At 47.1% G+C, this 72,089-nt stretch overlaps 1 long non-coding RNA gene across 1 annotated transcript; it reads right to left on the bottom strand.

The window, feature by feature from the left end:
- Nucleotides 1-39,264: 39,264 nt before the first annotated feature.
- LOC121101048 lies at nucleotides 39,265-59,794 on the bottom strand. The gene is made up of 5 exons (XR_005832998.1): nucleotides 59,588-59,794; nucleotides 54,115-54,230; nucleotides 52,142-52,672; nucleotides 40,412-40,696; nucleotides 39,265-39,480 (listed from the first exon to the last, which is right to left on the bottom strand). It is a non-coding gene; the product is annotated as an uncharacterized LOC121101048 (long non-coding RNA).
- Nucleotides 59,795-72,089: the final 12,295 nt, after the last annotated feature.

The following is a 72,089-nucleotide window of genomic DNA, read 5'->3' as shown; positions in this document are numbered from 1 at the left end:
TCAGCTCAGGTCATGATTCCAGGGTCCTGGGATCGAGTCCCATGTTGGGCTCCTCGTTCTCCCTTCTGCCTGCCACTCCCCCTGCTTATGCTCTCTCTCTCTCTCTGACAAATAAATAAATAAAATCTTAAATAAATAAATAAATAAAAGACTTCTACTTCCACGGGCCAACTTGTCCTACAAAATCCCAGCAGACCAGACACCCAGGCGTACACGTTCTTCCCTGAGGCTGGGCAGCTTTCAGGGAGTGATACTAAGTAGGGGAGGGACAAAGGTTGACTCTCCAATGGTTCAATCAATTTCTGATGCTTAACCCGCGGCCGGCCCTTCCAGGCTTAGGCTTTTGAAGGAAGGTCTTCCACGGACATTCTTGCCCTCTTGACTTTTCTCTTCCAAACCCAGTGTCTTGTCTTTTATTCTTTTTGTTTCCTGCATGAAGTAGAATGCAGGTCTGGCTCCTGTAATAAAACCCAAAATAACAGCAGCTGAAACAAGATAGGAGTTGATTTTTCTCTAACGATCTGAGCACCAATCACCCCTGGCTGTTGTGACCGTTTTATAGTGTGTGAAACTGACTCCTGTCATGTTGCTCTGCTGTCCTCAACACACAGCCTCCCTTTGTGCTGGTGATCTAGAAGCCGCCCCAGCCCCTAGCCATCATCTCTACAGCTTGGCCCGTGGGAAGGGGAATCAAGGGAAAAGAGGAGGCTATGCTCCTTCCTTCCAGGGACAGGATCCAGAAGTTGCATGCATCCTATTGTCCAAACCCTAGTCACATAGCTACACTATAAGGCTGGGAACTGTGTCTTATTCTGGGCACCCATGCGCCCCGTTTAAGTTCAGAGATCCCTTAGTAAAGCAAGAAGAAGAAATGGATATTGGGGCCTGCCGAGCAGTCTCTGCCTCAATCTTCTCGAAGTTTCTGAGTCAGCTGCCTCTCTTCTCCCTCCAACAAGGGCAGGCAATTCTCGTTCCTTTACAAAACTTGGCCAGATGCTCACAGAGGTTTTCCCCGGCTCTGCCACATACAGTCCGAACAGGCGGATGGTGCTCTGCTCTTATTAGGATCAATGTGGATTCTCCACTTCCCATTCGACCTCCCTGTTCGGGAGACATGGCTGGTTTTCTTACTAGAAAAAGTCAACACACCTAACCAAGGCAGCACTCGAAACGTTCAAAGGCACTACAATGTACTCTCACGTGGTGGGAAGATATTTCCCGTGTCAGCGTGCTTGACCTCATTCTCACCATGCTAAGGAACACCGGGCTCTCTCCCTGTCCCACCCGAGCCTGCTTGAACTTCTCCCCCTCTGCTGCCCAGGAGGGATGGCACCAACGCCTCCTTCCACACAGATATATTTAGCTCCCAGAAGAGAGGGAAGACTTACTGAGGCTGACCAGGTGCTCCTTTAACCGCTCTACCAGGTTGACTTCACTAGTCTTCATGGTGGTCCTTTGAGGTTGGCGGGATCACTGCTGCTTTCAAATTATAGATGAGAAAACGGAAATTAAAGTTCAGCCACTTGCCCAAGATATGACAGAACCAGGCTGCCAAGTGGTTTAGAGTCAAAAGAACATGCATAGTTCCGTTTTATTCTTAAATTAGAGATTATTGGAAATTTTTCTAATGACCAATTTCTGATTATCATTTTTTCCTACTCATCGGTTGCTACTGTTGAGAAACACAGACATCAGCCATCATGCCATCTTTACCAAGACTGCCGCCGCAAACATGTTGTTGTATTTTCTTACAGGCTTTTGCCTCTGTTGGTCTGTTTCTCTCCATCTTTATCCTGGTTTTGCTTTCCCGGGGACTGACCTGACTCTCCACAGAAATGTCACTCGCAGCTTGTGGGCACACTAAACTCCCTCACTGTTCATGCAACGTCATCTACACCGCCAGACTTCAAGTGACCTTCAGAAATGGCCGAGATTAGAAATCACTCTGCAGGATGGGGCCCTTGTCAAGTAATAGCCACGTAGGGAAATGCCCAAAGAAGTTTTTCAGGCAATGACGGTAATGCTCGGATATTTTTTAAATGTCATCTGCACTCTTTAAGTTGTAACTCAAAGCCTCCCTGGTGGCTGCAGCTTGCACCCTCGGGCTGCAGGGGAGATGGGACGTGTGGCTGGATTCCAGTCTGAAGGCCTCGGCTATCAACAAGAAATTCCCTCCGAGGCGGTCTCAGGCTTTTTAAGGTAGGAGCCAAGAAATGGAATCATATGATGACGTCCGATAAGTTTTTTTTTTTTTTAAAGAAGCACATCCAGAACTATAACTTTCTAGAGACTCTCCCTCCCCAGGCGCTACCTTGCTCCACTCCGCATGGTGTCAGGTCCTATAGACTTGGGGCAAAAGAGACAAAATCGTCAGGCAGAAGACACCAGCTTTCCCCGAAGCCAATTTAATCCAGAAATGTGTACTCGAATTGCTTCGGCAGGGTTCGATTAAGGATCCTGTGACTGTTTGAACTTGGGCACGTTTGGCCAGTCTTTCTTGGGGCCAGAATTATTCCTAGGATGCCAAAGGAACAGGATGAAGCATTCTCACCGCCCCCCACCCCGCCCTGAAAGACTCTGCGGTCCATTATTTGATGCTCATTCTTCTCTCTTCCGAGCTCTTTTCAACGTTTACTGGTTCTTAGTATAAGATGCCCCATTGTGTTAGTCATCTTTTGAGGGCTGGTCCTCAGCACCTGCTTGAGTGTTCATGGTGGCCTTTCTCCCTCACCTCGCCCCGATGGCCAGGTGAGGGGCCCAGCACACAGCAGCTGCTCATGGAGTATTTTGTTTGTTCCTGGGCTAAGCTGCAGAAGAGACATTTCTGAACCCAGGTATTCCAAAGAGCCCCCTAGACAGCCTTCGGGGTGCCCTCGGCCTCCCCCCCATTTACTTCATCCAATCCTTACAATTCTCTAGGAGGCACCGTCACCCCAGTAACAAAGGAGGAAGCTGAAACTCAGAGGTAGAGAGATTTGCCGAAGGTCCCTGAGTGAGCAAGTGGTAAAAGCAGGGCTGGGAATGAGCTTTTGTGACCCCAAGTCCAGTGCGCTTGCTTGATATGACAGCTGTTTTCACTTGGCCACAATTACGGGGCTGTGGGAAAACCTGTGGCAATGCGTGTGTGGGAAGGGGGTCGACGGTGCGCTTCGCCGGCCTCCGTCCGCATGGCTTGGTCCCTGCGCCTGCCGTGCCGGGCCCAGATGGGGCTCCGCGGTGCGCTCCTGGCAGCCTCAGGCTCCTCGTTCTTCTCTTGGAGTTCTCTTCCTCTCTTCTCCCTGCCCCCTCACCTCCCTACCAAATACACAAATGACCCCAGGAATAAAATGCAACAGAAAGCAAAGGTTAGAAATTGAACGCCACCCCTCCCGAAGCCAGGAAATTCCAGAGACGGGGTTCTCATGGCAAGGGGACTTCAAGTTACATATTTTGCCGTCTGGCTAACCAGTCATACTGTTTAGCGTGAGGCTTAAGACGGGGTCTGCCTGTGCCACGAGGCTGCCTCCGGGGCTCTCACACTCATATTAGATTGCACGCAGGCTGTACCGCGGATTAGCTGTGAGATTTGCAAATGTATAGTTTACAATGTGGTAAGAGCCTCACAGCCCAGGAGCCAGCTCTCAGAGTGGTTCCTGCGGCCGGGCTGGTGTTTGCGGGGATTTGCCCTTCAAACCTCAAGGCTGCATTAGCGTAGTTGGGGCCTACAGAGCTCTCCTGCTACAAGCAGCAGTCTAAAGTTAATTTAAAGTGATTTTCATGAGTCCTCTCTCCTCCCCCTAGAACCCGATGTGTTTCCCTGGGTTAAAACTTGAATGCCCCAGAAGTCCAAATAAGTTTGTCAAATCAGAAGACTGGTCTCTACCAGAAGTGGTTTCGTAATCAGTTGTGAGCTAAGTGAGGGTCCTGTGGCCCACCTCACTCTGGTCTGTAGGTTCCCAGTAGGTGGGCAGTGCACCTGCCCCAAATGTCTTAGGCTGAGCCCTGATTGTCCACAGCCCTCTGGCCCCAAAGCAGGGCCTGGGCTGTTCTGGCATGGGACAGACTCTCACCATGGCCTGGGGAATGGCAGTGAGGGACCCCAAGTTTTTCTCCAAAATCCAGAGACCCATGACTCCCCTCTCCCCTTCCTAAGCTGTCTCTGACCCTGGAGACAGGCCCAGGCCTCACGGATCGCTTCTCAAGGATCTCCCACGGCCTGTGTTTCAGCAAGGGAGGCTGAGCCCGACTCTTGAACAAATCATCAAACCGGCTGCTTGATTTGGGCATCTTTCCTGCTTTCCGTCCGCATCCCCTTCTCCCCTCAAAACCCCTGCCTTATTTCCTTTCTCGTCCCTTGCAGGTGCCTGATACCCCTCCCAGGCCAGTCTGCCTCAGTCCATACTCTGGGGAGCTCTCCCCCGCCCCTCCCCAGCCCTCCTCGGAGGCCTGCCAGCTAGCCGTCACTCCCAAAACATCTGATAAAATGGAGTAATAATGACAGACGTCATTGTGTTCTGTATCCAGAAAACATATTCCGCAAATAGTCTCTTTTAACTCTCACATCAGCCTGTGACATGATTCTGTCTCACCAGGGATGAAGGCAATAACTGTCGCTCGAGCAGGTGAAGTGATCATGCACTCAGAAGTGGTAGGATTTGAATCCAAGTCTCCTTGTCCCAAATACCTGGCACACTTTCCGTTACCAGTGGCCGCTTTCTCAGCCCTGCCCTACTGGGGGTTAATGGCTGCTCAAGGCTTAATCTGTTACTTATGGCAGTGCGGTTTGTATTTTAGGGCCCGGCACTTACACCAGAAGAGTAAGCCAGCATTGGAGAGAGGCTGGTGGGAGAGCCTGGGAGGGCCCTTCTGAGTCCCTTCCAAGCAGACCTCAGAGCAGACACCTCCCACTTGACCTGCTCGAGAGAGAAATGAGTCGTGCTCATGCAAAGAGCTTCTGAGGGCTCTTTGCTGCCTGATTCTAGGAGGCGAAGCCAGGGAAGGGAGGTGTGGTGGGGATACCATTCTGTGTAATAAGCCGACACTGTAGCGTGTGCAGACTCTTGTCCCCCTTCTCCTCGTCTCCTCTCTGGGGATTTATTCTTTGCCCTGAGGCAGAGTTCTCTTTCAAAGAGTCTAGTCCTGCTGGCTAGGAAGCTGTGAAGCTGGTAACACCCCTACCAGTCCCCTGGAAAGCACTGTTTCCCCTTTCCTCCCTGCCTTCCTTCTTTCCCTTCCTTATTAAATATTTGTTACATAAATGAATGATGAATGAATGAATGACTGAATGAATGAATACATGCTATTCATGGAACCAAGTCATCTAGACAACTCATTCTCATAGATGCACCCGGGGGGAGGGGGATTCAGAGGTTACCTTTTGCCGAAGCAGTGCACAATTTTTTAAAAAGATTTATTTATTTGAGTTTGAGAGAGAGAGAGTAAGCATGAGCAGGGGGAGGGGCAGGGGGAGAGAATCTTTAGGCAGACTCCACACTGAGCACGGAGCCCGACTTGGGGCTGGATTTCAGAACCCTGAGATCATGACCTGAGCTGAAACCAAGAGTCAGATGCTTAACTGAGTTACCCAGGTGCCCCAGCAATGTGCAATTTTTAAAAAATGGATTACCAGTGTAAGCTTTAAGGCCCTATAGCTCTCTGTTAGAGAGGGTAACTCACCAGAAGTCATTTTAGTTTACAAGCAAATGCGTTCAAATGAGAATTGACGCAGGCTGCCTATTACATAACTGGACTCGATGGTTGCCCATTCGGTGTAACTGGAGAGCGGCTGGAATAGTTCTTCTATCCTAAGTATCACTCACACTGGTCTGTCTCTGTGCCTGGAGTTCCACCATTAGAGATACATTACTTTGTAGTTGTAAGAGCCTTTTAGACAAGCATTGTCAACAACTCAATATGTGGCTGGTATGACACTAAATTTTCAGATACATTCATTTCTATGATTGGAGTTGCATAAAGATAGTATCATTACCTTAATCAAATTAAAGAAAATCTATACAAGACGAGATTCACATGCTTATTTTCTGAAACTGAGGACACTTTGCGAACTCTGGTTCTGCCTCCCTCCTTCTCTGCATGCCCCCCTGCTGTCTTCTGTATGAGGACATGGGCTCAGCCTCACCTCCTGCTCTTTGGGGTCTTCGGCAGGGCAGAGCCACGTGGATTCCAGGCCCAGAGCTTAGAAGAGGAAGGGAGGGTGTATGACGAAGAACTGGTTTGGGAAAGCAGGAGTGGGACACAAGCAAAGAATAGGACAGGAGAGAGGTCAAGAAGGAGGAGCGTGTGGTGGGGCCAGGAAGAGAACCAGGTGCCCGCTTCCTACAGGAAGCGATGATTTGCCCTCCCGAGCTCAGGCCTAATCCTCTCCCCCGTGACTCACCTTACCACAGCTCGTCCCGGGCCCGGAATCCCGGTGTAGGGCAATGAGCTGCTTCACCTCTCGCCAGCCCCGCAGCAGACCTCACTGGTGAGCCTGGGGCTGACTTCAGGTCATGTGATCCTCCGGTCTGATTCAAGGTCGGAGCGTGAGGCTGGGCTTGTAGACTGGGCCTGTTGGGTAGATGTTTGGTTCACGGCTTCCTTGGCATCTTCACAACCGTCACCAAGTTTTAGGAAGAACTCAAAGTGTGACGTGGGTGTGGTCAAGTTGTCCCGTAGGACTGTCTACCCCCAATGCAGGATGCTGGAAATGAAGACAGGGAGTCCAGCAGTGACGGAGCAGTGGATTTCCTTCTTCACAGCCGCTGGCTCACAAGCCTCTGTGCTCTCAGGCCTCAGTCGGAGATCTGGACCAGGTCGGGGGAGGCAGGAGACAGTGTCAGCCCCTTCTGCAGACCCAGGCCGATGAGCGAGTTGCTTTGCCTGTTTTTTTTTTCCCCCTGAACCGAGTTTGTGTATAGATACTGGGTATGTAGAGATCAGCCCTGACCCAACGGCCTTGGATATCAGAGCCATGCACTCTGGCCACCTGGGCAGTGCCTTCTAAAGCATCGGCTCTCTGGTACAAAGGAGAATTCTGGTCTTTGTAGCAAATGACTGCTGCCATAGTTTGCAGTGCAGAAATCATGCCTGAGTCTTTGAGCTTCTGCTAGGCCTTCTGGATGGCAGAGGAGTAGAGAGAGAAAATCCTGCATGGCTCTCACTTTCAGGGCGTTCTTCATGGTTCCCAGGGGCTCTCTCAGCCCCGAGATCATCTCATTTCACCACCATTGGGTCTTTGACAATGCTTACCACAACTCAAGCAAAGGACCGGTAGCTTTAGCTTCTCCTACTGAGCCAGAGGCTTCCAACCCCCCTCCCACTGCAGCCCACACCAACAGTGCCCGGGACTCCCTTCTGCACTCTTCGAAATCATTGAGGACTCCACTCAGCTTCCCTTTATATGAATCATATCTATCAAGAATTTCCATATTAGCAATTAAGACTGCACATTCTAAAATACTCATTTATTACTTCATTTAAAAATAGTAATAAACCCATTACACCGTCACATAAATAATACTTTCATGAAAAGTAACCACATATTCAGAAACAACAACAAGAAAAAGCCTAGTGAGAAGCCTGGCCTTGTTTACCATTTTTGGAAAGCTTTTTAATGTCCGATTTATTAGAAGTCATTTTGCTTCTTTCTACGCGTCTGCAGCCAGCCTGTCGTACCGGAACATGGCATATTGCTCGTGGAAAACACCGGTGTGCACACGGGATAGCATGACCATGAGAAAGGCAGTCGAGGCCTTAGTGTTGTTGGACTCATGGACCACCTTGAGAACCACTGCTTTACGACACTGGACGTGCTAGGTTTCCCAGTGTCGACTGCCTTCTCCTGCGCAGGTGCATGCGGGCACACGCGCACGCACACACACACACACACACGTGCGTGTGTGGTCACACGTGCTTGGTCAGGATCTGGGTTTTGGCCAGGCCGTGATGTTTGGGGGGTAACTGAAAACTGTGCATTGAGCATTGGCATTCTACATGCCTGGCTGGTAACAGAATGGAGGTGATGGCCCCACCCGTGGGCTACATCGTCTCCTGCTTGGATCCCGGCTCCGTCATGGATAGACTCTGGCCCGGGGAAAATACATCATCTCCCTAAAGCCTCGGTTTCCTCTCGTGTAAAAGGGGACAAGAATAACCTCTCTTCACAGAATGGCCGGGAGGGTCAGGGGCACAGTGTGTGTAAAACCAGCAGGTGCAAAGAGAATAGGTTCTCCGTACATGGTGGATGGGACTGTCACCGTCGGTACCGTTATTCAGGAATGAGGAAAGCACCAGAATATGGCGCCTCTGTTCACTGTTCTCACTCCAGACCACTCATTAGTGTTCAAGGAATATGAATGCATGGAATTTTATATAAATTCGACTTCCTTCAGAAGTTACTAGCCTGACTCAAGGTACGGGGTTAGGCTGATGAGACAAGAACAGGTGGTCCCTGCCCCTGGGAGCTTTTGGTCTAATTAGGGGGAAAAAAGACTTACACTTGAGAAACACAGCAGTAACCAAAGGTGTGCGATGAAGAGTCACAATGAGCAGAGCCGCCAGCATTCACGGCAGTTGTTCACAGATGGAAAATTCTAACACCTGGCACTGGGGACTGGCCTTGGCCCCGAGGTCTGTTTGCCCAGCGTGGCTGTTTTTAGTCCTCCGGCAGCTGCGCGCACCCCATGCGGCGGGGGGAGATGGAGCAGACCGTCCTCAGAGACGGTCACCCAGCCCTCTTCCCATCCAGAGGTCTAGCTCGGCCGGGCTGGCCTTGGACCTGTGCAGAACAACAGGATGTTGTGAGGAGGACACGGTGGAAGTCCCCAGTGGAGGTTTTCTTAAAAGCACCTTCTGCTTCTCCTTCTTGGAAGCCAGCAGCCCTGTGAGCAGTCGGGCCATCCTGAGACCACCACGCCGGGAGAAGGCCCGACGGGAGGGACGGCCACAGGGAGAGGCCCCAAGACCCCGGAGATATGCACGGAGCCTTCCGCGACCCGCCAGCACAGCCCATCTAGCAGCCAAAGGCAGCCCTGTGAGTGACCCCAGCCAGTATTACATGGAGCAGAATTGTCTGGCGGACCCCAGCTCAGCCAGAGGCACGAGACATAATAACTTGTTGTCTTAGGCCATTGAGTTTTGCAGGGGTCGGTTTCACAAAGATAGAAAAGTAGAAGAGGAGGGCTGGGGCTGGGAGAGAGAGGGAGAGGGGGCGGAGCCACTGAACTGACAAAGTCAGGGTCTTGTAGGCGGCACCCTTCCCTCCCAGCCCCCACGCAGAGAGCAGATCCATCACATGCACTTTTGCTAAGGTGTCTGGATTTGAACTTATATCCTCAAAGGACATCCCATAAACGATTGTCAAGTAGCAAAAACATTCAGGTAACAGATACCAGAGCTGCCGGAAGTTCACCACTAATACATAAGCATATCCCTCCTGGTGGCCGTGCCACTATGGTGGTTTCTCTTCAAGATTTTTAGTTTGCATCCCACTTCTATTGGGACCACCTCATTCCTGCCGCCAGGCCTTCGCTCATGTCTTTCCCCCTCTCTAGCTGCCCTTTCTCTTTTCTCATCCAGTCTAATCCTGCCATCCTTCAAGTTCCCACTTAGCCCATCAACTCCACTGCCCAGGTCACACCCTCCCATGAAGGTCCACAGCACCGGCTGTATGTCACATGCATTTGGCCACTTAGAATCCAAGCATCGCAGGTGCTTAGGGCTGACTGGACTTCAGCAGACGTGGAGTCCAGGATAGGAACCCGGAGCTCAGGGAAAGTGACTCGCCCCAGCTCTCATAGTTACTGGAACATGGAACATCCATACTCCGGCGCTATAGTTTTGGAAACACAAATTTAGTAAACATCCGAGTTAAAATGGAACCAGACCAGGACTCACTGAGAGCCAGCAACTGCAAAAGCGGCTTATACCTGCGGTAAAATGAAGAGAAATGCTCATACTAGGCAGCTGCAAAGGTGACTTCTGTAAGACTGTACTACATATAAGGGAAGATACTCAGAACCAGCATCACTGGGGGGCAAAGATTAAGATCAAAATAATAAAAATGCATCTGTTCGGTCAGAACCTATAATCTGTACAGTTCTGATGTCATGAATCAAGTCTCTGAATAGCAAAGTGCCTGGCTGGCCAGACGCTGACCTTGGAAAGCACACCCAAGTCACTGCTCCCTGTCTTGACTTGACACCAGCCACCTGTATTTGCAGCCTTAACCTGGCTTAGAAAGTGACTCTGACTCATTAGGGGGGTTGAGTGAAAATGGGAATGAAAACAAGAAGCAGAATCACAGGTAAGTGTAGGGTGTTAGCTTTTGTGTAACAGATTTTAGTGTAAGCGAGCTGATGACTTTATTATCATGAAATTATTGCCAATTTATTTTTTCAGGTGCCTAAGCAATTAGGGGAATCTGATATATTAGAACTGTAAAGACTTTAATTGCTTAAGTGTGCAAAAATGTTTACTCGTTAGGGGGAATCTAATTAGTTAAGTTGATATTCTTGACTTATTAGCTACTTGGTAGCGTGTGAGTATTTTCAAAACGTTAATTGCTTTAAAATTAGTAAATTGGATACTAAGCTAAGTATGAATAATTTAAGTGATTGAAAGAAGTGAACACTTCTTCTCATCCCCCAAAGCCCCTCGGACACAGACAAGCCCTGACTTCTCCCAGGGGTCCAGGGCAGTCACCCAGCCCCTCTCCCCATCACACAGATCCTGCCTTGCTCTCCATTCCTCTCACGTGAGTTCACTTTCCATCACGGGGGTAGGGAGGTGGCATCCTCTCTTCTTTCTCTTGCATCACTCAGAGCAAACCCCAATCATCCTTACATTTTAAATTAATTGGATTGAACAGAATTGAATGGGACTTTTAATTCAATGACAGCAACCTGCCCAGTTCTATAAAGAACTGAATTAGGCCCAGCTCTTGTTAAGAAGCATCCCTGAGGACATGACACAAAAGTGAAGGGGTTTCCAGACACTGGGTGGGAGGAAGAGACAGAGTCAATACATTCGTTGGGAACGTACTGTGTTTCTGGATGGTGCTGGTGGGGCAGGCAGGTAGGGTTAAGCAGAATTCCCAGAAGTGGTTCTGAAGGAGAACGTGATGGCTGGCTCCAGCACCATCTTAATGGATCAACAGAAGAGGAAAGACATGACCAAGCAAAGTTGGCTAAGAGTCAAGGCTCCAGCCTCTTCCTCTTTACCCCCCCCTGCAGCCCCACCCCTTCACTCAAGGACAGACAAGTATCAGCACAAGGACAGCCACAGGAGGGAGACAGAGCAAAGGTCAAGGGTATAGTGAGCTTGCTTTGGGAGCAAAACAAAGGGAGAAACTTGGGAAAGGCTCATTTTGAAAGAAGAGCTCTCAGGAGGGCTAATGCTTACAACAGTCAAGGTGACAGCCAAGGGTTTATTCCAAAGACAGCAGGGAGCTGAGACGAATGCGGCAGAAAGGCCTGGATGGCCAAGAGGGAAGAAAAGAGGAGTAGCTAAGACTGCATGGAGAGGAGAGCTGCTGAGGGCCAAGTGGCCAGAGGCGGTGCTGGAAACACACAGCGTCTTCAAGAGGCAGAGGCAGACCCGAAGACACGCAGATGGAAGAGCCCCAGGAGGGAGCCCTGCCGACGAGGGGGAGATCTCCGGGTAAGAAGGCCATGGGGCCCTCCGGCCGTCAGGGGTTCAGCAGCAGAGATGAGTGAGAAAACTGCCCGACATGTGGGTCTCGCCCGAGGTGAGGAAAAGCATTTGAGTCACATGCATCAAGCCAGTGAAATCTCTGTGGAAAGGTCAGGTTTTCCAGAATATTAACATTTGGGACCACACGCTGGCGCGGGTGCCAAGGGTTTCTACACCCATTGCGAGACCTTTAAAATAATCCTTTTGTGGTGGAAAAAGCTGTTCCTTTATTTGTACAGTATGTAACTTTGCACTTAGGGGGAAAGACAGTGATGTGAATCACCCTAAATTTCCATCCCTGTTGAACCGGGTTGTGCTGGGAGAGCCCGTGGACTTGGAAGCAGTGTGCATGAAAAAGCAGCTTTCTGAAGTATTTCAAAAACAATTTCCTTCGTATCTGAACGAAATCATTAGATACTAAATCCCACATGACCGGCTGATGTGGGGAGGGCTGGGGAAGGGCAGGAGCACGAATCCCAACCGTAGTGGCCCGCGCTGAGCAGGGCGCATGCGCTCAGCGTTGCTTTAGGCCGGGTCGGTGCAGACACTGCACCGTGATACACGTGTGATACACCGGCCGGAGGCAGGAGGTAGTGCTAGTATTTACAGGTGGGACACCCAAGGCCCAGAGTAGTTCGGGAACTTGCTCTGCTTCCAGAAGCACTGGTATTGTAACTCAGGTCTGTCTGACCCCCAGCACCCCTGATCACGGGGTGATGGGGGGGCAGCGGCACTGAGGCCTTAGATGGGACCACGAGCGGAGGCTTCAGGCTTGAACCAGGAACCAGTTCTGATGTCCTTAACAGGAGGAAAAGGTGGCGATTCACTTGCTGCCTACCTGACATTTCTTGCTGATATTTACACTTTCATGTGTTTTGGTCTCCTCCCCTCAACTGCTCGGACATCTCCGGCAGAGCGGGACTGTTCGAGAGCCTCTTGCCGCCTGCTTGATACCGTTAGGCTCCGAAGCCCTTCAGTGAAAACGTAACTCACAGACAAGTTTTTTTCAGCCGAATTGCCCCACCCTCTATAGAGGAAGGACAATCAGACTTGTAGATTTTAAAAATGTGGCAAACAAATTTTGTAAATGCTTGATGGGGGCATTTTCTAAAGGCTCTACAGGTAGAATGAATTTAATGGTGCCCCGAATTTTCTAAAACTTCTCTCATGCTATCTTCAGGTTGATGTTTCACGTAAAAGTTTACATGATTTTTCATCAACTTTTCTGTTAGGTTGTCATGAATAAAACATACATTCTGTGTTTTTTTCATCAATTTTCTTCTGTTTTTTTCTGTTAGGTTGTCATGAAGAAAACGTATATTCTGCCTATCAAAATACCACCTGGGACTATCACACTGTCATAAAAGTTATTTTTTGCTTTAAAGAAAAGGGGGCTTGAGAGCTGTCCTTTACATTTTCTACTGGAATAACAGATTGACAATACAACGCCGAAAATATGGCTGGGGGGTGGGGGGAAGAAAGGGGCAAAAAAGAAAAGAGAAAAGGAAACACAGACACACAAACACACAGACACAGACACACACACACACAGCAGCTAGTGCTAATCCTCCACTGATGTCACTGATGTGTACCTGGGAACACAGAACTGGCCCTACCAGGGTCTACAACGGTTCAAGCAACAGCAACAGGCCCATGACTTTCTGACCGGATTCCACTTGCTACTCCTTCCCGGTACTGACATGCATAAAGGACCACCAATCGCCCTAACGTTAGCAATAACTAGAACAACAGCTTCCCAGTTGAAGGAGGGACATTCTCCCACAGGGTGCTGCCAGCTCGGAAGGCGTGGGACCACAAATGTCCCTTGGCTCATTAGGGCAGGATCGAGTCTGGGCACTGCCTAGTTCAGAGGGGGAAAAAGGTTTCCTGAGGGAGATTCAGGCAGTGGTGGTGAATCGGCTATTGTCAGAGGGGACTTCGGGGAAGTCCGGCGTTAGGAAGGCCCCCGTTTTGTGCAAACTGATCAAATGCAGATGTTGCCAACGAGCTGACCTTATTCAGCGTGACTTCACTGGAGACTGAATGGCAGACAGCGGGTTAGCAGCGCGGTGAAGGCCTGTGTTGGCGAGAGGGCGTAACTGTAGCTACAGCGGCAGGATGTGGATGACACCGGACAAACGTCTCTTCTATTGATAAATCCATCTTTTGCTTCCAAACGGTTTATACCAGGGAGACGTAGTGAAAAAGAAATACAGTTCCAGGCTTTTCTAGGTGTCTCCCGTGTACATCAAACTCTGAAAGAGATGAAGGGAAAAAATATTAAAAATGGGCCCAACCTTCCGTCTTCCTGAAATATCAGTTTTCATATAAAACTCATCAGCTGAGCTAAGTATTAGGCTTGATCAATGGCAGGAAACTAGGGGATCAAATGCTAATAAATCAGAAACAGATACCCCCTCTTGAGCCGAAAATATATCACAACACTGAAAACGAGGAAATCAACTGATGATTTTTTAATGCGTGCGCAAAGAGAAGATGAGCTTTTTTTTTTTTTTTTTAAATGCGGGAGGGCTGCGCTTTAAGTACCAACACAGAATAAGATTCTGAAACACTTTAATCAGACCGGGACTTTCACGTAAGCAAAAGAAACAAGAAAGATCCAAATATTTAGTGAAGTCTGGATACAGAGGCGTAATCTTAAAACGTTTGTGCGTGAGCCGATTGAAAGATGGCAAAGTGAACACATTAAGAACTCAGCCCTCGCACCTCTTTTAAGACTGTATCATTCTATAATCCAACTCCCTTCTTAGTATTTTTCTTTTATTCATTTTAATTTTGTAAAGTAAACGTTTTATTGAAACAAGGCATAGATACAGAGCAGTGCACAAATTGTCAGTTCACAAATTCATAAGCCGACTGGATTTTCATACAGTGGACCCACCTGTGTCACCAGCCCCCAGCTTAAGAAACAGAACATGGGCAACACCCCCAGGAGCCCCTCTTGTTTTGTGCTCCCCCGAAGGTGATGACTATTCTGACCTGTGACATGTACATTTGCGTTGTCTGTTTTTGAGCTTTCTATAAATGGAATCGTACAGTAGGTATTCTTGCATTGGCTTCTCATGCTCCCCACTGTGTTTGTGTCATTTATGCGTGGTGGTTAGTGGTGTATTTGTTAATATTTTAAACTATTGCTTTTAAATAATACATATACAGTCATTTCATTAATGCAGTCTTGCAGGTATAGAAACGATCTCTGTTTATTTCAGCAAATTGCCCAGTGTCAGCACTCAGAAGAAAGTTCGAAAAAGGAACCAGCCCCCAGCAGAAATCACAAAGAATCCACTGAGCTGTGATAAAGTTCTGAACTGACATGTCTGTAATAAAAGGCACATTATCACCAACAGCTTTGAAAGCTTCATATTTGTTTTCCATTTATTTATCTTAAAAATACACATGCAATTATTTTTTTTTTCTTTGACCCACCTTAAACAAGAACCCAGAGAGCGTGGTCCTGCTCTCTGAATGGAAATGGTTTGCCTCTGTGAAAACAGGGAGCTAAATTAAATTAGAAGATCCTGGTAGTCAGTAGGGCCGAATTTCCCTTCCTTCCTACTCTCCCATTCCACAATCTATCACCTAGAGTAATTAAGACCAGGGAGGTATCATCTTCACTGGATTAACCTTAACTAAATTGTACTCATTCAACATGTGCCCTTTTGATTAGTCCGAGCAGGGCCTGCTGTCTCGGATACACCCACCTTGTAATTCTACGCACTTAATTAATTTCAGATGAATAGCAGAGGGGATAAGCTAAATTCTCTGATTAATAAACTATAAGTCCTTATGTGTGTCAGAGTAGCTCAAGGTTTTCATCTTTCCTTTATTTCTGTGCCCTGCAAAGGTGAATGGAGATTGAAACACACACACACACACACACACACACACAGCTGCAATTGTGTGAGGCTGGTAAGCAGATCCTTGAACAGTTTTTGTCATTTTGTAAAGGGCAGACCTGGAGAGAGAAATTTTGCAAGAATTGTTGGTAAAATAGATCGTTTTTCTGTGAAGCAGAATTTTGAATGTCCTTTTACATCTGGACCTAGGTCTTTAGTTTTTATTTGCACGTATTTCCTGTTTTAGGTACATTCTCTGTTACAAAAATTCAATATAAATGTCACGCATTTTGTATTTTTAATGCATTACTCAGAAGTAAAATACTCTGAGTAGTCTGAGAACTTTTCTGAGAAATGGCTTGAAATTATGTGTTTAATCATCAAATTTAACAGCTTTCAAATATATAATAAAAATACGCCCTCATGGGCATCTCTGACAGCAAAGAAAATTATTTTCTTATAATAAAACAGATCCCGAGGATGTTTATATGCTATAATTTATCTCATATTAAAGGATGGCTAGAAAATTATATGATAGATTTACAGTCTCTCCTTCAACCCAGAAAATTTATATGTCTAGTTATTAGTGACTTAAAAACTACTATGATTTGCATAATTATATATAAAGAGTTCTTATGAAATAGCTTTCATGTCCTATGATTCAGCTTACTGAGGTCAGCTATATTCAGGGAATTTAAGTTACTGATACTTAGGGAAGGTAGCCAACATAGCTGTTAGTTTCTTAGGTTGGTATGTAAGGTATTCTAGTTACATAAGACGAAAATACATATCTTAATATTCCTTATGTTATGTGTTTAATTAAGCAAGAGATTTTTTAAAGGTCACTAAGCTCTTTTATATAAAAAAATCACTTAAGAAACTGTATCCTCAACTCACTTTATATTCAGATGTTAGGGATGTTCCGATTTGTTTCCTAAGTTGAGTCTTTGTTCCAAAATGATTTAAAAAAATAAAAAGAAACCTAAGTGATTCTGGTAGTATTTTCTCCCAGTTCAGAAAACTTAACGGTGCGATTCTTGTACTTCATTTTTAACCGCACCGCAAATTCCCAAACTATGAAATATTCCTACAAGTTAAAGTACTGCTCAATAATTTACCATTAACTGAGTGAGCGTGGAAGATTTTACTGATCATTCTGCTAATTGCTTACTTGTGAAAATTCTCAAAATGGTGGAGCCATTTGGCTAATTGAATGCAAATATTGAATAAGTTTTGATTGATGACACGGATGCTGATGGGCTCGTCATTTTTCAGGCTGCAGCCGCTAAACGTCTTATCAGGTTTGTGTTATCTCCTCCATCTGAGACCCGGCACAGGGGCATTTTAACTCATGTCAGGAAATCTTATTCTCTGCCTTCCCTAAAACCAGATCCTGATTTGACCTTTAAAAAAACCACAAAAGCCAGTAATTTAAGTCAGCCCACACCTGCACCATCTTCCAAAATATCCTCATATGAATGCCTAGCACATCTCACTCCTGAGCACCTCCGGCGGCTGAAAAGGACAATTTATTCTCTCTAAAGAACAAAGTACTGACATTGCAGTTTGTCTTCTTTGGGATCGGAGGGAAGTTGAGATATTATTCATGGAAGGGCAGCTGAGCTTGGCCCCGTGATTTAGATTCGCTATGCAAACCAACAACTGTTTTTGAATGATGGCATCAGGTATTTACATAAAGGGACTTAATAGTTCCTTAGCCTGGTTCCGTTCTGCTGTTTATGTGACACAATCAGAAACCTTGCGAAGACTGTTTTAGATGATACATCGCCAAGAAATTTTACATTAGGGAAGTAACCATATTATCTGGGATTGCTAGCTGTAGGGGAAATTGCGTAGCTACATTTCACACTTAAAAAAGAGATTAATTCATTAGGATGTCCCCGCAAAGTATGGTATAGTGGTCGCATCGCCAAGCAGTGTCATCCCTGTGCGCCTCGTACTCCTGTTGGCCTCTTTGAACAGGACTTACGTCAATAAATTCAAGTTTTTGTTTTTGCTTACGATCGGCATTTCAGTGAAGACAGGTCCACAGAAAATAATTGAGGATCTGGATAGTTTTTCGATATAATTAGAAGCGGTTTATCACCCTGTTTTTGAAGAGCTCCGCTTTCCGCAGACCCATGGCTGTCGCCTCTCGGACTGGTTACACGCGTCTCTGAGCCAAGCCCGGGCGCTCCGGGCCAGTTCGCGTTTCTGCGCTTCGGCGCTCGGATCGTCGTAGCCCCCTCGTCTTTTTCAGGCGTGTCTCCGAAAACACATTGAAGGTCGTAGCATTTCTACTTGCGGACGGAGAAGCTGGACAGCAGGGTGCAGGTGCCGGCGAGCGGCTGCGGCGGCTGCGGCGGGCGGGCGGCGGCGCGGGGTGCGGCGGACGCCGGGGGCGGCTGGGACCCGGGGGCGGCTGGGACCCGGGTGGGACCCGGCTGGGGCGGCGAGGCTCCGCGCACGTGGCTCTCTGCGCTGCCGGAGCTCGGCCGGTTCGTGCGCGCCGGTGCCTGGGGCTCTCGCCTGGAGCCCTCATCGCCGCGCCGGGCCCGGAGGCAGGGAGGGAAGGAAGGAGGGAGGGACGCGCGGGGTGCGGCCCGCGGCGGAGGGCGCGAGTGACGCTCGCGGCCCCAGGGCTCCGGCGGGCGTCCTTTGCGCGGGGTCCTGCCGAGCGTGCCCCGCGGCAGAGGGGGTGTCCAGAGGCGCCGAGGGTCGGGGCGGACCGTCGGCGGGACTCGCGTGTGTGGGTGGCGAATGGGAAGGCCCGGGGTGGCGGGGCTGGCGGCAGGGCCGCTGCGTGGAGAAGGCCCTGCACGGGGCGCAGCGGCCCGCCCCTCCCGGCCTGCAGGTTTCCGGGGGGACCCGCTCCCGCAGCGAAGGGGCGCGGGGCTGGCGCAGTTGGAGCCGGGGGAGGTGTGGGGACCTGGCCCTGGCGCTTCGTCGGGCGGCAGCCAAGCGGTCTGCAGCTGCGCTCCCGCCACCCTCCCGGGCCCCGGGAGCGGCACCCGCGGAGACGGGCGAGAGAGGCCGAAAGGGTTCGCTAGGACCCGAAGGGCCCGGGTGGGAGGACGAGACCGCAGGCAGGTGGCCGCGCGGCCCGGGACCGGACAGGGTTCATGGAACCACCACGAGATTGGAGAGTTTGGGGGCTGGTTGTAAATAAATTCGGAATCGGGCTAGGGGCTGACCAAACACCGAAGAATGCGCTTGGTTCCCCCTTGCCTTTCCCGGTTCTCCCCAAGCCCTTAAACTCGGAGCGTGCAGTCGGGGCTACAAGGGAGCCTGCGGGTCGCGGGTTACACAGGCGGTTTGCAGAGGTGGAACTGCCCCGGCCGCTTCTTGCCCCTGGCCAGAGCCGCTCAACCTCCACCCGGACTTGGGAGTGACCCGGGCTTGACCTCTACCGCTCCCGCCGTCTCGGCCCGCACTGATCTCAAAACCGCATTCTCCGCGGCCCGGAGGCCCCGACGTCTCTGACTTGGCTCTTTCGTCCGGGCACAGAGCCTCCAGGCTGGGGTTGGGACGGGAAAGGTGCCTTTCCGCATGGGGTGGGGAAGCAGGGGAGAAGATCCAGATTCTCCGTGTCGCCTGCGGGTCGGGGCCTGCGGTGGAAGAGCGGAACCTCTCCAGCCGTCCTGGCCAGCCAAGTTCAGTATTTCCCGAGCCAGGCCCGGCAGTCGGGCCCGCCCTTGGAGGCCGGGGCTGGCGGCGAGGGTAGGTTGCTCCCCAGCCCCTTGAGAAAAGAAGCAGTGGGGCCACGGAAGTTATGGACCACGGGGCTCACACCATTCCCGCACTGCCTTCAAACTCGGGGGCCTCCCTAGCCTCCGCGGTTCCTAGGTGCACACCCCGTTCCTCTCGAACCTACTTCCCGCGGCCGCCGCAGGCACCCTGCGCGCTCAGCGGAGGCCCGCGGCGGTGTGCACTGGCCTGCGCGGGGAGGGCGGTGCGGGGCGGAGAGGCGGCCTCTCCGGGTCTCCCGCCTGTCACATCTGCACTTATTTAAAGCTCGGCTGGTGGTCCGAGATCTCTGGAATGCCAATTGCGGACCTGGCCTCCTACGACATTTGCATTGATTAGTGGGGGAGGCCAAAGGCGGGGGAGGTGGAAAGCTTTGGGGAGACCGGAGGTTCACAGTATTCTTCCTGACCCGGGTCCGCGAGCTACCCTGCCGCCCAGCGACTCCCACCGCACCAGACTGCTGAGTGTTCACGGAACAGAGACCTGAACTTCAGGAAGATTTGCTTTGTATAGTAGCGGGCCCTAGCCTTTTAGGTCGTACATCGTGGTCGGCGGGCATGCACACACAACCCTCCATCTCTGAAGGCTCCAGCGCTGAGTCAGGCAGAGAAGGTGGACACGTGCTGTGACCCCAGGTTCACTCCAGGCCCTACAAGTGCCTATGTGATGTCTGGGATAGGCAGCTTACTCAATGCATAACTTTTAAGAAATGTGCTGGTCCAAGTCCACAAAGCCGAGATTGACCTGCCTTGCTTAAAATACCCGACACAAAGCATAAAAAAGGCCCTGGCAACCTAGCGCCTGAATCCTACCCCACCCTGCCCCGCGGGGTAAAAGGCCTTGTGCAAATTCATGGGTGAACAACAAGATTCCTTCCAACTTTACGGGATTCCTATGGTGCTGGGGGTGGGAGAGCGGCAAGTGGAGGAACGTTTTTAATTCTATAAACCTAGAAAAGTTGAGTCTGATTTTGCATTTGCCTTCGGACTTGGTATAATTAAGGGTGAAAATAAGGCCCCTCTGTATTTCTATTCCCCTTTGCTTTCTGTGAAGTCTTTACCCCACAGGAAAGTTGTTTTAGTAATCTGGAAAAGAGAAACGATGTGCTGAGTCAGCAAGAGTGCTGTACCAGGCCAGTTCAGCTGGATACTACTGCTACGTGTAATCTACACACTCTATGTGCCTTCCTGGAAGTAATGAAAAATATATTGGAATTTTCATGGCATAGACGTGGCCACAAAACCTGTTGGCAGTTCAGCGCCAGATTAAATGCTGTGTCTTCTAATACAAGAAATATGCGCGGAACACGTCTTCTAATAAGCATTAGACCCAAACCCATTTAAGTCGGGAAAACAAGAGAAATACAATTCTCCAAATAATGCAAAACATTCCCCCCCCCCAAATGGTTGTGTTGCAGAATGTTTCAACATTCCTTTCTGCTCTTGCTCTTGTGACAGAATGTTCAAGGTGGCTCCTGCGGATGGAATCTTAGTTTCCATTTTGAATCATTCAAAGCATTTCTCAAAAATGCATCTTGAAAAGGTCTGAAAAGCCTCCTTGCAAATTGTTAGAATCTCTACAACCTATGGATCGTGCATTCTCATTTTCGTGCAAGGAATACATGTATTTACAGAGTCATTTCGGATGATGCTCTCACTTCTTAAGCTGTTAAGCAACCATTTTTGACAATAATTTCTTTTAACTGCCCACATCTTACCTGAATTTGCAGGACCCGAGTGTTTTTACTATTGAATGACAATCCCAATCCTTGTATATTTAGCAACAGGCCGTATTCCTGTAGATATTTCTTCATAATTTTTAAAAATTCTTGTAGTTGAGTTGCAAAATATGTGGCTTTAAAAATAAAAAACTAGCATATTCCATCAAGAACCAGCCAAAGGTTTGCCTCTTTCCCTCATCTTTTCTATCTCAAAACTGAAATGAAATTAGTATAACTGTTAAGCGTTTACTATTTAAATTCTTAAAAATATAACTGATGTCTTTTAATTGTTTCGGCATAATGCAAAAACATCTGGATGTGAAGTGAAACATTCAGTCTGTCACCCAGGTCCCAGATGTTTGGTACCACGTAGACAAAACATCAGGATGAATGACTGAAAGTGTTCTCCCCAATCCAGATGGTTGAGTGCCTGGTGCTTCTATAAGGAAGCATATTTTCCTTTCTCTAAACATCACATCCTACCGTATCCCAAGTAAGGCATGGTTTACACTCTTTCATCGACAGAATGCTGGGCCATTTGGAGTGCAGCAGAGCAATCAGTAAATGAAACTCCAAGTATATGTTTTGGAAAATGTAGTCCAAGTACAAGTGTTAGTGTGTACTTAGGAGGGGGTGGTGGCAGTGGAGCCAGAAATCAGAAGATAGGAGAGAGAGAGAGAGCCCTGTTCAATGGGATAATGACTTGACTTAAAGGACGCAGCCCTCCAAGAATCCGTCCATGGCATTCCATAATCGTCAAGAGGCAAAGCGCGGCGTCCAGCAACAGCATAGACCTGGCTGCCTTTCGCCTGAGATGCAGTCGGACCGTGAAATGTCATTGTGCCCCTGGTGGCCCTGTCCTCCCATTATTCCTTCTCTGAGCATGATAAAATCAAACATATATCATATGGCATAGAAACATGATTAGGACTTATGAGCATTATACAGGTGAGGACATTCTATGTTTGAAAAGAAAGCGGTATAATGACTATTTTAATAACAAAAAATCTAGCGAGAAGACATTTTTCTTCATGTGAAATATCACCACACTCTACAGTTGTTAGGCATTGCAGATGGAGGCTCAGAGCCACATTTTTTCTTTCCCCCATGTCACAGAGATTTAAAATCTTGAGCCAGGTCTGAGGTTTTCCACGTCTCTTTGCCTTAACCATGTGGAGAAAGGAGGAGCAGATAGAAGAGAGGCCTTCCGCTAGAATCAGCCGATGCAATCAAACCCAGAATGAGTTCCATTCTACTTATTAGCCTCTCACACTCACCGGATTATAGAGGAGTGTTTAGATAATGAATGGCAATGAATGTTAAAACATCATACAATCCGACCACTTCGCAATTGCTGCAAGAAAAACATACCATTTTATTTTTTTTATTTTTTTATTTTTTTAAAGATTTTATTTATTTATTCGACAGAGATAGAGACAGCCAGCGAGAGAGGGAACACAAGCAGGGGGAGCGGGAGAGGAAGAAGCAGGCTCATAGCGGAGGAGCCTGATGTGGGGCTCGATCCTATAATGCCGGGATCACGCCCTGAGCTGAAGGTAGACGCTTAACCGCTGTGCCACCCAGGCGCCCCCCAACATACCATTTTAAATAGACCTTCTTACAACTCAGAATCCGAGACTTGGATAATAAGACCCAGGATTTCACACTGGCCCACGACCAATTTTAAAAAACAGTTTACAGGGATGTTGGAGAGTTTCGGGGGGTACACATATTGGGTCTTTAAGAGGCTCAAGAGGCAAAAGGGAATCTTTAACACCATATAAAACAGAATCGCAGGTATTTTTCTTAATTGCTGTAATTGGGATGTTTTCATGACGTTTTGGCAATTCATTTATTGGAATAATAAAATGACAGAGTGAATTGGAAGGGCCTCAGAGCTCATCCAGGCCTCCTGTCTCCCTTTATGAAGGAGAAGACTGGGGACAAAAAACATGAAAGGACCTATCCAAGGCCACATGTTAGTCGGGGGGGGGGGAAGGGTCAGAACTAGAATCACTGGGTTGCAGTCATGACTCACAGAGCCCACTGCTTGTTACAGGACAGTGTGCCTTCGAATCCTGACAACGCTGCCCTGACTCACAGATTTCCCAGCAGTGTCCAAGAAACCGACACCCATCACCACAGGCTGGAAACAGCTCAAGACCATTCATTGGTATTACACAGCTAAGAACTATAAAACAAAGCCAGTGTGAGGCAGAATTCTCCCACTTGTCTCCATAGTAAGGCAAACTATTGCAAAAACATAGCTAATAAAACTCCATCAACTTCAACAATTTGGCTAGTGGTCCTCATAACAACAAATGACAGCTTAGCTTTTTATAGAGAACTTACAGCCCTTTGGAAGAATGTCACACACAGAATCTGCTGCGGTCTCTTTTCTTTGAAAATAGCACATGCAAAAGGTCAAAATAAGGGACCTTAATGGAGAGAAGAGGGGAGCGGGCGGTGGTGGCGGTGGTTGTTGCCATGCAGACACCATTCCTGACAGAAGAAGACAAAGGTGTCAGTGGAAGTGTCTCACTTGACTTAACAACCGCATCAACTCACCATCCCAGGGGTTTGTGTGATGAAATGGAAGACTGGGATGCATGGGGTAGGTGGGGGGTGAAGGGCAGGGGGGTGGGAGGGCCCAGAGGAAATATGCTATTTAAGGATATTAAATAGCAACATGAAGCGTATGTCCCCAATTTCTAGACCTGGTAATCTCACTGGTCCTTCATGGTGTGAGCCAAGGAACTTAACTCATACATGATATAATCAAACCTCTTCCATTTTCTGTGTTACTCAATATCAAATGAGAACATACAAGCATGGCTTTTAGGAAGGGAAGACAACTCTTCTTTGTGAACATTCTGGTCCAAGAAATGCAAGAAGGATACTGCTTAGGAGAAATGAGGGTGGGAGGAGGGAGTGACGTGAAGACTCAGTATTGGGTGTTGTGAGGAAAGAAATAGTCATGTTGCGATTGGCCTGGAGAGAGAAGAGATCCCAGTAAGCCTTCCCTACAGGCTAATCCAAGGTCAGTGCCCCCTGAGAAGCAGGATCCGCCCAAAATTTGAATTGGGCAGTGGGGGAGGTAAAGATGCTGGGAAAAGAGGTCTGACAACCAATATTCTTCCTTTGAAATGCTTAGGGGAGCAACTAAACCAGCAAAAGTTAAACCAAATAAAACCAGCATGCCCGCTTACCTCTTTAATTTACTCTCCCAAACAGATCATCATTTGGGCTATTCCCCTGAAGTCAAGCATGAAATCTGTTTAGCTGGAGAGCTACCCATTTCCTCTGACCTGCAGAAGAGATGCCCTGTTCTTTCAGAATCCCCGGAATGCCAGAATCTAGAGAAAACTGGAGCCACATGCCTGGGCCCCTTGAGATCCTCCCTCCTCCAACCCCCCACCAAAGGACCAGAGTAACAAAGATGGAGCAGACTTTTAGCACCACCCAACCTAGAAGCATAGGGGCCAATTCATCAATGTAGGTCAGTGTGTGACTTGAAGTTGCTAGGGGTTTAAGAGGGTCTCTTGCCAACAGGAGTTTCTCAGTCTTTTTTTTTTTTTGTCCCTGGGACCTTTCTGGCAGTTTTTGTAAAGCCTATAGACTGCTGGTCAGAGTGTTTTAAAATGCATAAACTGGGGGTGCCTGGGTGGCTCAGTCAGTGAGACGTCTGCCTTTAGCTCAGGTCATGATACCAGGGTGCTGGGATCAAGCCCCACGTCAGGCTCCTTGCTCAGTGGGGAGTCTGCTTCTCACTCTCCCAATGACCCTCTCCCCTGCTCCTGCCCTCACTCGCTCTCTCGCTCTTTCTCAAAGGAATAAATAAAAAAATCTAAAAAAATTGCTTAAACTATATTGAACTAAGTTTATCAGAGTATTTTTAAGAAACTAATTTGTGAGACAGTATTATATTTAACCCATTAAATGCAAGATCTATTGGTGGGTCTAATAATATCTGTAATACTGAAATAGTGATAAGTATGAATGATAAGCAACTATGTGATATGAAGATAGCTGTGATTTCTGTTGTTGACAAAGGCACAGGGACCGCTAATGTTGCAATTTGTTGTCTATATTTATAATGTAAGGAAATGCTAATTTTCAAATAGAGGTTTGTAGAAATGAAGATGCCGTTTTTTCACATCCAAGTTTATGGGATTCTGCTTTTACTTGATTGCGTTTCCAGATCACTTCACGTTCAGGTGAAGACCCCTTAGACAGAGGAAGAGGGGCAGGCTAGTAGTACTTTAGAGGTAGGCAATATAATCGTCATTTGGATCCGTTTTGATTGGATTATCTTGGGCCCACGTTTGGAGTTTAAATGTTGAGCCTATGATATTAGGTCTTGGTCTTGAGGTGAAAACTAAGTTTATAACATAATCCAGGAGAGTGGAGATCTGGAGAATTGTTCCCTTGCCCAGAGGGCACCAAAGGAAGTGTCAAAGATCACCTACCAAAGCATTTGGGGGAAGGGTGTAACTGGAGCCAAGAAAGACTTGATAAGGAAGAGTGGATCACCTTTGCTCTGTGAAGGAGCCCAGGGTGGGGCTCAGACTGAAATGTGAAATGCAGAATGCACCAGGGAAGGAGTACTGGCGGCTGCTGGCAGGCAGGGAGACCCCAGCAGTCTAATAGTTCCAACCTGCAAGACCCGTGGCTGCAGAGGAAGGCATGAGTCAGGAAAAGAGGACAATTCTGCTTATCCAAAGAGGAGTAAGACTTCAGCCCCCACCGCAGGGAATCTATAGCAAGCCAGCAGAGCAGAAGGGGTCTACAGGAAGGGTAGGCGAGAGACCTGCAGGTCAGGACACAACAGCCTAAAGCCTGGGAACTGAAAGCAGAGAGAGGACCCAAAGCAGACTGTCTGAGTGCAGTCAAAGAAACAATTGATAACGTGAACTTCATTCAATGTAAGAACTTCCGTTCATCAAAAAACATCATTAAGAGAATGAAAAGGTAAACCACAGACAAGGAGAAAAATATTCACCACGTATATCCAATGAAGGATTCATATCTGGAATACATAAAGAATTTTTACAAATCAATAAGAAAAATACCAAACAAACCAAAGTTTACAAAAAACTCAACAGACGCTTCACAAAGGAGGCTATCCAAGGGGCCAGTAAGCGTATGAGAAGATGCTCAAAGCCGTTAGTCACCAAGAAAATGCAAATTAAAGCTTCACTAAGATACACACATGGCAGAAGGGCCAAAATTAAAAAAAACTAACAAAAAAGCCCATTGCCAATATCAACTGTTGGAGAGGATGTAGAACAACTAAAATTCTCATAGACTGTGGGTAGGAATGTATACTGGTGCAACCAGTTGGAAAAATTTGCAGTCTCTACTAAAACAAAGCAGTAATTCCTACCTAAAGACCCAGCACCTCAATGCCTAGGTATGGGCCCTAGTTTGCGTGTGTCCATCAAAAGACCTCTAAGAATATAGCTTTAAGAGATGGTTCAGTAAGTAGAGCATGTGATTCTTGATCTTGGGGTCGTGAGTTCAAGGCCCTTGATGGATGTAGAGATTACTTTAAAAAAATGTTCTGGGGCACTTAGCTGGCTCAGTTGGTGGAGAGTGTGATTCTTGATCTCAGGGTTGTGAGTTCAAGCCCTGTGTTGGGTGTAGAGAATCCTTAAAAATAAAAAAATCTTAAAAAATATATTGCCTTATATATTTTACAAGTTTATAAATATAAATATTATATAAATTTATGTATGTGTGTATATATATGTACATATATCAACTTTATTCATCATAGCATGAACTTGGAAACAATTCAGATTGTCGTATATGATGGAATATCATATAGCAATGAGAAATAACCAAGTATTGCTATACACAAAGTGGGTGAACTTCCCAGACATAATCAGAGAAAAAGAAGCCAGATACAAAAGAGTACACACTGCTTGGTTCCATTGATGTGAAGGACAAGAACAGGCAAATCTATGGTGATAGAGGTCAGGATAGAATTTACTTTTCTGAGGGGCTATTGATTGAGAGGGGGCACAAGGGCATCTTCTGTGGTGCTCAATTATAAATATTATTGGTTTTCCGGAAAGCGATTTGGAAATGCAATCAAGTAAAAGCAGCTGGCCATGCCATAGAGTCCGTCCTCCTAGCTCTGTGGTTTTATATTACAAAAACATTTCATTGGGCCATATGAGCATGAAGAGAGTGCAAGTTACAGACTAGCAGAAGATTTCTGCAATAGATATATTGACAAAGGGCTTATCTCCAGTTAAAAATGTGCAAAAGACTTGAAATGCCCTTTACAAAAGAGGATCATCAAATGGCCAAGAAGCATAAGGAGAGGTGCTCAACATCATTATTCTTCAGGGAAATACACATGAAAACCACAACTTGATCCTAATATATACCCACCAAAAGGACTGAAATGAACAAGGCTGGTGATAACAACTGTGGCCCGGCATCTTGAGCAATGGAATCTTCTACAGCACCGATTGGAGTGCAAAATGGAATAAGCCATTTTGGAAACCAACTAGATCCACAGAAGCTTCACACATACATCTCAGGTTGGGGCTCTGCATGGCTGGCCCAGCAACTGCGTTAAAGAAGAACAGGAGAAGAACCAGGGATCTTGGTTAAAGAAGTCCACTGGGCTTAAGAAAACCTATTCCAAGTGTTTGAGTTTTTTCTTAGATTTCTAGCTGAGTTCCTTATGCAAAATCCCAGCATTATCATGGCTTAAATAAAAGGGAAGGGGAACTGGCAAAGATTCATTCAGATCAGTAAGGGAAAGGAGAGATCAGGTCTGCTGGTGGAAATGGCTGAGCCAGCCAGAAAACCAAGGAAGGTTCCAGGAAGCTTTGAAGAGAGTGTGCAAGTCCGGGTGGCTGCAGGGTTTTCTCCTGGGGCACTAAGTGAAAAGACCAAGAAAGCCACTCATCTCTTCCCGCTGCTGTCCAGAAGATGGCCCTGTCCCTTCTTAGAACTCCTGCCACCTTGGGTGGTGTGGACAGCACATTCATCCTGAGCGGAGGTGTTTCTGTCACCCGCACTTGTGTCCCTGACGAGCCAGTGGTGTGGGAACTGAAACGAGAGTCCACATTTATTGTGAAAACCCAGCTTGGGAGGGGAGAACAAAGGGGATGGAAGGAGGATGTGGGGAAGGGGAGCAAAGTAACCCAAAAAGAAAAGAAGGCTGGAACCAACGGAAGCCTGAGGCCCAGCCTTGCAGCTTTCCTCACGTGAGCCCGTCCATCAGCACGCACTTCTGGCCACACATGGATGCCGCCCATGAGAATGGGTGCTGGGACGGACAGGCTCCAGAGTGACTCATAAGAAAGAGCAAATAGCAGAGGAGGGCCAGGGATGTGACATCTGTTCTCTGGCCCATACTTAAAACTTCTTTCCCCTAAACAATGAGGACAGTAGTTTTCAGTACCAGCCTTTGTGTGTCACTGTCAGAGTATTTCTTCCTAGTTGGAGAATTTTCTCAGGAGATGCAACCAGTGGAACGGTCGCCCCCAACTTCCCACGTCACATGTCGACAAGTTCCTAGTTGTCATGACCCTCCGGCAGCGAAATCCTTGAACCAAATAGGAAGTACAAGATAGCAGCCCTCTTGCAAAAGAAGGGTTTTGCTTGTTTGTTTTTAGAGATACTGTTAAACTGAGACCCTCTTCACATGTCTTGTTCTGTTCATTTCGCCTTGAGATTTGGGACACCGACTTTTCAAACTTCATCTTCACTGCTGTCACCATCCACTGACATGTTTTAGGCACCTACTGTGTGTAGAATGCTGTGTTTCACATAGGAGGGATGTGTATAAACTCGTAAAAACTATCAATAGGATGACCCGGAAGACACTTGGTCATTAAATCGTAAGACGCCGTTACTCACTGATTCATTCATTCAAAGAATGTTTATGGAGCCCCTGTCATGTGCCAGGTGCCATGTGGGTGTCAATGACATGACAGAGAACAGAAAGAGTCTCGACCTCTCACACGCTTATAGTCCAGTGAGGGAGGAAGGTTTTCATTTTTAAAAAAATAATTCCTCTCTGTACATTTCACCCTTTCCCCAACCCTAAACTACCTGAAAAAGAGAGTTGTTGAACTTAGGATAATCAGGGGTACATAGTGGGGCGGGGGGCATGGGGGAACTCATTGCACTTGAGAGGGCTGCTCACTGGGGAAGAAATGAGCAAACAGATCAAGGGGGCTGTGGCTGGCGTTCCCATGCTATGGTGTATGGGGCTTGGGGAGTTTGATGGAGGGCAGCTGTGGCGTCCTCCAAACTATAAGACACACTCCTGCCAAAGAACCACAGGGATGTCTCTGTGCTTCTTATTTAGTTATGAAAGGCCTCTGTCCCCCCACATGGTTGAGAATCCCCTAAGCTGACTCCAGAATGTAGGTGGAATCTGGGTTGAGAGGTGGGAGTTGGGGCCTCAGGATAGGCTGAGACCTTGACTGAGGTCCAGGAGAATACCATTCTAGATCTTTCTCACCTTGACTCTCTGGCTGGGTCTCCACAGACAAACCAGAATGAAGGATGATAATTCAGCTAATATTGCTCCCTACTCTTGAGAAAACAAAAGGTGATTTGTTGGCATACTGCTGTCCAGGTTGGAAAGCATTTCCACATGTATGATCACATTTGTTTCTCTTAATAGCCTTTTGAAGTGGGCAACGCAGCCCATTTCACAGATGAGAGAACTGAGGCTTCTTTCTGCAGATTAAATAATTTGCCCAATACATACAACTAATGAAGTGACAGAGTGGGGATTTGAACTCATTTCGGCTGTTAGTCCTGTGTCCTTTCCACACGCATAATATTATTATTCAAATTGATAAAGTTGAGAGCATGGATGGGTCCTCCCCCTAAGGAACCCGAACCTCCCAAGGTGAAGGTTTGCTCCTGAACTCGGCGGACAACATGGAAGATTCTGCGAGGAAGGAATCTTGCATGTGTCGGACACTCCCAGGAGGCCTTGTCTCCGTGTGTACTGAAGACAAAACAGATGTCAGGGACAGGTTCTCAGCTGCCAATGTTAACTCCAGTGTATGATTCTCTTCCACGGGCTGATTGAGAAGAGAGGTTCCTGCTTGCCTAACCGGGCCAGCCCAAGGCACTTGGAAAAGAAATCGCTGTCTCCACTCTATGATTCAACAGCGGGGGTCAGCAAACTTTCTCTAAAGGGCCAGAGACTAAATGTTGGAGGTGTTAGGGGCCACAATCGCTGTCACAACTACTGAAGTGTGCTGTTGTAGCAGAAAACAGCCGAGACCACGTGCGAGTGAATGGGCATGGCTGTGTCCCGGTCCGACTTCTGGACACCAAAATGTGAATGTCATATAATGTTCACACGCCACAAAATATGCCTCTTCTGTTCGTTTTTTCCAATCATTTCAAAATGTAAACATTATGCTTAGCTTGTGGGCCATACAGAACAGGCGGTGGGCCATGCATGGGCCATGGCTTAGCCAACCCTGTTCCAGAGGTCCCAAGAGGTGCCTGGCTCCCAGCTCTCACCCCCACACATATCAGGAATTCCACATCGGTACTTTGTTCCTTTTGGGGTTAAAACTTCTATTTTAAGAAGTAGGCATTCTGACCCAGCACATTAGCTTCCTAACAACCTCCTTTTCAAAGTCTATGAGCTCAGTTAGAACGTAAGCGCCATGCGGGCTGGGCTTTCTGGCTGTTTTGTTCACTGCTCAGTTCACGGTTAAGAACTTACGACGGCGAGAAGCGTTGTATAGATACTCCGTACAAATCTTGGTTGAACGGAAGAACGAACTTTCCCCTTTGGCCCGAGAGATTGGAGCCACCAGAGGGGCAGCAGCGGGAAGAGGACAGTGAAGGCAAGGGGCGTCCATCCCTTGGGGTGAGGTGGGCAGAGGTGATGAAGTTGAAGCTTCAGACTTAAGGATGTTCCTGCGAGCCCGGGGGGTGCCGAGTCAGCGATGCTCCACGAAGCCAGCAGGCCTGGGAGAGGTGGGACGTGGGGCGTGCCAGAGCCGGGGAGGCCTGGGAAGGGCGTCGGGAAAAAGCCCCCGCGGCCACACTCGGCGCCCGGAGGAGCGGCACCAAGCCCCGACGGCTCACCCCACCCATTTCAGTGGAGTAATGGGGTTCCAGCCAAGGAAAACATTAAGACTTGACAGATTTGGCAAGTCCCCGGGCCATGGATTTGTGCAACGTAAAGTTAGAAGGGCCCCTTGGGAGATGGGGCAGATCTGAACAGACGGAGGAAAAGCGTGCCTGGGAAGTCAGAACCCACTCCCTCGGCAGGCAAGTGCCAGGGAAAAGGAAAGCTGAGAGAGGGAAGAAAATAAAGACCACCCCTGACACCCCCAGGAGTCACACATTTTCCTGGGTCAGACACATCATAAAGTGCTGTGGGACGAAATGAATGCAATGGCTGTGGGGTGTGTTAGTAAAAATAACCAGAGTTCCTCACTGTGACCGCAATGAAAAATATCATGCGGGAAGTTACTGGATGGAAAAGTTCTCGGAGATGAGCTGTCCCAGCGGAGGGGCTCCGGCCTTGATTTCTCACCCTCAGTTCTCCGCGTGCAGAGTGGATTCCCAAACAGACGCTCCCTGGCTGCCTCCAAATTGCTCCTTATCTCTTACTTAGGAGACACTTCGATCTGACCCGGTAATTCCCAAACTTGTAAAGGGATGGACCGAATCAGTCGTTTTACCTCTGGTTAGAAAAGTCAAGCTGTGGTCCTGTGAGACCTTCCAGATCATGGTGCAGGAGGTGAGGTCCCCGTACCCCTGGCCCAGGAGCCCCGGGATGGGGAGGAATGGGTAGCACACACTGAGCTCCCCACTGGAGCTGGGGGGTCTGTCCCTGCAACGGAGGTCAACATCTGGGGCCAACCAAGAATCAGACGACGTTAGGGAGGGCCTGTGATGAGTTGTGGAGACACACGCGGCATGTCTCTTCCTGAATACACCCACAGTGGCATGGCGCACTACCTAAGAGTCTGGATCTTAGCAGCTTTTTTTTTTGTTTCCCTTTTTAAGATTTTATTTATTTGAGAGAGAGAGCAGGAGTAGGGGGGAGGAGCAGAGGGAGAAGGAGAACCACACTCCCTGCTGAGCAGGGAGCCCGTCACGAGGCTCGATCCCAGGACACTGAGATCGTGATCTGAGCCAAAGGCAGATGCTTCACCAACCAAGCCACCCAGGCGCCCCTGGACTTTACCAGCTTTTTGACTTAGGGTGAGTTACTTTATCTCATACTGGCTTGGTTTCATCAGCTATGAAGTGCGAGTGATACTCACCTCGGTGATTGTTGTGAGGATTCATTGAAATGATCTGTGTAATGCAACCAGTCCAGGGCCCGACGTGCGGGAAGCACATGGTACCTCTCATGCACTACTATTTTTTTATCGAAGTCTAGTTGACACAGACTGTTACATTAGTTTCAGGTGTACAACACAGTGATCTGACAACTCTCCACGTTACGCTCTGCTCACCACAATGGTAGCTCCCATCTGTCACCATACAGAGCTATTATGATCCCATTGACTATATTCCCTATGCCTCTCTGTGACTTCTTCATTCCATAACTGGACACCTGTATTTCCTACTCCCCTTCACCATTGTGCCCATCTCCTTTATCCCCTCCTCTCTGACAACCGTCAGTTTGTTCTTTATATTTATGGGTCAGTTTCTGCTTTTTTGTTTGTTCATTTGTTATGTTCAGATTCCACGAGTACGTGAAATCATGTAGGATTTCAGTATCATATGCAGTATTATTTCACTTAGCACAATACCCTCTACATCCACCCATGTTGACTCAAACGGCAAGATCTGATTTTTCATGGCTGAGTAATATTCCATTGTGTGTGTCTATGATATCTTCTTTATCCATTCATCTATCAACGGACACTTGGGTTGCTTCCTTACCTTGGGTATTGTAAATAATGCTGTAATGAACGTAGGGGTGCATGTATCATTTTGAATTAGTGTTTTTGTTTTCTTTGGGTAAACACCCAGTAGTGGATTACTGGGTCATAGGGTAATTCTATTTTTAATTTTTTTGAGGAGCCTCCATACTGTTATCCACAGTGGCTGCACCAGTTCGCATTCCCACCAACAATGCGCAAGGGTTCCTTTCTCTCCACATCCCTGCCAACATTTGTTATTTCTTGTCTTTTTTATTCTAGCCTGCTATTGTCTGTGTGTGTGTGTGTGTGTTTTAATTGCAGATTGGTGAAACCATGGCCATTTACTTGAAATCAGCAAAGTTTCCCCTCTCATTTTTCTGGCCTCTGTGAAGTGAAGGGAGCCTTCCAATGTCTCCTGACATCTTACTGCCTATTTCTCCTGCTCTTTTACCCAAGTCCCCAGTGGAGAGGAGAGCAAGCAGGTATCCAGTTGGGTATGGCCCAGAGTGATCCTCCACCTTCATGAAATTTTCTTTAGGTCTCAGCTTTAATTTCCACATTCTTGCCAATTTTGTATCTTACTCCATAACATGTTTTAATAGATTTCATCTTATTAAGTTATTCCCTCAGAATCTTTGAGTAACACTGAGGTTCCACGAAGACAAACATTCATCCCGAACACATATCCCCGTTGCAAAATCTCAGACCAACACCATTTCTGCCTAGGGCAGGTCAGCAGGTCAGGGGAGCGAGACTCCGGGTTGGGCCATCAGGGACGATCTCATGAAGGGGCCTGCATGAAGCCCTGAGCCCTGGCCCACTAGGATGCAGAATGTGGAAAGCAAAACGGTCATGAGCTGAGATCTGGAGGTGAACACAAATGAAACCCTCGAGGAACCACAAAGACATTTTGTTCCAAAACCCAGGAACTGAGCTTCTTTCTCACCTGAAAGTCACTAATCTTTGTGTCTCGTTCCAGGAAACCCTGATCCCACAGGGGCCCGATTTGCCGTCCCAAGGCCATCAGTCACCTTCAGCAGCCATGCCATTTCTTCTACTCTCCTCTCTAACTCTCTACACATTTTCCATCTGGTCAGGAGGCCCCGGGCAAGCATGTTTGGCACCAGGCATCGCTCACGTGCCCCCCTCAGGACTTATGGTCATTAAGAAATTTCTCATAATGAGCACTTTGGCTCCAAAGTGCCCAGCTTTCCTTGCCCCTCTCTGCAGCCAGCCTCTCTCCACCGTCCCCCGTCCCAGGTCAGGGACCTTCTCACGGTGGGACTTGTTCTTGCTTCCCTCCCTCTTCACTTCCTTCCTCCATGTAACTTCCTTCCTGGAAGTGTCAATGAGGGCTGAAAGCCAAGGGGAGGATGAACCATGATATTCAATAGGTTCTGCTACGTGAAGTGTGAGCTGCCTCAGTGTGCTGAGCTAACTAGCTTATCGCCGGAACACTCCCATGTTTTTCTTCCAACGTTGGCGGTCTTCCTCTGGGTTCAAGCGGAGACATCAAGAGGCAAAGCAAGGTACAGTTGGTTGGGGGATCTAACAATGCCTGCCTCCCACTGATGCATTTGCCATCACTGAAAAAGGCTACTTTGGGACTCAGTGGTATGGGATAATGCTGCACTAGGGGCCCCTTGAAGATCACCAGGTCCTTGTTTCATGATGTTGGTTCTGCATTGAAATGACAACCCAGACCTCTGGGGCCTGGCTACAAGGAGGGCCCGGCAAGTGGACATGTTTTTTTGCTTGTTTTTCTGTATTCCGAAGCGGTAGCTGTGTCCTTGCAAATGGGCTCTCTCGGCTTGTCTCGATGAACACTTGATGAAAGATTTATTGGGGGGCGCCTGGGTGGCTCAGTCATTAGCGTCTGCCTCCGGCCCAGGGCGTGATCCCAGGGTCCTGAGATCGAGCCCCGCATCGGGCTCCTTGCTCCGCTGGGGGCCTGCTTCTTCCTCTCCCACTCCCCCTGCTTGTGTTCCCTCTCTCGCTGGCTGTCTCTCTGTCAAATAAATAAATAAAATCTTAAAAACAACAACAACAACAAAAGAAAGATTTATTGGCTTCCAGCCAACGTGTTTCGATGCCGAGCTATCTTCCACACAGAAACTGACATGGGGCATCAAAATAAGAGAACTTTTTAATTTGACAGAGGTTGCTATAAGGCAGCATTTAATGGTGTTACAGACTCGGCAGTGAGATGAATATGGAGAACAGGCTAAGGCTTTAATCCAGATATGAGGCAACCCCAGCTCCCCACCCATAAAATCGGGATAATGCTTCTTAAATAATAGGTATGCTGTGAAACAACTTGGCACAAGTGAACACTTGGCAAAGGGTTTAGTACAGCGTAGATCCCAGTCATAAGCATTTACTTCTTCTCTTTGGTGGGTCATCAAATTGAAGGTGGTAAAATGGCTCCTTTGGGAGAGAAAGATGTGTACATTTTAGGCGGTAGGAAGTCAGCTTACGAACTTCACTCTTCCTAGACGTGGCTGTGGTAGGAAATCCAGGGAGCTCACAGGAGAACTGGGACGTGTCATGTATTCCCTGCATGCTCAGTCCACACTCTGCCTTTGGAGGGGGTGGAGGAGGCCCCCATTCCAAACTCTGCCTGGGGGTCTCCGCTGTCAGATTCTAGGTGGGACAGAACCCGGGGTACTGACACTTTCTGGGGCTCTCACTTTCTTTATCCTGTTCTGGACTGCTAACGGCAGTTTACAGTTAAAAGGAGAGAAAAAGTGGTTTCAGAAGGACTTGGAGATGTTTAAAGAGGATGCGGGAAGAAGAGACCCCGCAGAATCACTTCCCCTTGTCAGGAAGGGGGAGTGTACCCAAAGGATGTTGTACCCCTTCCTCTGGGCTTGTCCCCAGCTTGAGGCTTTCTGACCCTGTGTGGAGTGCTTTCTCCACGCTGGTCAAGGCTAGGAGGCTGCCTTTCACAGAAGAGTCAGTACTTGAGGTGACTGTAACCAATGCCAGGATCCGGCATTCACACGGAGGGGGCTCCGACGAGGTTTACCTTCCCAATCTAACCAGGTAGAATTTGTTCATATCTATTTAGCTTTGACAAGCCCACTGAATGTCAAGAACAAGTCAAAAGACCGATGAGGTTTCCATGAAACTGGTTTTGCTTGTTTGTTTTTGTTTTGTTTTACCGCGGCGGCAAGAGGGCAAGACTACAGAATTTTGTAGACTCAAAGCTCTTTGGAAGCAAGGTTAACCTTCATGTAAATAGCACCTTTTTCCCAGGAAGCTAGTAAATCAACAGAATGTGTCCCTGAGGTAGGCACATGGGAGGAACGATGTAAAAAGCCATCGGCCTGGATCATGCAGCCCGGGAAGGCCGAGAGGAGAAGGAGAAGCTTCTATGGGAGTTAGTTTTCTAATCTCTAGTTCGTAATTCTCTTGGGCAGTGGTGTGTATTTTTTATTTGGAACTTTTCCAAATTGGGTCTCTGAATTTCAGCCCAAGACAAGGCTGTACCGGCTTTGGAGGTCAAGCTCGTACACGTCAACTCAGGGGCTTCCTGCTGTCCAGTTCTCCTCGCCTCCGGCTCCCCGGCTGCAGCTGTGGGGCCACGGCGAGGAGGAGATGGCCCGCCACGGTCTCCGCTTTTGCCCCTGCTTCCAGACTGCCTAGAATGGCTGGAGCGAGCCGCAGCAGTGCAGACCGGGCCGAGCCGGGCCAGGTTTCCATTTTCAGCTTGCTCCTCGGGGCTGCTCAATGCCTTATTATTCATTCCTGCTTGCTTTGCTCTCCCGTTTCCTGCCTGCCTCGCCTCTCCAAGCCACGCCACGCTCGTCATGCCCTCTGCCCCCAACCCTGCAGTCAGTACAGTTCCTGCCCCGAGAGGCTGCCAGAGCTGTCGCCGCCTCGCATTACCCCAACGTTCTTCGGCCCATCTCCCCTTCTTGCTGCTGCTTTCCAAGGTTGATTCTTCCACCCCTCTCCTCCTCCCATGATCGTGCTGCCCCTGAGGTCCCTCTCAGGTCCGATCTCTGCCCCCCTTACCGATTCCCCACTAGGTCCCGCGGCCCATCACCCAAGGAAACGTTTCACGCATCGCTGTGACGCTGCCTTAAACCCACTCTTGCTGCCTCTGCTTCTCACTTCCCACTCAGCCTCTCCGGACTTAGACTCTTCTCCCCAAGACAACCATTGCCTATTTATTGCAAACCCAATTACCCCACCACTCCCAGTTCTGGGGCCTCCTTGAAGCGTTGGAAACGTGTTCCAGCTCTTGCTCTCAAAATTGTCCTCCCTTTTCTTTTTGGCTCATCTCCTGCTTCCCTTGCTGTTCCCTCATGTCTGTGTCATCAACGCCTCTCAGTGTGAGGGGTCCTCAGACCTGCCTTTCTCCTGTTTTGGTCCATCTCTTCCTCTACTGTCCCCTGGATGTTGTCTCATGAAAGTCACCACCAGAAACTCCAATTCCACATATCCAGTCAGAACTGGTGCCTTCCTCTCTCCCTCCCCGCAGAACACTTCTCCTTCAGGGTTCCCTGTCTCTCTCCTAGTCATAAGCATCTTCCCAGGCACCTTGAAAATAGCAAACGACTTACTGGTGCTTCCCTTCTACCCACACATAGGATTGGTTGTCCCTGACCTCGGCAGGGTCCCCAGCATCCATCCCTTCTCTCTGGGAACACAGCCTGTGCTCGCCAGCCCTCTTCCTCTCGGACCTGGCTTATTGAGATAGCCTTTGGTCTGCCTACCTGTCTTCCCTCCTCAGCCTGCTCCTTGATGGCTCTTTATGGCTCGTAGGGCCTATTACAAATACAGAGATGGGGTCACATCACCTCTCCCTTCATTACCCCATCCTCAAGGCTGCAACTCCTTTAAGGGATGACTGTGGTTTGCAAAATACAGCATGGCTTCTGTAGTCTCCTGATCATGGATGGCTCTCAGGATGGCCCACCTTAACTTCAGTTCTATTTCCCACCACACTTCCCACCCCCACAAACACATGCGAGCATGTGTGTGCACACACAGACGCTTGCACATGCACACACACACACAAGCCCTTATCGTACCCACCTGCCGTTTGGGACCACTCATTCTCGTCTGTGGTTCCTTTCACACTCATGCTGGTTCCTTACCTTGGAACATCAACCTCCCCTCTTGAAATCCTACTCAACTTTTAAGACTTGTCTCTTCCATGAAGCGTTCCTCCTTGCACAGCTCACGGTCCCCCTCTGAAGTCATGTAGAACTCTGTTTGTCTCCATTAGAACCCTTACTTCATCCTTGAGAGGGCAGATCGTGTCTTCCTTATGCCTGTACCCTGAAAGACACAGCGACATGACCGCTCACACTGAGAACTTCTTACTCGCTGAGTGTGTGCATGAGTGAACATGGAACGCATTCCACTGCCGTCCGGGAGTAGTATGTATAAGCACTTTGGGGGTAGGCTGAGTGGTAGATGACAGGACTCTCACAATATTTATATCTTAGCTTCATCAGGGTCCCAGCTCAGACTCAGCTGAGGCTCCTGTGAGTAGCCCTCCAGCTTCCTTCCCCCACCGTCCTTCCATTCTTCCATCTGGGAAATGGGCCTCTCCTCCGCCCCTTTACCCTGGATAAGATTAAGCCTCTGCCTCTTCCGTAAGTCTACCAGAACTTTTTACCTCCTCACAGGGACACTGCGAAGGTGTCATCTGGCTATGACAATGGTCCCCCTACATCTTTGCTCTCTCCTCCTACCAAGAGTTGCCCTTCTGCCAGCCAGATACTACTTAACTCTAAGGCTCCTTCTTCCCCTCCTCAGGAGAGGCTTTGCTCTGCCCATCATCTGCACCATGGTGGGGAGCTAAATCTCTACATCTCCTTGCCAAGGACTCCTGCAGGCAAGCCTCTGACGAAATGAAGAGTTCGTCCCTCCCCTACCACAGGCAATTAGACCTATGAAAGGGGGAGCTCTGAGAAGCTGAGATCTTTCCTCCTGCTCCTGAGAGCCCACAAGCGGCTGCCTCCTCCATCTTCTACTGCAGTAAATTCAGGGAGGCCGGACCACACAGAAGCCCTTCCCCTAAACCCTGTCCTAGCACACAGCAAGAGAAGGCTGTCCTAGGGCAGGACAACTTGTAATTCTGGCCTGCCCTGACGGGTGAGTCAGCATTCATGTGGGGAGCCCCTGGCTCCTTTCCCCAGCCTGGAGGGAAAATGCTGAGTCGCACACCTTGTGGGGAGCCACTGAGCCAGAGACCCCATTGCTCTCTATCTCCCTGTAACCCAGACGGCTTGTGGGCTCTGTCCACCCTTCTTGGCCTCTGATGAAGGGGCCCAGCAGGCTCCAGAATAGGCACACCTTGGAAAGCCATCCCACTAGTGGTCAGATGGCCTTCCAGGGAAGGGACAAGGCCAAAGGTTGTGCAACCCTCACTGCCCATACCTGTGTGGGCCGGAGCACCGGCTGCAGGCTTCCTCCCTGGGCAGCGGGCAGCAGGCGGAAGTGGAGCCAGCAAAGGCCACAACCCATCATCCAGGTCTGCGTTCAGGAATCTTCTTCCAAGTGCTGCCTTTGCCATGGCTGGAAGTGGTTCGCACAGACCGAGGCCAGATATGTAATAGCCGTCCTCTATTCTCTATGAGAAGATTTATTCAAAAATAAATTTAGCTAAGGGGGAAAAGTTAAACAAAAAAAATAGGAAAACAGAGGGACAGATTTTCTTGTTGACTGGCTGCCAGGGATTGAAAGGTTGAGGCAGCCAGTCCCTTCGGAGGGGACAGCTGCAGCATTTCACGGTGTAAAGTCAGCGAATTTCCACCGGCTTGCCTGCCAGAGACCACAAAATGGTTTCAAACAACGGCTCGCTTCATGATATTTGTGTGTGTGTGTGAGTGTGTGTGGGTGCGTACGTGTGTGTGTGTGTGTGTGTGTTTGAGAAAAAGGCAAGAGGAGGGGGTAGGTGAAGGGGGAGCTAAAAAGTGTCCTCTCGGCCGGCCGAGTGGGCAAGGGGCGTGGCGAGCAGATTAATGAAAACGTTTCACTGGCATGAGGGGCTTGATTGCTCCGCTGCAAAATTGCTTGCAGATTCAAAAACAGCATGTTTCATTTCAAACTCATTCTCTTGCCACACATTAGCACTTGTCAATGTAACCATTAAGCACAGGCAGCGCAGAAATTTAATTACAAAACCATTTATTTTATTGAAAGAAAAATAAACCCAAGCTACCTCAAATGCATTAGGTAGGTTCAAAACATGTTCAGCTGATAACACCCAAGGGTAGGGAGGCTGCTGCAGGAATAAATGCGTCTTTCATGTGCGGTGGGGACTCGATATTAGAAACAGCTGCCCATAGGTCGCTCTTTATTTAAGTTCAATTATGAATTAAAAAACAACGGATTTAATGAAGGGACTTTTTATATCTGAAGTTACTCGTCTGTGGTGTTCATTCTTCTCTCCCCATTTTTGCCTCCTCTTTTCAGCGTTTCCATTAAAAATGCTAAGTAGGCCCCCCGAACTTTTTACCGAGTGGGTCTCCCGCTCCCCACCCCCTTCCTCCCACTCCTACCTCAGGCTTGTCTTTTGTTCGCCTCATGGTGGGAGAACCAAGGTCTGTGGTATTAAAGGAAGTCACAAAAATGTGCTAAACACATCAAAAAGTCTCCAGTCTGTGTCTTATTTATGCCTTCTTCCCTGTCCCCCGTGTGCATCTTCCGTACTCTGGAAAGCAGGCGGCGCAAGGCTCTCTGGTGAAATAGTAGGTTTGGGTCAAGCAGTGGGCTGATGTCATGCTGGAGCCGGCCTCCCCTTAGCACTGCGGAGCTGCCAATAACGCGTCTGGTTTACTATTCTGCTGGAGAGGGAAAAGAAAGAGTTATAACCTTAGTGGTTTGGACTGATTTGTCAATTTAAAGTGCTTTTTTCCCCCCTGTCTGAGATATCAACCCACAATTTCTTACAGACATCTCCTCATGTAGTCCACACAGAGGAGGAATCTGGAAAGCACAGATTTTTTTTTTTTTTAATTTCCCTAGCGAGCATACGAATCTCTAAAGTTTCAGGGAGGCTTATTTGTCTGGTTGGAAGTGGGGAGCAGGAGGCAGATAGGCTCGGAGGGGGGTTGTTCTACTGAAAATTCCATTTTAGCTCTTGTAACGAAGTTTATGCACAGTAGCGCAACCTTGTGACGTTGTCACAGTGATGATTTTGCCTGTGTGAGACCAAACGAGGATGTCCCAGCATGTTTCACAAAGGCCTCTAGACTTCTGTTGTCTCTGGAGGGACCTCGGCCGATGCTCTGGGGGGAAGGGGGCATGCATGTCGTTGTCCAACGGCTCTGAGACCTGCCAGGAGGGGAGCCTGAGCAGCCGTGCTGTCCAGGTGGCTTGGAAATTGTATCCGCTCCCTGGCCCGGAGGACCACCTCTGCCTCTGACCCAGACGCCCCTCTCTGTTCTTGACTCATGTCCTCTGTGCCAAAGACCCAGGGAGCCTGAGGCAGGACAAACACATTCAGTAATGGAGAAACTTACCACACCAGGTGCAAACCTTTCCTACAGAGTTTAGATATTAGTTGTTTGGGGAGGAGGAAGGAGGGCAGAAGGAAACAGAATGAGCATGTTGGAGGTGAGGGGGTTGGTGTTTGCATCCTACTTTAATACTCTAAGAGAACTGGTGTCTACACCGAGCCCCGTAGGCCAAGGAAGCCTCAGGGTAGAGTGGGCCTCCATCCTGTTATCACAAGTGCACGCAACAGAGAAAACAGCAAAAGACCACAGACATTCTCTGAGGAGGTCAAGAAGGTGATGCTCTGCTCTGACCCAGCCAAGGAGAGCCACTCTTATTCCATGACTCTGCACAAGAAAGAACAAGGGGGCATGGGGATGGTGGGAGGAGGGTTCCAGACAGGCTAATGGCACCGTTACTGAAATAAATTCCACTTGTGGTGTGTGCTGCAGACTTTTAAAACATCACCTCTCACTCAATAAAAGCACACGTCAACATCATGTCCTTCTGCAATGTCTCTCCCTGTCCAGTGCTTGGGATGGATAAAGGTGCTCCTTCCGGCTTCTAGCACTTAGGTGTTTATTTTCTAAGTATGTGATGCTTTCAGGCAGGAGAGTTTCCAAAATGTATCCTAGGTTTAGAAACCATAATGGTTTTTCAGATAAAGCAACTCATATGAATCATAGAACACTACATCAAAAACTAAGGATGTACTGTATGGTGACTAACATAACATAATAAAAAATTATTATTAAAATAAAAAGAATAAAAAAAATAAAATAAAGCAACTCAATGGAATATTCAAGATTTCTCTTATTCTTGCCATCTTCTGGAATAAGATGTCAAACCCCAGGGAACAGGATAGGTTTCCTCTCCCAGGAGTTGGGTTGGAGAAGCTGATGGAACAAGAAAACTCTTCAAAATCATCCTGTGTCTTAGAAGCACGACCTGCAGGAGGTGAAATGAGCTTGCATCTGCAGTAGTCTTCTGCAGAGTGTAGAAGTCCCAGCAGTGAGGGGTGCCTCCCAGAGTGTGCCCAGAGAACAAGAGAGCTCCACACCTTACCCAAAGCATCATTTTCACAGGCAAAGCTACTCCTTCCCCCCAAGGAGCTATAGAACCCACAGCAAGATCCCGAGGGGCCCTCCTTTCAGGTAGGCTAGTGGCAACCGGGACTGCCCCTTTCAAATAAGGTTTTCTCGCTCCTCTTCTGATCCTTCACACTCCATTCACAACCCCCCCCCATGATACAGAGTTGATAATATGACCTTCAACATTCAGTTATAGCTATTTACCCACACATATTTTTTTTTTAAGATTTTATTTATTCATTTAAGACAGAGAGAGACAGAGAGCACAAGCAGGGGGAGAGGGAGAGGGAGAAGCAGACTCCTTGCTGAGCCGGGAGCCCAACTCAGGGCTCGATCCCAGGACCCGGGGATCATGAGCCGAGCCAAAGGCAGACGCTTAACCATCGGAGCCACCCAGGCGTCCCCACACATATTTTTTGAGTATCTACTACATGCTGGGCACTATACTAGGTGCTGGGGATTTAATGAGCAACAAGACAGCCAAGATCCTTGCCTTTGTGTCTATACCTCCCTCCAGTGGGGGAGGTAGATATTAATCAGGTGAACAAATAGGTTAAAAGACCGCAAATAGTTATTTGTGCTTTGGATGAAATAAATTGGGCCTCGTGACAGGTTTTAATGGGGAGGGGGGGACTTGACAGAGGGAAGGTCTTTCTGAGACGTCACACTGGATCTAATAGCTAAGAGGAAGCCAGCCACATGGGGAGCTGGGGGGAAAGTGACAACAGTGACTGAGGTCACACAGGCAGCACAAAGCCCTGATGCCTCTAAGAGCTTGGCCTGAGTAGGGCCAGCCAGAAGGCCATAGTGACCAAATGTGATACGTGAAGGTAGGGAGGCTAGGCATGAGGCCATGGGAAGTGGTGTGGGCTCAGCGTTTTAAGTGCAGTGGAAGCCAGTGAGTGGCTTTAAGCAATGAATTAACCTGTTCTCATTTGTATTTTTAAAAGAAGATTGGCTGCAAGTGTGGAAAACGGGTTGGAAGTGAGCAAATGGAATAACAGGGAGATTTGTTGGTAGGGCACCATGGGCTAGTGAGAGAAAATGGAGGCTGGAGCAGAATGATGGCCACGGGTATCCTTCCTCTTTGGCCTAATGGAGATTGATTCGGCTTCTCTACCAGTCTGAGGACAGAGAGGTTGTTTCAGTCTTCCTAGAGGAAAGGAGGAGTCCCACTCTTCCCTCCCAGTACATTCACGTGAGGCACAAGCTGCTCCTCAGGTTGGGCTTCAAACAGCCCCACACAGACTACTTTCCTGCCCCTCCTTGGAGACACGACACCCAATTCCCTCCTTCCCCCTCCTGCCAAACTGCGACAGCCCTTTCCCAGAACCCTTCTGCCTAGGATGTTCTTTGAGCTCTGACAAAGCCTGACTGCTCCTGCTAAAATGCCTAACGAAATGCCTACCCTCTGAAGGCCTTTCCTGACTCCTTGGGGCTGTGGCAGCCATCTGCACCTCCGTGCTCCCATGGTACTTTGTGCACATCTGGATTTTAGCATCTCACAACACTGTGTTGTAAACTCTTTGCTCGGTGTCTGTCTCCTCACCAGATCCCTAGCTCCTACTCAGGTTCGGAAATTAGCACAAAATCTCCATTTTCTAGAGACAGCTGTCAACACAGGACAGGTTTTGAACTTCATTGTATATGAAATCATGGTATTACATATTTAATATTAATAAATCTCAGTATTGTGGACTTCCGTTGTACTTTAAAACCTGAGTTTTCTGTTGTACTTCAGTATGACATTAATGGGAGTTTCAGAAAGAGAGGGGAGAGACGATGGGGCAGAAAATAATTTGAGAAAATATTGGCTAAAAAATCCCCAAATTTGTTGAAAGATCCAAAGCATAGGGAATTCCAAACAGGATAATTATGAATAAAATTGCATCTAGGCGTATCGTAATTAAAGTGCCGCCAACGAAAAATAATGTGGAAATCTTGCAAGAAGGCAAGGAAAAATAATACATTGCATAAAAGGGAACAGTGCTTCGAATGGCTATGGACTCAACGTTGGTAGCGGTGGTTTGAGTGGCAAATGGACTTACACTTAAAAACCTTACTTCAATGTTTTTCCATTTTACGTAAAGACATTCAGCATTAACTCTAAGTATACTGTAAAGATCTAAGGATTTTTTTTTTGTAATCCCTAGATTGACCATCAAAGAAACAATGCCAAGTGATACAGCTAAAAATCTGCTAAGTTAAAACAAAATTCAAAAATATAGTCAAACAATCCAAGAGAAGGCAGGGAAACAAGAATTAAGAACAGAGCAGAGTGGACAACAGAAAAGAAATAATAAAATAATCACATTAAGTGTTAATGAACTAAATACTTCAATCAAAAGGCAGAGTTTACCAGAATAGATCTTTCGAAAAAGCAAGACCCAACCACATGCTGACTAGAAGAGATGAACTTTCACACCCATGTTCATTGCAACACTACTCACAATAACCAAGATATGGAAACAACTTGCATGCCCTTCAATAGATAAATGAATAAAGAAAACGTGGCATAGACAGACAATGGGATATTATTCTGTCATAGAAAGGAAGGAAATTCTGCCATTTGCTGCAACATGGACGAATCTGGAGGGCATCATGATAAGTGAAATAAGCCAGACAGAGGAAGACAAATACTGTATGGTATCACTTACATATGGACTCTAAAAAGTCAATACATTTTTAAAAAGAGAGAAACTTTAAGTATAATGTAATGGCTCAGTTAATAAGGAAGACATTAGGATTATTAATGTGTACATAACTAAGAACAGAGCCTCAAGATACACAAAGCAAAAATGACAGATGAAAAAAAGAAATAGAAAAATTCACGGTTATAGTAGGATTATTTTAACACCCTTCCTGCAACTGATAGAACCACTGGACAAAAAATTCAGTAAAGTCACAAAGGCTCTAATAAAATTAAAAAATATTATTATAAAAAAATACTTAAAAAAAAACAAAAAAACCCAAAAACCCAATCCCTAAAAGTGAAAAAAAAAAGATAAATTGGATTTCATCCAAATTAAGCAGGAAATAAAGTATCACTTTATTAATGGCTAGAAAGTTGAGGCTTGCACCAGGTTTCAACGCTAGCAAATGGGAGAACCTGGAAATGAACTCATGGCAATCTGACTCCTGAATCTACATTGTTATGCACAGGATTCTAAAACGACTCCCTTCACGAGACCCGCAGCAGGGAGCGTAGACTTCAACAGTACGGCTGTGCCTCCGGGCTAATAGGCCAGGACAGCACCCCACAACCTCCCAACCCCCCACTCTAGACCTGGGGAAGCCTGAGTGCTTGAGCTTCAGCGGCACTGAATGAGCTTTCAACAAACCCGGCAATGCCTCATCGCAAAAGAAAAATGTTATGATGGAGGTTAGAACCGGGCTGTCTTCCCTGAAGATTTGCTAGCTGGATCTTAATTACTTGTTATTGCTGAAAATAAGGGCCATTCACGTGACTGGTGTCACCCCAGAGCTGTGCCAACTTCTTCGGTTAGGCATGACCCCCCCTCTCAGAGGCTTGTACAGGGAGGGGTGGGCAGGGAGGGGTTGAAATCCCACAGTGAGTGTGAGCCCTTACTCGCCGGACTCACCCCTGCCTCTTTCTTTCCCGCAGGGCCTAACTCAGGACTAGGCACACAGCGGATTTCAACAAACGCCCATTGCTTGAGAGACGGTTTGTAGATGCCATTGTCACATTAGAGATTTATTTGTAGTTCTGAGGTCCAGACTTAGACCATTAAGTGATTTTCTCTGTGTTCTGCAGAAGAGCGCGTACAAATCTCTTTACAATTCCGACTGGAATTCAGTAGATCTGGGGTGGGGGCCAAGATTCTGCATTTCTTTTCTTTTTTTTTTTTTAAGATTTTATTTATTTATGAGAGAGAGTGTGTGCACGAGTGGAGAGAGAGGCAGAGGCAGAGGGAGAAGCAGACTCCCTGCTGAACAGGGAGCCCAAGCTGGGGCTCGATCCCAGGACCCCAGGATCATGACCTGAGAGAAAAGCAAATAGTTAATCAATTGAGCCATCCAGGCGCCCCAAGATTCTGCATTTCTAATAAACTTCCATGTGATACTGATGCTGTCCATGTCCATGCTAGTCCCCCCGGCAACTAGCAAGGCCAGAGAACATGAACTCCAGAAGCAGTTTCTCTCTTCTCTTTCAACCAGGAGGGTTCAACATGAACAATGCCTTAAGATCATTTTCTCCCTGGGAAGAAAATCTTGACTCACTCATTGCAAGTCTCTTTGTGTATTCATTTATTTTAAAAAAGATAGACTGAGAATACACAGTGTTTGTAGAACAGCTACCAGGCCAGCGGGAGAGCCGGGGCGGGCTCATAGTACAGTACCCTTCAAACTCATTTGGGCACATACGTTTAGAGGTCATGTCAGCTTTGCCTGGCGAAGGGGGAGAAGCAGCCCAATCACCCTCTGTCCTCCTGATGAGTTTAGCTCTGGTTCAAACCTGCAAACCCCTTAGAAAAAAAGTAGCAGCTATATATTGAATGCCCCTGAATGTTTCTCCCAGCCCATTTTCCTTCTTCCCATGAGACGGATCAAAGTATAGACGGCTTGCTCTCAGGCTCTCTCTCTGAGAAGAATCCAGTTAATATAAGTATCCTTCCTTCTTATTTATAATAAATAGGCATCCTCAGGAAAGGTCCTGGCCAATCCATTTTCTAATTGGTGCTTGTTTTTCATGCCACCCGTATTTTATACTCAACCCGGTGCTGAGAGAACATAGTCTCTCCCTTCAGTCGGCTTCCCATCCTCTTAAAGAAAGAAGGCTCCCAGCTAAGTACTAAGAGCATGCGGCAGCTGAGTTCTGGGTCATGGTGTCCCTGATCTGTCTGTGGGGTGGGGAGGGACCAGTCATGGTGGCCTTGGCAGAGCCTGTGGAAGGCTGCGTGGAAAAGGCTGGGCCGGGCTAGACGGACAGGAACAGAATGTGAATCCAGGGAGCAGGAGCCAAGGCCAGGGAGGAAAGCTTGCAGTCTGGACACACGCACACATGACCGCGCCTGCTGGTGGGCAGCCTCCAGATCCTCTGGGTGTTCCGAGCCTCTCTGGCTGCACACTCCTCTTACCAGCACCCAACCAAAAGTTCCACAAACATCCCCATCCTGAATTCAGCCAGGTTGGGATATTTCACTCGACCACAGAGAAGAGCCAGAGGCTTTGACCTGAATGCATGAAATGAAGGTGGAAAAACAATGTTTGAATTTTAATTCAGAGAAAAGAAGTGACCAGCAATGATCTGGAAATTCTTCATCAGGCAGCCATTTAGGACAGCAGCTGAAGCGACTCAGTGGACTGGGAAAGTGTGAGCGACCTTCTCTCACACCGTGATTCGGATCCCACTGTTCCCGGGACAAGCAGGGCTGGTGACTTGGCATGGCTATCTAGGGTCTTTAAAAATCGGGTCTGCCTCCATGATCTGATGCTACAGCCGAGCCCCGGGCCTCTTCCTCAAACACACCACGGTAACATCGATTCCAGTGCATTCTTGCCATTCTTCTGCCTCGAGGCAGGCTTCAGGTCAGAGCAGTTGCAAGATTGGATTTGTTTGTGATGTGTTTGTAGAATCAAGTATTTTAACAGTTTGGCAGAAGGGGGGAAAGATGAAACCGAGAGGGCTGGAGCACGTATGCCCAATGGGCTGCTCTTCGCAGGAGCAGAGAACTATCAGGTAGTGGGGCAGAGGGAGGCGAGGGTCCCTTACGGTCAGCTCCCCGCTCCGGGTGGCCACCCAGAACCTTGAGGCAGTAAGATCCCTTTGGAAGGGCAGCTGTGCAACGAGAAAGGCCCTGGATGTTTACAGCGACCGCAGAGGGCCAGGGCACAGCATAGACAAGCTCCCCTCGGGGGGACCAGAGATCCCAGGCAGCGGTCGCCTGGGGCTTCTGCTCAAGAGGGCTTTGAGCAGCTTGGCTGTCCCAGCATTCAGATTTGGGGGAGGAGAGACAATGACAAGACCTCGATTGCATCAACCTCCCATAAGTCCCATTGCGCATGGGCGATATTACAAAACCCTTGACTAGGTAGGTGTCAAGGTTGAACCTGGCCGCAACCTATCTGCTCCACCTCGCCGCTCCCCTGCACCCGCCAGGTACCCCAGCGAGGCCAGTGCCCTTGAGTCCTTCACTCCCCCTCTATCCAGGCCCATTCTTCCCCTTCTCGTCCCTTTCCTAGTCCTACCCATCCTTTAAGAGCCATGAAGCTTGCTGGCTTGACAGGCCCCCGAAAGCTCTTCTTTCTCTAGAACTGGATCACCCAAACAGCAGACCACACCAAATTTAGCAGCAGTAAAGCTCTAGGCAACCGAAAGCATCGTTTGGGAAGAAGTTGCGACCAGAAAGTTTCTTTGAAAAGTACCAAAATGATCACGCTGGGAAAAATAGGAACTTTCTCGCATTTCTTTACTCTGATTTTGTTGTTTATGGTATTTTTTGAGGAGGGAGCATTCTGTCAATTCTTCAGGGTTTAAGTCTCCTAGTTCTGCACCCAGGCTGTTCCTCTCTGACCACTGCACGCATTGACAGCCTGTCCTGCACACCGGGGCCCCGGATCATTCCTGTCTTCCACATGGTGATGGAGCTATCTCTTGTCCTGCTTCCGCGTTCATCAGAACCTCCTTGTGGGCAGGCACCAAGTGTCCCGCATGGAACAGGATGTGGGTGCACGGAGAGCTGCTAGCACAGCACCCGGCATGTGGTAGATATTAATACTGTTGTGATTATTATTACTTCTTTGCTTCACTGCAGATTAGAGATTTTTTTCCCTTCAAAGATTAGACATTGCCAACTAATAGTAGCTCAATAGGTGCTTGTTAAACTTCTCTATGGTGATCTAGTGCTTACTAAATTAAACCGTGTTTTCGAGAGCCAGCGGAGCATAGAGGTTAGGAGCCCAGCCTGTGGAGACACGTGGGTCCAAATCCTGGCACCACCACTTGAGTCTGATTACCTAACCTCGGGGTCTCTGTTTCCTTGTCCTTAGTGCCTACTTTGCAGGTTTGTTAGGAGAATTAATGGGTTAATATTTCAACAGTGCCATACACTGTGCCTGGAACCTAGTAAGCCCTATGCAAGGATCTCACATACCAACATTACTGCATAGAGTTGGGTAGAAATTGACCTTCGGAAAAAAAGTTTTCTAAGCGGTACCAAGAAGATTGGCACTATTTTATTAATTTGAGAGAATGAGTACCCCTCTTTGGGAATAGTATTTGCAGATAAGCAGCTGGGATGCTGATTACATTGAGCCTCAACTCCGTCAAAGCAGGTGCAACTGGGTCTTCCCTTGGCAGGACTTGACTAATGATTCAACTTAAGTACATATCTACAATGGAATATTACTCAGCCATCAGAAAGGGTGATTACCCAACATTTGCATCAACATGGATGGAACTGGAGATTATGCTAAGTGAAATAAGTCAAGCAGAGAAAGACAATTATCATATGGTTTCACTCATTTGTGGAACATAGGGAATAGCAGGGCGATTGGTAGGAGAAGGAAGGGAAAAATGAAGAGGGGGAAAACAGAGGGGAAGAAGAACCATGAGAGACTATGGACTCCGAGAAACAATCTGAGGGTTTTAGAGGGGAGGAGGGGGGGGGATGGGTTAGCCTGGTGATGGGTATTAAGGAGGGCACGTATTGCATGGAGCACTGGGTGTTATACGCAAACAATGAATCATGGAACACTACATCAAAAGCTAATGATGTGCTGTATGGTGACTAACATATCATAATAATAAAAAAATGAAATAAGCCAGTATCATTTGAAAAAAAAAGAAAAAATAAAGTATATTTCTTTATAATAGTTTTATTCAAACCATTCTCTCCCTTAGGGTAGAGGATGCTGTGATGTTCTACCCAGACCCCCCCCTTTAAGACCACTGGAAGTGCTGCTAGTGGAGGCCCTGCCCGGAAATCGGCCCTCAGCTGGAGAAGGGCCTGGGGGACAGCCACGTGCAATGACCCGTCGCTGTGCAGAAGAGAGGCCCACACCCCTTGCCCCAATTTCCAATAACTTTGAAGGTCATCCCTGGAGCTCCCCTGGGGGCCAGCTAAGGCCTCTGATGAGACTGCTTTGCCGCCCACGTTTTCTCTTTGCCCAAGCCTGCTTTTCTGCCTTCCCTTCTACTCCCATAGGTGTGGACCCTGAGAGCACTCCCTAAAAAATATTCTGCATGCTAATCTCCACCTCCAGGTCCGCTTCCAGAAAGCCTGGCCTGCAATGCCTGTGAGGGCACATTCGTTCCTTTTCATGAATTTTGATATGACCCCTGACTTACAATTACCTGGATTCCACTTGTAACTAAAATGTGAGTATATGGTGTGGTTTATCTGGGACAACCTATTTGGAAACCTATTAGTAAAATGTTTAATTATTGTTTTATAGGTTTTTAAAAAAATTTATTCATTTGAGACAGAAAGCTACAGAGAGAGAGAGAGAGAACATGAGCAGGGGGAGAGGCAGAGGGAGAGGGACAAGCAGACTCCCCGCTGAGCAGGGAGCCGGATGTGGGGCTCGATCCCAGAACCCAGAGATCATGTCCTGAGCCGAAGGCAGATGCTTAACTGACTGAGCCACCCAGGCACCCCAAAGGTTTAATTATTTATAGCAATCCCTTTGACCTTAAAAATAATTCCAGTGGAACAATAAATTATATGGCCGCCTCATCTGTAAACAGCTCTCAAGTCCCCAGGCTGCACGCCAGTGTGGAAAAATGAGGTCATATTAACATAGTCTGGATTCCCCTAGCTTGGAGCGTCTCTCAGGTGTAACTTTGGAACCTCAGCCCCTCCCTCAGCTTCCTCCTCAGAACATCTGAGTGACTCCGGAGCCCACACACTCTCAGCAGACCCAACTACTGCCCAGCTACTGCTCTCAACCCTCTTCTGAGGCTGCTGGTCACACTCTCTCCGCTCTCCCTGGGAGCAGTGGCTCCCCCTGGAACAGCTGCTTTTGGGCATCAGACACCCCCGAGCGTTCCACCATTGTCACAAGGCCCAGTTGGCCCAAGGAAGCCTCGTCTCTGACCAGGGTTTGAGTCTCTACTTTGGCTGTAGCTTGATACATCTGCCCTCCCATGAAGTGAGTAAAGAAATACATTCCCGTTGTCTAGTATACATTTTTTTTAGCTGAGCCCCAGAGAAGAATGGCACAGATGCTAAATGGGTGTGGTTCATCTCATATTGTCCACAAACTCTTTCCCACTCAGGATCACACAAAGGCCCTCAAGATGGCTGGATCAGGTTGGAGTTGAATAACAGCTTCCAAAATCTAACTGGAAACTCTCGACCTGGCTAATCCTCGTGGTTCAAGTTCTTTTCCAGAAGTTTCCTCACACTCCATGCAATTGAGTTGACACAAGCAGATGGGGAGGAATTGTAAACTAACTCTGCACAAACCAGGTATGTTTGCTTTGCACGATTGTGCAAGATCCTAAAAATGACTGTACATTGCAACCCTGCAAAGCCATCCTGATAAGCAATGGGAAAACAATTGTTCTGTGACCTTTAAATATTTTTTGTCAAAACTTTTAAAACTCTCTTACTGTTGGCTATAAATGCGTTGGGAAATGAAAAATTAGCAAAATTAATATTTACATGTTAAGCTGTAATTCAAAACATTAGAAACACTGAGGATTAAAGTGTTTTCTTTCATTCTAAAAAAACTTACCCAAAGTAGTTTGAACAGCACTCGCCTTCTTCCCCTTATCAAATAACTTGGGATGTGCAGCTGGAGCCTTCTCTGTGCCGTTGTGTGCAGTCATACTTCGCGCGAAGTTTGGATCAGCTTGCGATGCTTTATCCTTCACTCTTGCAATGCCATGAAATATCTACGAGCATTTCTTAAGGTGTAGGGTTTTTTTCTTTGTTTTGTTTTTGTTTTTTGGGTTTTTTTTGCTGGCATCACTTCCTCTGGGACATCTTCATTTCCTCAGGATCTGGGTGCAAATTTCTGGGTGCACGAGTAGCTTACCATCCACCAACTCACGCTGAACTCTGAAATGGTGAAACCAGCCTTTATCGGCTGTAAATGGTTCTTCTCCAGTCTCCTCGGGATTGACTATCTTGTTGTTGTGGCAACTGACTTCGATCCTCTGGTCTGAATGTTAGCCAGACTAATTAGGATTTTGAAATATTATGGTCTTCGACTGAAAGTAGAAGAAACTATTCCATTTCAACCATGAGTGGCTTTATGTTTCTACTGCAATTAAAATGGAAAGATAATGAAGTGACTTCACCTGGTTTGTAATACTCATTGGACTTTTCCAGTAAGGCTAGCACCGTAGCTTCTCACAGCCCTGTGTCTCCTCCGATCTTTCCTTTGCTGTTGCCATTTTCAAATCTGTCCACAGCCAATTTTGCTGCCAGGGTTGTCGCTTGTGGTTTCTTTGCTGTACTTCTATTTGTGTTAGCTAATCTTCTACGGATTCTCCATTTTTGTAAAATGTCATGGGGGTTTATCACCGGGAGGCAAGGAGGCAACACAGCCACACACTTCGCTACCTGTCGTGAACTGAGTACCAGAAGCATGGTAACAAGCCACGGACAGATTTGGAAAGGAGTGATGCGACTGGTCACTTCACCATTTGTAATCTCTGGTCTGATAAGCAGCCAGTGAAATTTGTACTTTAAGCAACTACGGTCATAACCCACGGCGACAGAAATTGGAGCCGTTTTGCTGGGGATTGGTGTTCTATAACTAAGTCACATTAATTGAAAACCTGCCCACATTTGAACCATGTGATGCAAGTTTTACGAATGTCGTTTGCCAAATATTTCAGAGCACATTCATGGTACTGCACTTCACCCACCTTGTGGTTGGATAGTGGGATGTGATTACTTCTGACCAATGAACTGGGAGCAGAAGTTACATGTATCACTTCCATGCCAAAGCATTTGCTTGCCAGTCGGTACTGGCACAGCCCCTGAGAGCATCCGAGAGAAAGGAGCTCCTCTGTTAGCTGGGGTCCCTGAGCAACTAAGCTGAGCAGAGGCCTCTGCTAAGATGTCTTAGACATGTAGCATAAGCAATAAGCAAGCCTTTGTTTTAAGCTATGGAGATCTCAGGTTGTTTGTTTCTGCAACATAACAGCCCGTTCTGATTGATACGCTGTATAATTAGGAGAGAGTCTAGGAAAAGGAGGTTAGGAAACTGGGCAGAATTCAGAACCCAGAAATCGGCAGCTAATTGTCGACCGGGTTCCAAATTAGTGAGGGCAGGGGTAGAGAAAGAATCGGGGGCAGGTAGTGAAAACAAACATACCATCTTTATATGGCTAAAAAGCGAAGAGCACAAATACAGAAAACAGGTGTATAATTTAATAAAGAATCAAAAAGTGAACATACTTATAACCTCTACCCAAATCAAGAGACAGAACTCGGTCCGGAAGCTCCTGCCTGTGCTCCGTCTGTCACAGACCCCATCCCACCCTCTGTCAGCTCTTGTCCAGCCGTGGTTTATGATGACCTCCTTCCTCTCTTCACGGCGTCATCACCCACTCATGCATCCCTCAACACTGAAGCTTAGTTTCACTTTTTAAATATTTTTAAGTCTCTGAATATACAGATTCCCCATCCACCCCTTTCCACTTGCGAATTTATTTGCTGCAGAATTTATTTGTCGTCTGTATCTGTGATACTCACAATGTGGCAGGTATCTTCACCAACGAGGAGGGATTTCATCCCGGCTGATTTATGCTGCCTCAGCCAGCGGACGCATCCAGGTTTAGCCTCGTGCCATCTGGAGGAGGCCTCAGGAGCTGTGTAGGGAAAGAATTTGCAAAAATTCTTCTTGAGATATTTACAGGAGAGCTGGCGAGGCATTGTAACTGGCAGCTTTTAAATGGACCTCCTGTAATGAAAACCAATCCCATCATGTACCCCGTGGACAACCTCCCGGCAAGGTTCACCTGCTTCCAGGGAGAGATCTGATGGCCATGAATGCCCAGACCTCGGACTTATTTCAAGTGAACCTCTGAGTTTTTACACAGCGTTGTGTTGATATTGTTATATTTAATTTCTAAATGTATATCATATTATCTCCGGGTCTCTACTTCAGTACCACAGTCTTTAAATATTAAAATAATGTGTATAGTTTCCAAATAAAGTAAAATTTGAAGGTGAAAAAAAAGGGGAGTCATTTGTAGAGTTTCCCACAGTGTGGGTTTGGGGCTTGCATCACCTTGTTCCCCTGACCCTGGGGTTCCTCTAAATCTCTGGTTGGAGCTGTAGGTTGATCAAATTTAGGTGGATCTGATTAATTCTGGCAAGACAGCTTCGTGAGCAGTGGTGTGTTTGTTCACCAAAAGGTACATAATCGTCTATAACCTGATTTTTTTGTGTTATAAACAGTCATCGTTGCTCAGTTCCAGTATTTATCTGGGATTTCAGAATTGGTGAAATTCCAGTTCAGAACTTCTCTCCTTCTATGATCTGGTTCTCTGGGGCGCACTTCACACAGGAAAGTCTGGTAAATTCCTTATCTTCCCCCAGCGCTCAAAACTCTGGCACATCCAGGTAAGTCGCTAAGGTCTGAATTTGGCAAAATGGTCATAAGGAGGCCTCCATCAGCCCAGCCTTCTCTCACTAAGCCTTCGGCCACTAAGAGCTCACCCTGGGCCCTGTGATCCCTCAGTGTTTCCCATCTCCCCACCCGTTCAGAGCCCATCGTCAAGGAGGGAAGGTTCTCATTTTCTCCCCCCTTAGAGGATAAAGTGTGGGCATCACCCATCCTAGAGGCATCTGGATTGTCAGCCATCTGTCCCAAATATTCGGTCACCATCCTTGTGAGGTTAAAAACAGGGAGCCCTAATCCCAAACCCAGTTTGTGATCATGTTTTTTTGGGCCAGCAAGAGTGTTTTTGCTTGTTGGGTTTTGTTTGTTTGAAGCTGAATGAGACTACATTTGGGCAGGGGGGCATTTTCTCTCTGGATAGCTCAGAGGACAGCACCCCCCTCTTGTAGGATACCTGCTCTGGTTTCTGAGTCTCACAGATGCTTATGTCGCCACTTCTGTCTTACAGCAACCTTGTAGACAGGGGTTAGGAGCCCATTTTACAGGTGAATGAAGGAAAACCGGCTAAGTGATAAGAAGGGCCTGAGCAAGGCCTGCCCAGTGATGAGACAGACAACACGTACTCTGGAAAGTAGACAGACAGCATTGGGAGAACTGGTGATGGGGCCCTCTCTATCCCTGCACAAACTAAAACCCACATTCTTTTTTCTTCCCTTTTACAGAGACAGCTCAAGGAAGCATGATAAAATGAGGCCTAAGATAATATTTGGGGGGAAAGTTTATTTTTTTATGGTCTGTTTGCATTAGACCGTCGGGCGAAGAGAGGCGGTTAAAGACTTGTCCCAAATGGCTGGGCTGGAGAAGCACAAATCCAATGTCAATAGTTGGAAATACAAGTGTTTGGCTTCATTAAACTTCTCTTTAAAAAACATTTCTTCTTTCCTTCTCCTGAGGCAATCCAAGGGAAGGAGATACAGAGCCGGAAAGAGATGGAGGAGGGGGGAGCCAGCCGGGGCCAGGGGAGGCTTGTCCAGAGGACCTCGCTCCCCCTCTGAGTGTCGTCAGCCAGCCCAGGAGGGTGTCAGCCCCGACCAGGAGCAGTCGCCCGGAGTCATCTGCTGGCCCCGAAGACTGTGGCTAATTGAGGACAGGGGAGCCAGAGTGTCAGCATTTGTCCAACAGCAAACTTAAAAAAGAAAAAAAAAAAGGAGCAATAAGGAACAAACAGTCGAATCAGGGCCAGCTCTGGGAAAAACAACTTGAATCCTGTGTTCTCCTGTGGCCCTTTTCAGCAACAGCTGCCTCCTTTCCTTCTGCAAGGCAGAGGCCACACCAGACAGAAGAGGCCACACCAGACAGAAGAGGCCACAGGCAGAAAAGGGCAGGTTGAGAATGCAGGATCTAGTCTCCTTGAGCTTTCAGGTTAAAACCCCAGCTCCGACCCTTATCAACTGGGTCACTTTGACAAATTCTTTGTGCCTCAATTTCCTCATCTGTAAAATGGAGAAATAATACCTCATGGGTCATATTATTTCACCCTTACGGTGAAAGGGTTAGGTGAAAAAAAGGCTTAGCACAGTGCCTAGCACATAATAAGTGTTCAGTAAGCATTTGTTGTTGTTATTTTATTATTTTTAGAGTTCCTTCTCTCTCTCCCTTTGTCCTTCCGTTACCCACCTCTCCCCAGCAGTCCCACTGGATTTGTCTGAATAGATAAATGCAGCTGGAAGCACGAAAACACAGGTCCTCTTGCAGGGTATTTTGCACACGGTCCACCGAGACCCCCCCCAGTCAGTTTCCACACAGCTCCATGGACAGCACGCCCTCACCCTCATCCACACACCCTTGGTTCTATGGCTCCATCTACCTGGATCCCCCTCTTCACCTCCATCCACCCAACTCCAGTTCAAGGCCCCCACGGTAACGAAATGCTTTCTGTTTCAAGAAAACCAATCCAAGTGCATAGAAGAAGACAGGAAATGTAGTGAGCACACAGACGAAAAGTCCAGGGGGAGGTTTGTCTTCAGGCATGGATTAATTCAGGGTCTTGCAAGAAGTTACTAGCACCTGATGTCATCTCTCGGTCTTGCGTCCTCTATGGTGGTGCCACTCTTGACAGGCTCGACACTTCTGGTGGCAAGAGGTTTGCACTGCCAAGTGAACTCCAGGTTCAAGCCCAGAGAGAAAGAGAACGTTCTTCTCTCCTAATAGCCCCAGCAGATGTTATGTGTGTTCCTTGGCTGTCTTTGGAACATAGGTCCATCCCTGGACCAATGTTATGGCTGGGTGACAGAGGGAGAAGTGTGACACTCCCACCTGTAACCCAACTGACAGTTCCTAGATTGATGAAGGGGAGAGGGGTTTTTTCCAGAAAGAGATCAGGGTAGTCTCCAAAAGAAGGGAGAAACTCAAAGCCCAGCAAATGCCCACTACACACACGTCTTCCAAAACCCAATCTCAACAATTTTAGCCAATTCTCTCCTCTGAACTCCTGGCCCGACTCTGCCACGTGCCACTCACGTTGGCCATGTCTTTTGCTGGTATCTTTGGTTAGGAGTAAGTCTTGCTACCTTAGCTGCTCTGTGCAACACTTCCGTCTGAAAACTGTTCCTGTGTCCTTCATTGGGCAATGAATCCAGCGCTGCATCCTTGCTCTGCATGATGTCTTGCTGATCGTCGTGTATGTATGTCTTACTGTCCTTCAGGACAGGAAACAAGAACGCTTCTTGCCTATACAGGAATTGCTTGATCGGTGTTGTTTGATAAGAATTGAAGGGCAGTTCTTCTCTTACATCTCCCGTTGGTTGGATGCCAGTGGGTGCTAAATGATATTGCTGGAACCATAGATTGAGAACGAACACGGAATGTACTTTGGAGTTTGATCCAAGCATCCCTAGAGCCCCAGTCTGCCCCTCTGGGGCTGGAGACTGGGGGTCCTGTGGAAAGACCAGCAGAGCCCAACCCAGGTGACAGGAGTACAGCCCTTAAACAAAATAAACAGAAAACTGTATCTAGTCTTTCATTCCTCAGGGAATAAAGATTAATGCAGGGCAGGTCCTTAGCAGGTGAATGAAATAAATCCACAAAATACGAGAAATACCAAAAGGGTGCTAAACCAGTTTGGACACTTTGTTCAGAGCCTTTGCCATTACCTGCAATGATTACCTGGCAAGGACCCCGTACATCCGGAAACAGCTCAGGCCTAGGCTCGAGACTCCTCTCTGGGACCTGGCTGGGGGCTTGATCCCAATGCAACCCAAGCTGAGCTCTGGACAAGGCCCACAGGTCAAAGAGCCTCCAGGGATACCGATCAGCCCTCAGCCAAGGGGGAGGAGAGCCAGAAAGGCGGGAGACTGAAGTGTCTCCAGTTCTCCTCAATCCTCTTTACCAGATGAAGCAGGCCCCCCAGGTGGGCAGGAACTAGTGATCAGGTCAACATGGCCCCTGCGCCTCAGGAAAGCTCCAGCAGATAACTGCCACCCGACACCCACCACCCCTGCCATCCACCATGGGGGCTTAGGCGGATGAAGTAGGGGTGCCAGGGGCAGGGACACAGTCTTTTTCTCCCAGAGCGATTACTAGGACTGTGAGAAGACTTCAGATCCGATCCCTGTTTCATCATGTTCAAGCTTCGTGACCCCAAGCAACCTCTCCAGATCTGACTGCACTACTCTTGGGAGGGGTGAGTTGGATGAGCCCCCTGCCTGCCTTCAGTTAGGGGACGGTCAGTTCTGATGGTATGCTATCACCTGCCCCAGCTCAGCATCCACAGGCACATCTCTAGGGTGTTTGGTTTCCCAGCAGACAATTAAGGCCAAATCTCCACTCCAGCTTGTGCTATGGAGCAATAGGGCAGGGCTGCCCAGCTGTGAAGGGCAGGGCTCAGGAGCCGACCTGTTGCATCGGGTCCTAGCTCTCCCCCTTTCCAGGCCTCCCCACTGTAAAATGGATATAAGTCCTCTCTTGCAGAGTTCTTATGAGGACTCGATGAGGTGAGTTAGACAAAACGTCTCAGAACAGTGCCTGGCACTTGGTAAGGGCAGGGTAAGGGCTGGCTATTGGTGCCATGAGTGTTCACGAGCCCACAAAGCTCTTAAAACTACCATCTGAGCTAATAAAAGGTCCAGGATGTCGCTGCCAAAGTCTTCGTCCCAGTGAAAGTTGAGCCTGGCACAGACGTGGGGCCGGGAAGAGATGGCCTTGGCCGTTCTCTCCCTCCCTCCTTCTGGCAGGTGAGAATCGGCCAACCTCTTGGCCTGGAGATGAAAACCCCTCCCAGCCTCCAGCTCCAGAGGGTGGCTGGCAACGTGCTGCCGACGCTGACCGGCTGCACCCCACCTTTGCACAGTGGGGCCTGGCAGGCCGGATGTGGCCTCCTTTCCCAGTAGGCTCTTGCCAGATGGCTTGATTACCGTGGGGTGCATTTCAGGCCTCCTTGCTATTATCAGCTTCTCGCTTTCAGCGGCTGGATCAGGGGCAGGATCCTTCCCTTCCTCCCTGCACCCCATCACTGGGTGTTTGTTTTCACGGCAGCCTGGCCTGCACAGGTGAGCCACGTCCTGTCCTAGCGGCGGCTCTGCAGGCATGTCCACGCAGACCCACCTGGACGTCGTCCCACCTCCCCTCCGCTGGAGTCCCCCTCCTGCCTCCCAGGATCTGTGTTGAGTGAGGCTTGGCAGGTGAGGAAGGGGCTCGGTCCCAACCATCCAGTCCATGCCTCCAGCATTTCCAGGTCACTGAAGAAAGCATCTTTCCTGTGGCGATGACCCGCACCCTGGGAAGGATAAAAGAGGAGAAAATTAGAAGGAAAAAGCCAGGATTTACACCAGAGTCCCAGGTCCTGGATTTACAACACTTGTCCCCCTCTAGTCCTTTCCTCACACAGTGCCCCCTCCTGCCGTGCCCTTCCCTGTCCCCCAGAGCTGTCCTATGACAATACTTCTCACAGGTCCTTCCCTCCCCATCACACCTTCCCAAATGGACCCCCGCCACACCCAGGTGGGTACAGCTCCCTTATGTGAGATGAATTCCTGAAGACGGGGTGAGGGATGGGACCTCACCTTTGAAAAGACAAACAAACAAAACATTCTTTCATCAGAGAGCTCCAGAAGAAGTCCCTCCAAGGGGGAGGGACAATTTGGCAGCCGGTCCCTTTCCTTCCCCCAAGATGTTTGCTCTCGCTGCCACCAAGTCACCTTGGCTGCCTCGCTCTCCTGCCCAGGTGTGGGCTGCACCCCTGTCTGCCCCCCTTTTGCAAAGCTCAGACAGGCTGGAATTCTCTAAAAATAACCTCACAGAAAATCAACGAAATGAACAAAGGGAACACAAACAGCTGAACAACAGAAGTGCTTGCCCAGTGCGAGTACGTAATCCTAAAACAACCAGGCCTCGGTTCCTCCCCGCCTACTCCCTGCCCCTGCCAGACAAGACCCTCTCAGGTAAAGTTCTCTGCCCATCCCCCCCCAACACCGCTCCCTACAAGCCAAGCAGCGGTGGGTAAGAGAAAAGGCAGGTGATCACAGTGCAGCAAGCAGCTGACCTTGTGTCCAAGGTGAGGTCAAAGGGGAGGTAGGGTCCTAGGCCCCCCAAATGGGAGCGGAAACCTGCTGGGTGAAGCAGCCCCCCATTTGGTGTGACCTCTGGAGAGGGGAAGCATCTCCAGAGGGGGTCCTGGCTCAGGGACGGAAGCTGGTGTGATCAGAATTGGAGCCAAGGCCAAGCTCTAGACATGGGGAGCAGGCACCTGGCTCCGGCTCTACCCCTGTCAAAGGAGGAAGTTGGAGGAGGTAATCGCCAATGTCTCTTTCACTTCTAGCACTTCTCCATTTTGCAACTCTCCACCTTCAGCCACCAATTCCCAGAGAAAACTCCAGTCCGTCAAGATGAGTCTCGGGTGCTGTACCTTGGGAAAGGCGTCCGTTCCCAAGACCGTGAGGACAACTAACCTTCCTGAATGTTAACCACGTACCAGAGACTATCGGAGCCACTTTGCACGTGCAGACTCACTTCCTCCTCACACGAGCCCTGAGCAGAAGGGCCTCGTATCCCCATTTCACAGATGAGAAAACTGAGGCACAAAAGAGGTTACGACCATCCCAGGGTGGTAAGCCAAAGGCTGGGCTTCAGGCTGTGTGCTCCAGGGTCTGTGCTCCAGTCCCCCACATTCAAGTACCCCTTCACAGACAGTGGCTGTGATGTCTATGACAGGCACGGTAGTCAAAAGTGGAAACCCGAACGCCCATCAACGGATAAAGGGATAAACAAAACGTGGTGCGTCGGTACAATGAAATGACACTCAGCCCTAAAGAGGAGTGGAATTCCGACCGGAGCTACAACATGGATGAGCCTTGAAAACATCACGCTAAGTGAAGTTGGCCAGTCACAAAAAGACACATATTGTATGATTGCACCTACAAGAAATATCGAGAATAGACAAATTCATAGACACGGAGGATAGATTAAAGGTTGCCAGGGGCTGAGGTAAGGGGAGAATGGGGAGTTACTGCTTCATGGCTACAGAGTGTGTTTGGGATGATGAAAACGTTCTAGAAGTGGATAGTGAGGATGGGAGCACAGCATTACAAATGTGCTTAGTGCCGCTAAATTGTGCACTTAAAGTTGGGTAAGATGGTAAACTTTGTGTTGTGTTAAAAATAACATTTTTAAAACAGATTTATTTTATTTTGGCGGGGCCATAGGGAGAGAGAGAATCTCAAGCTGAGACCCGGGCTGAAACCAAGAGTCAGATGCTCAACCAACTGAGCCACCCAGATGCCCCACTAAAAATAACTTTTAATATCTGTACTGGGTGGGGGGCACCTGGGTGGCTAAGCTCGTGAAGCGTCTGCTTTCGGCTCAGGTCATGATCCCAGGGTCCTAGGATCGAGCCCCACATTGGGGTCCCTGTTCAGCAGAGAACTTGTGTCTCCCTTTCCCTCTGTTCCTCCCCACCTCATACTCACTCTCTCTCAAGCTCTCTGTCTCTCTCTGTCAAGGAAGTAAATAAAATCTTTCCAAAAAATATCTGTACGAGGATAGATATCATTTATTGAGCACCTACTATGCCCTTACTGCACTAGGTGCTTTATAGATCACCTCGTTTTACCTTTACAGCACCCCTGAGGGAGACGATGGTGCCATTCCGCCTAATTCATAGGCGAGGAAATCAAGATTCAGAGGATAAATAACGCAAGAACCCACAAGTGTAAGCGGCAGAGCTGATACGTAAAGCCAGGTAACGCCAAAAGCAAACTTGGAGAAGAGGGTAGAGAAACCTGCGAAGCTGGAACAAACTGGGACGAACCGGGGTGTGAGGCCGCTCACAGCCCTACCTGTGCTTGCCAGCTTCCACAAATTCCATGTTTGCATTTTGTCACATCTCTCCCTGCATTTATGTTCCCCCCATCTCACAGCCTTCCGGCCTCGCCCTTCCACTAACATCACTACCTCTGCCTCTGTTCGTCCAGGATACCTCCCCATCCACCCCTGCACAGGAGGACAGCCTGTCAGGATTTGGGGGAAGAGGGAGGACTCAGAGTCCCTCAGCCTAATTCGGTTCTGAGGGAGAGAGAGGCCCAGATCTCTCCTAAAGGTCACTGCCAAGCAAGCAGCAACTGGGGGTCCTGGCAGAAGAACCTCAGGAAGGCTGGGGAGGTAACTCCGTGGGGTGCCAGGCCTCATGGGCCACTAGTTTATCCCAGTCTCAGGTGATGTCCTGTGTGAGCGCTGTCAGGGCAGTGAGTTTCTTTTGCCTTTGAAATCACAAAGTGTCCATTGCCCCTGAAACACAAGGCACTCCACATTCAGGTCACGCAGGAAAGCCAAGCACGCCCACATCCAGGCCATGGCACTCATGGCCAGTTGTAGCCTCCTGAGACATCAGCCCAGCCCCGAAGGTCACATGCAAGTACAAAGCATCCTTAGAAACTCCTCACACGGAAGGGCTTGGGCAAAGTCACCAGATGCTGCAGGTTGTGACTGCGGGGGGTAGGGCAGGTTGGATGGGTTTTCTGTGTGTGTGCCCCATGACTTGCTGTCTCTACCCCCTATCTCCCAAGACAGTTTCCCTGGCATTCTGTTCCCCCAGGCCCGGCAGCCAGCCACTGACCGTAAATCCCCAGATGTTCACTGATGAGTTATGACGCCTTTCAGGGGACCTGAACAGCTAACACTGCCCCAAGGAGCGAAATGCATGGTGATTCCAGACCACGGGAAAGATTTTAAAGCAGATAAGTCTTCCCAAGCACATCTTTAATCATATCCAGGAAGGGTGGCCTCTGCCAGCTGGCAGATTTAAAGGATAGGCTCCCACACTCTTGGGAAAGTCACTATGGCTCAGAGTCACCAGAGGACTTTGGTGTCAACCCTCTAGGCCCTGACTCTTGACTTTGCCATGACCCAGCCATGTGACCTTCAGCCAGTGTGGCTGAATCTTTCTCCTTTATAAGCTGGAGACAGTGAGGGTAGCTACGTTTGGTTATTGAAGAGAATTAAATGGGATGAAGCACATCAAGTACTTAGGACAGTGCTTAGTACCAAGGTCCTATTCAAGAAACATTAGTCGCCATTACTGTGCAGACAGACATTGGTAGCCAAGCATGATACCTCTCCCTGGAAACCTTCTCAGACCCAGGGCAGCCCAGTGGGTAGCCACTACCTGCTATTGGCTATTGGCCAAGGATTGCATCTAAGACAAAATCTATTTGCCACCAGTGTCCTACTCTTTCTTAATTGGCAAGTAGTGCACGTCCACTGTCTGTGAGCTGGGACCCCTCCACTTCTCCACCCTTGTCTCCTAGTGTGCCAGTGTTAGGCCACCCTCCTCACAACACACACGTGTACGTTGGATCCAAAACCGATCCCTGATTTTCCCACACACCATTTTAAACAGCTTTATTGAGATATAATCCACATGCTACATTGTTCACTATACATTTTGAAGTGTGTAATTCAAAGGCTTTTAGTATATTCAGAGCTAAGCATACATCACCACAATTTTAGCATATTTCATTATCCCTCCAAAAAATCCATATGCCTCTTATCCATCACCTCCCAAACTCTCCTTCCCTCTGCCCCCCAGCCCAAGGCAACCACTTATCTACTTTTTGTCTCTATCAATTTGCCTATTCTGGACATTTCATATAAATGGTATTATATAATATGTTGTTCTGTGTGACTGACTTCTCACTTAGCATGATTTTTTCAAGTTCCATCCACATTGTAGCATGCATTAGTATTTCATTTCTTTTTATTGCTGAATAATACTCCATTGTACAAATATAGCACATTTTATTTATTGATTAATCAGTAGATGGACTTTGGCGTTGTTTCTACTTTTTGACTATTATGAATAATGCTGCTATGAACATTTATGTTAAAGTTTTTTGTGTGGACACATATTTTCACTTCTCAAGTAGATACCTAGGTGTGGAATCGTTGGGTCATATGGTAACTCTATGTTTAACCACTTGAGGAACTGCCAGAATGTTTTCCAAAGCAGCTGTACGATTTTAAATTTCCAACAGCAGTGTATGAGGATTTGATTTCTTCATATCCTTGCCAATACTCACAATTATCTGTGTTTTTTATCAAAGCTATCCTAGATAGCTTTATCCGGTGTGAAATGGTATCTCATTGTGTTTTGATTTGCATTTCCTGATGGCTAATGAGGTTGAGCATCTTTTCATGTACTTATAATCATTCGTATATCTTCATTGGAGAAATGCCTATTACGATTCTTTGCCCATTTTTAAATTGGGTTGTCTTTTTATTATTGAGTTGTAAGAGTCCTTCATATATTCTAGATACAAATCCCTTATCAGATACATGATTTGTAAAATTTTTCTCTCATTCTGTGGGTTGTCTTTTTACTTTCTTACTATATTCTTTGAAACACAAAAATTTTAATATTGATGCCATTTTGAGTAAATTTTGTATATGGTATGAGGTAGGGGTTCAACATTATTCTTATACATGTGGCTATCCAGTGGTCCCAACCCTATTTTAAAGATAATCATTTCCCCAATTTAATTATCTTGGCAGCCTTGTAAAAAATTATGTGACCATAAAGTTGAGAGTTTATTTCTGAACTCTCAATTCTGTTCCATCGATCTGTATGTCCATCCATAGGCTGTCCTGATTATCTCTGTAGTAAGTTTTGAAATCTGGCAGTATAAATCTTCCAATTTTGTTCCTCATTTTCAAGTTTATTTTGGTTAATATGGATCCCTTGCATTTTCATATAAATTTTAGGATCAACTTGTCAAATTCAACAATATAGTTGTTCCGAGATCACTCAAGTGGCTATTCCACAGCTGGAATTTTGATAGAGATTGAATCTGTAGACCAATCTGGGAGTGTTGCCACCATAATAATATTATGTCTTTCAATCCATGAGCATGGGATGCCTTTCCATTTATTTAAGTCTTCTTTACTTTCCTTCAACAACATTTTGTAATTTTCAGAGTCTCAATTTTGCACTTCTTTTGTCAAATTTATTTCTAAGTATTTTATTTCTTTGATGTTATTATAAATGGAATTTTTTTCTTAATGGTGTTTTCAGTTTACTCGTTGTTACTATGTAGAAATACAATTGATTTTCGTATATTTGTCATGTATCCTGAAACTTTGCTGATTTATTAGACCTAATAGTTTTTTCATTGGTTATTTAGAGTGTTCTCTGTATAAACCATGTCATCTGCTTCCTTTCCAATCTTGATGCCTTTAATTTTTTTTCTTGCCTAATTTCCCTGGCTGAAATGTTTAGTAAAATATTGTATATAAGTGGTGAGTAGATATCCTTGTCTTGTTCTTAATCTTACAGGTTGCACTCAGTCTCTTACCATTAAATATGTTAGATGTGGGGATTTGTAGATTTTTTTTTATCAGATTGAGGAAGTTCCCTTCTATTCTGGGTTTCTTGAGTGTTTTTAATCATAAAGAGGTGTTGAATTTTGTCAAATGCTTTTTCTCTGTCTATTGATCATAAAGTTTTGGTCCTTTATTCTGTTGATGTGGTGTATTACATTAATTGATTTTCAGATGTTAAGCCAACCTTGTATTTCTGGGGTAAATCCTACTTTGTCATATGCATAATCCCTTTTATATATTGCTGGATTCAATTTGCTAGTATTTTGTTGAGGGTCTTTGCATCTGTGTTCCTAAAAGATATTGGTCTGTAGTGTTCTATTTTAGTAATGTCTTTGTCTGGTTTTGGTATCATGGTAACACTGGCTTCACAGAATGAGTTGGGAAATGTTTCATCCTCTTCTATTTTTAGAAGAGTTTGTAAATAATTGGTATTAATTAATTTAAATGTGTGGTAGAATTCACCAGGAAAGCCATCTGGTCAAGAAATTTTCTTTGTGGGAAGTTATAAAATTACTAATTCAACCTCTTTATTTGTTTTAGGTCTATTCAGATTTTCCATTCTTCTTGAGTCAGTTTTGGTAGTTTGTGTCTTTCTAGGGATTTATCAATTTCAATGAAGTCATCTAATATGCTGCCATATAGTTGTTCATAATGCTATGTATATCCTTTTATTTCTGTAAAGCCCATAATATCCCTTCTTCAACTTCTGGTCTTAGTATTCTGAGTCTTCTTTTTTTCTGGATCAGTCTAGCTAAAAAGACTTGTCAATTTTATTTATCTTTTAAAGAGCTAATTTTTAATTTTATTGATTTTCTCCGTTGTCTTTCTATCCTCTATTTCATTAACCTATGTTCTAATCATAACGTTTCCTTCCTTCTGTTTGCTTTGGGTTTAGTTTGCTCTTCTTTCTCCAGTGTTTTAAGGTGCAAGTTTGGGTTATTTATTTGAGGTTTTCTTTTTCAGTGGAAGTGTTTATAGCTATAAAATTCCCTCTAATCACTGCTTTGGTATGTTGTGTTTCATTTTACTCATCTCAAATTATCTCTAATTTCCCTTGTGATTTCTTCTTTGATCCATTGGTTATTTAATAGTGTGTTATTTAATTTCTGTGAATTCGTGACTTTCCCCAATTTTTTCCTGTTATTAATTTCCAATTTCATGCTATTGTGACTAGAGAATATACCTTGTATGGCTTCAATCCTTTTAAATTTATTGAGTTTTGTTTTAAGGCCTGGCATATGGTCTATCCTGGAGAATGTTCCATGTATGCTTAAGAAGAATATGTGTTCTGCTCTTGTTCAGCAAAGTTTTCTGTAGATGTCTGTTAACCCATGCACATTTTATCTCTTTTCATTAATTCCCATTCCCAGAATGCCTTTCCTCTTATCTCCACAGAGTTAAAGTATATCCATTACTTAAGCCCTAGAGTAAGTTTTGTCTCCAGTGTTGTGTAAACTGCTTTGGAAAACTGAAAATAAAGAAAATGTATGTGCTCATTATCTGATGCTGTATAACAATTGACCCCAGAACTCATGGCTATAAACAACAAACGTTTGTTATTGCAGTTTCTGAGGGTCAGGCATCCAGGAGCAGCATAGCTAGAAGGCTCTGGATCAGTCTCTCTTACAAGGTGGCAGTCAAACCATCTGCCAGGGCCCCAGTCATCTCCAGGTTTGTCTGAAGGATGATCTGCTTCTGAGATCACTCAAGTGGCTATTGGCAGTCCTCAGTTTCTTGCTAGCTATCAGCTGGAGACTTCAGTTTCTTGACACATGAGCCTTTCTACAACATGGCAGCTTGCTTCTCCTAGAGCAAGTGACCTAATAGAGAGCCAGCAGACAAGAAAAGACCTGCCCAAGACAGAAGCCATCGTCTTTTACAGCCTAATCTCAGAAGTGAGATTCTGCCATTTGCTTGCAATTATACAGACAAACTCTGTGACAGCGTAGCACAGGGCTATGTAAAGTGTGTAAATACTAGGACATGGGGATCGTTGGAGGCCATTCTTGAGGCTGGCTGCTGGAGCTTACAAATGATTTGTTTGAAGTAGCACAACACTAATACCTAAATCTAGTAAATACAGCACCCAAAATATAAAACCACTGGCTAAGCTCACAAATGCATATTGAGACAAAATTCCTAAATTAATGGTTAATAAACAGATTCATGTGGCACATTTGAAAAATAATACCCATACATAAGTGGGATTTATTCTGGGAATGCAAGGATGGCTCAATATTAGAAAATCCATTAATCTGATTCACTATATTTTAAAAATCTAAAGAGAAAAATTAATTGATTATTTCTATAGATGCTGACAAGATATTTGAATAAAATTGAACACTCATTCTACAGTAAAAAAAAAATCTTAATAAAAGAGGAATAGATGGATTCTTTTCTTGGCATGAGAAAGTATATCTTCCCCAAAAGTCATCATCTTGCCTAAAAGGAAAACACCAAAAGCAGTTCCATTAAAGACAGATAAAAAGACAAGAAAGCCCATTACCATTACCTTTTAAAAAGCTCTACAGATAGGAGACAATACAAGTTAGAATTAGGAAAGAAGTTAGAGGTGCAAAATATAAAAATAAGAGGCAAAATTGTCACGATCTGTAGAATTATCATGATTATGATGTATAATTTTCATGATTATATATCTGGAAAGCCTCAGAGAGTCTACTGAATTGCAAACAAGAGAAATGGGTAATGAAGCCAGTTACAAAATTCATAGGTGCTTAACAATAGCCTTTTTACATGTAAATATCACTCAGTTAGAAGACACAGTGGAAGAATTTCCAACAGCAACTAAAGTATAAAATAGTCTGGAATAATTCTCAAAATGTGCAAGAAATGTATGAAGAAAACTTTAACATACATGTGCAGTGGCAGATGGTAACTACACTTCTGGTGGTGAGCATCGTGTAATGTACAGAATTATCAAATCACTACGCTATCCACCAAAACTAATATAACATTGTGTGTCAAGAATACTTCAATAATAAAAATTTAAAACAAAAAAAAATGTTTAAGAAGAGGTGCAGGGAGAGGGGCAGAGGGAGAGGAAGAAAGAGAATCTTAAGCAGGCTCCATCAGCAGTGAGCCTGATGTGGGGCTCAATCTCATGACCCTGAGATCATGACCTGAGCCAAAATCAAAAGTCAGATGCTTAACCAACTGAGCCACCCAGGTGGCCCTAAAACAAAATTTTAACATACAAAAGGGACTTGAAAAAATGCAGAGCTATTCCATATTCTCAGAGAAAAAGATTCATCTCACTGCAAAAATGTCAATTCTTTACTCAGTTAATTTTATAAATCCAACACTATCTCAATAAAGATGCCTACAGGACATTTTTTGTGGAACTAGAGAAGCTGATTCTAAAAGTAAACAATTGAGTCTACCCATGAAACCTGGGGAAAGAAGAATAATGAGCAAGCTTGTGGGGGGAGAATTAAGAAACCAGGGCTCCAGGCCAAACTCTGCCCTAACAAATTGAGGACCATTCATCATTTCTGTTGAGGCTTTGGTTTTCTCATCAGCAAAGCGAGGCACCCAGGCTAGAGGGGGTCTAACCTTTCTTTCAGCTCTAGAATTTTCTGATTGATTCTATTATGAGACTGTTAGTTCAAATACTGCAGACTTGGATGGAGCCATGTCTCCTCTGAACAAGTCCAGGGCACCTAAAAGAGTGTTTGGATAAGTATGTGAATTTCTGGGGTACCAGGGAGGCCCTTTGCCAAAAAGCAGCCCTATTCTTACCCTTATCCCCACCCTATCTCTGGTATTGCTTCATGGGATTTAGTCTGTTGATGTGACCTCTCCCTCCATTACCTGCCCCCCCTGAGGATGTAAGCACAGTATTTGGATCTTACTGCAGCTCCTCTCTCATCTTTTCTTAAGAGCCAATCTGAATAAGAGAAAGGAGAAGATGGGGAGAATAGAGACTCAATAAAAGGGTGAGTGACCCGGGGCAAAGCAAAGAGAAAGCAGAGACGTGGAACACTGCAGACATCCTAGCCCCAGAAAGTCCATACAGAGAACTCAGAGGAAGTCACAAGAACTATCCCCAGATGACAGTGAATTAAATGAATCAATATCTTTACCTGCATTATAGACTGAGGTCGTATTTATCGCTTTCAACAGAGCAGAATGATTTGCACAAGGAGAAAAGGAAAGCTTCCTCTTATCTCCTCTCGCCAGTCGGGAAGGACCTTCTGGGAAAGAGGACATTTGAAAGAGTTCCTTGAAGGAGAGAGAGGAAGATGCTTGGCAAATCTTGTTAGGGTGTGCTTTCTCCAAAATCAAGAGAAGGCACAGAAGATGTGGGGGTAGTCAGAGAGCAGTGAAGAATCCTTCCCTTGAGAAAATAAGGGACAGAGATGTTGGGAAGAAAAGATGCTAGCCCATGAGGGCGAGGGCCGTGAAAGGCTGCCATGCCGTAGGCGGAACAATTTTTCCTATGGAGGGTGGCCTGATTTCGCAATAGGAGGCCCCCACTTGGGAGTTTTGGAGGTAACGCGCTGGGAGACTGGTGCAGTTCCCTATGATATCATCCTAGGCCATCAGGAGACCTTGAAGTCTGAACACTTCTAAGTGTCCTTTATCTGCCCTAGTGGCCAGGCCTGAATACAGGTGAACTCACACTTAGGGCTGCGTTGAATAGAAGCTTTAAGCCAGGCGAGAGGGTCCTTGCTGGTAACTAGTTCATAGCTGGAAAAAAAAGAATTGCATATTGGAAAGTGGTATGATTCCTATAATTCACCCAAGTCCGGAATTAAATATGAAAATGAGTAGAACAGTGAGTGAGTTAGCAGCTGAGAGGGAACAGAGAGAGGACAGGGGGCTGGTGACCAGGGGTGACTTTATCGAGAAGGTAGAACTGGACCCCAATATGCGTGTATGGGAACCATACTATGAGGGGACCAAACCAGGGGTCTCGAGCTGGAAGAAGTAGCTTCTTTTCTGGAAGCTTAGAGGTGAGGCTTTAAGTGAGAACTTTCTCCGGTCCTATCTTTCTCAGTGCTGTTTGTTTGAAAAGAGAGTAGATTTTCCTGTTACAACAGCCAAAAAAACAAAATAAATCAAGAAAGGAATGGCAAGTGGGGACCTGGAAATGAAGTTAAAATATCTAGACTTAGTGAAGACACCACAAAATGGTTTTCTCCTCAAAGTGGCGCTCAACCTAGGCTAGACTGCTCTAATGGATCTGGGGACATATTCTTCTCCCTGACAACTCCACCCACCCCACTTCCCACCCCATTTCCTCCAAAAGCCTTTTGCAGATGGTGCCTCTCAGTTCCCAGAACCAGTCTGGAGCAGTGATTAAAAAGATCAGAATTCCGGGAACCACTTTTTTTCTTCTTGGCCACCTTGGCAAATGCTTAAGCTACACGAAGATGCAGTGAATCATTTAAAAGTGACAATCAAGATGCTGGAGAAAAATTAAGAATTCCACTAGGCATGTGGCCAGTCCACCAAAAAAAAAAAAAAAGTGGTTGTTTGGGAAAAAATANGATTCTGTGAACACTCTTTCGGGGAACCCTCCTGACCCACAGGTGCTCAGTCCTCCCTCTTCCCTCACTGGTTCCGTCTTTCCTTTCCCCACTCACAAAATGAATTACTACCAGGTCTCTGCATAGTACAGGGTTGTAAGATAGCTTAGAAAAAAAAGGAATAATGAAAGACTCAGGACCTCGTTGGATCCGATAACCCTTAAGAGTCCTCTGTACAATACCTCACGTTCCATTGAAAGGACACCCCGTAATCTTTTGCCCATTTTTTTCTTTCGCAATTTTTCCTGTTGCTTGAGAAGCTCTCCCAGGATGCAGAGGAGAAAGACAGGGAGATTAGAACAATGAGACAGAATATAATAGATATAAAAGACAGATAACAGAAACCATACTTATGAATTACAGGTGAACTTGAAGAAGAAGCTAATTGAAGTACTGACCTAAAAACAGTTTATAAACGGAAAAGACTCCTGCATCCCAGATAATATTAGCCTCCCAGGGCTGCTGTAACACAGCGCCACAAACTGGGTGGCTTAAAACAACAAGGATTTTTTTTCCCCACAGTTTTGGAGGCTAGAAGTCCCAAATCAACATGTCAGCAGGGCTTCCCTAGAGAAGGCTCTGGGGAAGAATCTTTCCTTGCTTCTTCCAGCTTCTGGTGGCCCCAGGTGATCCCTGACTTGTGGCGGGGTAACTCCACTCTCAGTGTCTGTCTTCACTTGGCC

The sequence above is a fragment of the Ursus maritimus genome, unplaced genomic scaffold, assembly GCF_017311325.1.
Source record: "Ursus maritimus isolate PB19 unplaced genomic scaffold, ASM1731132v1 scaffold_6, whole genome shotgun sequence".
Lineage (NCBI taxonomy): Eukaryota > Metazoa > Chordata > Mammalia > Carnivora > Ursidae > Ursus > Ursus maritimus.
The sequence above is the reverse complement of the archived record's forward strand: the minus strand, read 5'-3'. Positions and strand labels throughout refer to the sequence as shown.